The sequence below is a fragment of the Pteronotus mesoamericanus genome, unplaced genomic scaffold (genome assembly GCF_021234165.1).
Source record: "Pteronotus mesoamericanus isolate MK-2021 breed Mesoamerican mustached bat unplaced genomic scaffold, CSHL_Meso_final contig_28, whole genome shotgun sequence".
In the NCBI taxonomy this organism is placed as follows: domain Eukaryota; kingdom Metazoa; phylum Chordata; class Mammalia; order Chiroptera; family Mormoopidae; genus Pteronotus; species Pteronotus mesoamericanus.
Genome location: NW_026555120.1, coordinates 146,138 through 218,226, shown reverse-complemented (window position 1 = coordinate 218,226; position 72,089 = coordinate 146,138). Strand labels below are relative to the sequence as shown.

Below are 72,089 nucleotides of genomic sequence, written 5' to 3'. Positions count from 1 at the left end.
GCAACCATGCATCCAGTTCTCTCTTAATAGAATGAAATTGGTGTCTGGAAGAGAAAGTCCCCTTGTCATCGTCACTGTTTTCACCGTGGTCATGATTGGGAACCCTCTGAATGCCCATTAGGGGATGAATAAATGAAGTGTGTTATATATGCACAATGCAAACTTAATACTCAACCTCTAAACAAAAGGAATTCTGCCATTAACCACAATGTTGATGACACGACAAGATGCTGGAACATATGCACTAAGCCATCAGAAAGGACAAGCACTACGTGATCTCAGGGAAGTGAGGTCTCCCAGTCAGCATAGCTCATGGACACAGGCAGCAGGATGGTGCTGACAGCACAGTAGGAGGAACTTGGGAAGTGGGTTTTTCTTGTCTAGAAGTTCCCATCTTTATGTGGAGTTGAGGTCGAGGTCTGTTGTAGAGCTCGAGATTCTAATGACTCACTGTGTTGTACACTCAGGGATTTGTGCTGGACTGATCACATGTGAAGGATTCTTACTTTGAGAAAGCGAAAGGAGAGGGGCCATGTTAAAACACAGTGTGGACAACCATTCCAGACAAACCACCTGGCATATCTTCCTTCTCCAACCTGTGCAAGGCTTAGACTCAGCAGGCACTTTTACACTGCGTCTTCAACACTGCATGTCACACAACTATTTGCACAGCTAACAGGGAAGAACTGTCCTGACTACAGGGCTGAACAATGCAGACAATCTTTATTTTTTTAATGTGTTTAATTTTTATTTTTTGTTCAAATACATTTGTCTCCACATTCCCTCCATCGCTTTCCCCTGCCTCTCCCCCCACCTCCCTTCCTCAGTCCTTCCCCATTTTGGCTTTGTCCATGGGTCCTTTGTACCTGTTCCTTGATCTGACCCTTCCCTTCCTTTCCTTTTCCCTGCCCTCCCTCCTTCCTTCCCTCTTCATTCTGTTGGTTTATTTTTTCTTTCAAAGTTGCTGGTTGTATTTTCGTTGCTTGTTTGTTTTGTTAGTTAGGTTTCACTTATAGGTAAAATTATATGGTATTTGTCATTTGCCTCCTGGCTTATTTCACTTAGCATAATGCCCTCCAGTTCCATCAGTGCTGCTTTGACTGTTCCATCAGCTCTTTTTTTTTTTCTTTCTGCTGCATAGTATTCCATTTTGTAAATGTACCATAGTTTTTTGATCCACTCATCTACTGCTGGTCATTTAGGTTGCTTCTAACACTTGGCTATTGTAAACTGTGCTGCTATGAACATTAGGGTGTATAGGTTATTTTGAATTAGTGTTTTGGGATCCGTAGGGTAATCCCAGCAGTGGAATCACTGGGTCAAAAGGCAGTTCCATTTTTAGCTTTTTGAGGAAATTCCACATGTTTACCACAGTGGCTGCACCAGACTGCATTCCACCCAACAGTGGACTAGGGTTCCCTTTTCTCCACTGCCTCTCCAGCACCTGTCTTTTGCTGATCTGCTTATCATGGCCATTCTGACTGGTGTGAAGTGGTATCTCATTTTACTTTTAATTTGCATTTCTCTGATGGCTAGTCATGCTGAGCATTATTTCATATGTCTCTGGGCCCTCAGTATTTCTTCCTTTGAAAACTGTCTGGGCAGATCCTTTGCCCATTTTTTAATGTTTTTTTTTTTTTTTTTTTTTTTGTTTTTTTGTCTTCTTGGAGTAGAATTGTGTCAGTTTTTTTTAATATATTTTAGAGATCAAACTTCTATCTGATATATCATTGACAGATATATTTTCCCATATGGTTAGTTCCTTTCTTCATTTTGCTGATCTTTTCTTTAGCCATGCAGAATCTTCTTATTTTGATGAGGTCCCACTTGTTTATTCTTTCCTTTATGTCCCTTGCTTTAGGGGGCATATTGGTGAAAATATTGATGTGTGGGGTACCTGAGTGTTTCCTGCCAATGTTCTCCTCTCGGGCTTTAATGGTGTCATGACTTATATTTAAGTCTTTTATCTATCTTGAGTTTATTTTTGTGTATGGTGTCAGCTGGTGATCAAATTTCAATTTTTTGCACATAGCTGTCCAACTCATCCAACACCATTTATTGAAGAGACTATTATCACTCCACGTTATGCTCCTGCCCCCTTCGCCAATTTTTAATTAACCACAGAGACATGAGTTTAGCTCTAGGTTTACTATTCTGTTCCACTTATTTATGTGTCAGTTGTTGTTCCAGTACCAGACTGTTTTGATTATAGTGGCCTTGTATTATAGTTTGGTGTCCGGTGTTGTGATACTTCCTACTCTGTTTTTCTCTCTCAAAATTTCTGTGGCATTTTGGGGTCATTTATGGTTCCGTATAAATTTTTGAAATGTCTATTCTATGTCTGTGAAGTACATCATTGGTATTTTGATAAAGATTGCATTGAATTTATAAATTGCTTTGGGTAGTATGAACATTTTGATGATGTTAATTCTTCCAATCCATGAACACGGTATACGCTTCCATTTATTTGTGTCTGTCTTAATTTCTTTCTTCAGTGTTGTGTAGATTTCTGAGTAAAGGTCTTTTACCTCCTAGGTTAAATTTATTCCTAGGTATTTTATTTTTCTTGTTGTTATAGCAAATGATATTTTTTTCTGATTTCTGCTTCTTCTATTTAATTGCTGGTGTACAAAAATACCTCTGTTTTCTGAATATTGACTTTGTATCCTGCTGTTTTGCCAAATTCAATTGTCAGGTTGAGTAATTTTTGGGGGGAGTCTACAGTGTTTTCTATGTACATATCATGTCTTCTGTAAACAATGATACTTTTACTTCCTGTTTTCCTATTTGGATGCCTTTTATTTCTTTTTCTTGTCTGGCCGCTGTGCCTAGGGCTTCCAATACTATGTTGAATAGAAGTGGTGAAAGCGGACATCTTGTTATGTTCCCGATCTTAGTGGGCAAGCTTTTTGTTTTTGCCCATTGATTATGATGTTGGCTGTAGGTTTCTCATATATGACCCTTATTAGGTTGAAGTATGCCCCTTTATTCACATTTTGCTCAGTGTTTTTATTTTTTTAAATTTATTTACTTTTTAAATACATTTGTCTCTGCCTCCCCCCCACCTCTTTCCCTTGCCCCCTCCCTCCTTCCCTCCCTCAGCTCTTCCCTTTGGTTTTGTCCATGAGTCCTTGCTATATGTTCCTTGATTTTCCCCTTCCCTTCCCTTTCCCTGCCCCGCCCTTCCCTCTTGTCTCTGTTGATTTCTTTTCCTTTCAGTGTTGCTGGTCATATTTTCCTTGCATTTTTGCATTGTTGGTTAGGTTCCACTTACAGGTGAGATCATATGGTATTTGTCTTTCGCCCCCTGGCTTATTTCGCTTACCATGATGCTCTCCAGTTCCATCTATGCTGTCGCGAAGTTTAGTAGTTCTTTTTTTCTTTCTGCTGCGTAGAATTCCATTGTGCATATGTACCATAATTTTTTGACCAATCATCTACTGATGGGCATTTAGGTTGCTTCCAACACTTGGCTATTGTAAGTTGTGCTGCTATGAACATTGGGGTGCATAGGTTCTTTTGTATTGGTGTTTTGGTGTTCTCAGCATACAGTTCCAGCAGGGGAATTGCTGGATCAAAAGGCAGTTCCATTTCCAGCTTTCTGAGGGAATTCCACACTGCTTTCCATAGTGGCTGCACCAGTCTGCATTCCCACAAACAGTGTACTAGGGTTCCCTTTTCTCCACAGCCTCGCCAGCACCTGTTGTTTGTGGATCTGTTTATGATGGCCATTCTGACTGGTGTGAGGTGGTACCTCATGGTGGTTTTGATCTGCATTTCTCTGATGGCTAGTGATGCTGAGCTTCCTATCAAATGCCTCTGGGCCCTCTGTATCTCCTCCTTAGAAAAGCATCTGCCCAGGTCCTTTGCCCATTTTTTGATTGGATCGTTTGTCTTCTTGGAGTGGAGTCGAGGGGGTTCTTTATATATCTTGGAGATCAAAGCTCTATCTGATGTATCATTAGCAAATATATTTTCCCATAGGGTTGGCTCCCTTTTCATTTTGCTGGTGTTTTCTTTCGCCGTGGAGAAGCTTCTTATTTTTATGAGGTCCCACTTGTTTATTCTTTCCTTTATGTCCCTTGCTTCAGGAGACATATCAGTGAAAAAATTGCTGCGTGGGATATCTGAGAGTTTCCTGCCAATGTTCTCCTCGAGGACTTTGATGGTGTTGCGACTTATATTTAAGTCTTTTATCCATCTTGAGTTTATTTTTGTGTATAGTGTCAGCTGATGATCCAATTTCAATTTTTTACATGTAGCCGTCCAGCTCTCCCAACACCATTTGTTGAAGAGGCTGTTATCGCTCCATTTTATGCTTCTGCCCTCCTTGTCAAATATTAGAAGTCCATAGAGACCTGGGCTTATGTCTGGGCTTTCTATTCTGTTCCACTGGTCTATGGGTCTGTTGTTGTGCCAGTACCAGATTGTTTTGAGTATAGTGGCTTTGTAGTAGAGTTTGATGTCCGGTATTGTGATCCCTCCTACTTTGTGTTTCTTTCTCAAAATTGCTGCGGCTATTCGGGGTCATTTATGGTTCCATATAAATTTTTGAAATGTCTGTTCTATTTCTGTGAAATACGTCATTGGTATCTTAATAGGGATTGAGTTGAATCTATAAATTGCTTTGGGTAGTATGGACATTTTGAGGATATTAATTCTTCCAATCCATGAGCACGGTATATGCTTCTATTTATTTGTGTCTTCCTTAATTTCTTTTTTCAATGTTGTATAGTTTTCTGCATACAGGTCTTTTGTGTCTTTGGTTAAATTTATCCCTAGGTACTTTATCTTTTTTCGTGCTATATCGAATGGCATTTTCTTTTTTTCTGATTTCTTCTTCTTCTATTGCATTGCTGGTGTACAAAAAAGGTTTGATTTCTGAATGTTGACTTTGTATCCTACTGTTTTGCCAAATTCACTTATTAGGTTGAGGAGTTTTTTGGTAGAGTCTAAAGGGTTCTTTATGTACACTATCATGTCATCTGCAGACAATGATAGTTTTACTTCCTCCTTTCGTATTTGGATGCCTTTTATCTCTTTCTCTTGTCTGATCGCTGTGTCTAGGACTTCCAATACGATGTTGAAAAGAAGCGGTGAGAGCGGACATCCTTGTCGTGTTCCCGATCTTACTGGGAAAGCTTTCAGTTTTTGCCCGTTGAGGATGATATTGGCTGTAGGTTTTTCATATATGGCCTTTATTACGTTGAGGAATGCCCCATTGATTCCCATTTTGCTGAGTGTTTTGATCATAAATGGGTGCTGTACCTTGTCAAATGCTTTTTCTGCATCTATCGAGATGATCATGTGGTTTTTGTCTTTTCTTTTACTTATGTGATGTATCACGTTTACTGATTTGCGTATATTGAACCATCCCTGCATCCCTGGGAAGAATCCCACTTGATCGTGGTGGATAATCTTTTTCATGTATTGCTGGATGCAGTTTGCCAATATTTTGTTGAAGATTTTAGCATCTATGTTCATCAGCGAAATTGGCCTGTAGTTTTCTTTCTTTGTAGGGTCTTTATCTGGTTTTGGGATCAGGGTGATGCTGGCCTCATAGAAGGAGTCTGGCAGTCTTCCCTCCTCTTGTATTTTTTGGAATAGTCTGAGAAGGACAAGGGTTAGCTCTTCCTTGAATGTTTTGTAAAATTCTCCTGGGAAACCATCTGGCCCTGGGCTTTTCTGTGCTGAGAGCTTCTTGATTACTGCTTCAATTTCCCCAGCTGTTATCGATCTGTTCAAGTTTTCTGTTTCTTCCTCCTTCAGTGTTGGAAGATTATACTTTTCTAAAAATTAGTCCATTTCATCAAGATTTTCAAATTTCTTGGCATATAATTGTTCATAATAGTTTCTGATGATCATTTGTATTTCTGTGGTATCAGTTGTTATTTCTCCTCTTTCATTTCTGATATTATTAATTTGGGTCCTCTCCCTTTTTTCTTGATGAGTCTGCTTAAAGGCTTGTCAATTTTATTTATCTTTTCAAAGAACCTGCTCCGGAATAGGTTGATCCTCTGAATTGTTCTTTTTGTCTCTATGTCATTCAGTTCCGCTCCAATATTGAATATTTCCTTCCTTCTACTTGCTCTGAGATTTATTTGTTGTTGATTCCCCAGTTCTTGAAGTTGTAGTGTTAGGTCTTTTATTTGAAATGTTTCTATCTTTTTTAGGTAAGCCTGTATTGCTATGAACTTCCTTCTCAGGACTGCCTTTGCTGTGTCCCATAGGTTTTGGACAGTTGTCTGTTCATTTTCATTTGATTCCAGAAATTTTTTTTTTATTTCTTCTCTTATTTCATTATTGACCCATTCATTGTTTAATAGTGTACTGTTCAGTCTCCATGAGTTTGCAAGTTTTTGAAGTTTCTCTTTGAGGTTGATTTCGAGTTTCAAGGCCTTGTGGTCTGAGAAAAAGTTTGGTATTATTTCAATTTTTCTGAATTTGCTGAGGCTTGCTTTGTGTCCTATCATGTGGTCTATCTTTGAAAAACTGCCATGAACATTTGAAAAGAATGTGTATTTTTCTTCTTTGGGATGTAAGGTTCTATATATGTCAGTTAAGTCTCTTAGATTCAGTGTGTCATTCAGCACCACGATATGTTTATTAATGTTTTGTTTGGAAGATCTGTGCATTTTTGACAGTGGGGTGTTGAAATCCCCTACTATCAGTGTGTTGCTGTCTATATCTTTTTTGAAGTCATCCAACAGTTTCCTTATAAACTCGGGGGCTCCTACATTGGGAGCATATAAGTTTACAATGTTGATGTCTTCTTGATAGATTCTTCCTTTAAGTATGAACAAGTGCCCCTCTGGGTCTCTCTTTGTGGCTTTTGCTTTGAAATCTACTTTGTCTGATACAAGTATGGCAACGCCAGCCTTTTTTTCATGTCCATTTGCTTGGAATATTATTTTCCATCCATTTACTTTCAATCTGTGTAGGTATCTTGCTCTGAGGTGGGACTCTTGGAGGCAGCATATGTGTGGGTCATATTTTCTTATCCATTCAGCTACCCTGTGTCTTTTGATAGGGGCATTTAGTCCATTCACATTGAGAGATATTACTGATAGAAACTTACTCATCTTTTCTCTTTGTACTTGTGTTCCTCTCTGTCTCATTCTTTTCCTTCATCTGCTTAAACCAGTCCCCTTAGCATATCTTGGAGTGCTGGTTTGGTAGAGATGTATTTTTTTAGCCTTATTTTGTCTGGAAAACTCCCTATTTCTCCTTCTATTTTAATGGAGAGCCTAGCTGGGTAGAGCAGCCTTGGCTGTAGGCCCTTGCTTTTCATGGCTTGGGATATTTGTTGTTATTCCCTTCTGGCTTGTAGTGTTTCTGTTGAGAAGTCAGCTCCTAGGTATATCGGGGCCCCCTTGTATGTTACTTTCTCCTTCTCCCTTGCTGCCTTGAGGATTCTCTCTTTGTCTTTGACATTTGCCATTTTAATGATGATGTGTCTTGGAGTGGACCTCTTTGAGTCCCTCTTGAGTGGGGTCCTCTGTGCCTCCTGGATCCATGAGAGCCTTTCTCTCCTCAAATTAGGGAAATTTTCCATCATTACTTTTTCGAGGAGGTTCTCTATCCCTTGCTCCTCTTCTTCTCCTTCTGGTTCCTTATTTTATGGATATTATTGCGTTTCAGGTTGTCCTGCAATTCCCTAAATGCCTCTTCATTCTTTTTGAGTTATTTTTCCATTTCTTTTTCTTTCTGGGAGCTTCTTTCTGCCTTATCCTCCATCTCGCTGATTCGATCCTTGGCTTCATCCAGCCTGCTTTGGATTCCTTCTACTGTGTTCTTCAATTCAGAAATGGTATTCTTCATATCCTCTTGTGTCTTCTTGATAGTTTCTATGTCCTTTTCCAGGCTGATATAGTTTGCTGTAAGATCCTGAAAGTTTCTCTGCAGTTTCTCATAGTTCTCTTTGAGCTGGCTGAGCTCATTGAGCTTCCTTAGAACCATTGTTTTGAATTCCATATCTGATAGTTCCCTTGCCTCTATTTCATTGAGCTCTCTCTGTGGGGAGTCCCCTTTTCCACTCATTTGGGGGGAACTTCTTTTTCTTCCCATTTTTGTGAGAGTCTGTTAAGTATTTTTGTCCTTTACTTTTCTTTCTGGGCTTGCCTCTGATGATGTCAGTTCTTGACCCTATAGGGCCTTTGGTTGTTTGTTTGAGTCTTTCAGGAGTCTAATGCCTGTGTCTGACTCCTGCTTGGAGCAGCTCTGTAACCCCTTCGGTCAGGGCTGGGCTATTTTTTGGGATCTCTCTGAGCTCTCACGCGGGCTCCTTGAGCGCGTTCCCAGTGTGGCAGGGTCCCCAACCTGCCTGGGCTCTCATGTGCTTGCCCCAGACCAGGGGGCTTATTCGCGCCCTCGCGTACTCATCTTCCCCCCCTGGCACACGAGCTTTGCAGCACTGGTTAGTTTAGGGTATTCTATTGTGTATTTTCCCCGCTTTTGGCTCTTTGGGTGCGTTGCTTGCCCTCACCAAATGGAGACTATGGAAATGGGAGGAAATCAGCTCTAGGACTCTCCGGTTAATCCTGTTTCTGGTCTCTCCTCCAGGGACTCTGGGCAGCTCTACTTATTTTGTGGTCTGCTCCACAATCATGGCGGGCAGGTCAATTTACACCTGCCCTTGCCCCTCTGTGCGCTCCCTCGCAGGCCGTATGGGTGCCTGTCTGTGTGAGGCCTTGCCAGCAGGTGCAAGCGTTCGCCAACCCGTGTGGGTCACACACATGCTCGCTAACCCTCACTGGTCACTCGGCGCAAGTGTGCGCACCTTCTCTGGGTGTTTTGGGGGTGTCTATGTTTGCTTTTCAGCTTTTGGCTCTTTGGGGGTGTTGCCTCTTCCCATGCAATGGAGACTACGGCAAGGAGAAGGAGTTTGGATTCCCCGGTTCCTCCTCCCGTTCTTTCCCCAGTGCCTCCGTTTCTAGTATCCCCTCAGGGGCCTCTGGACAGTTCTGTGACCCCTTCAACCAAGGATCCACCCGTGTGCGGACTGCGTTTCAATCGCAGGCAGTCTGGTTCAAGCGCGCCCCACTTCTGCCTCTATGGGGTCGCGCCTTTCCAGCCCACAATGGAGACTACAGAACAGGGAGGGAGTCGGGACTCCCCGGTTACTCCTCCCGTTCTTTCCCCAACACCTCCATCTCCAGTCTCTCCCAAGGCTCTCCCAACCAGTCTGCACTCAGCCCCGCATCTCACAGACGTACAAGCTGTGTGCGGAGTGCACAAAAGACAGGTTAATTGATTCCCTTATGCCTGCGCGAGATTGTAGCTGCAGAGTGGTAAGTGCGTTATCACCCGGGCTCCACCAGCCGCCGTGTCAGTTCTCTTCACAAAGTTTTCCTTACCAGTCTTTTCCCAGGCACCAGCCCACCCTGCTGCTGCCTCTACCCAGCAATCAAGGAGGGTGGATGCTGCTGCAACTTTTGCATTTGCCCTTTAAATGTCTTTTTGCATCCCCAGCCACCTGTCTCTGTCAGAGAGCACCCCTAAGCCTTTTGGGGTTGCGTTTGTCTGTATTTTCTCGGCTTTAGCTGGTGTAGTTTAGGGTTTCCTGTTTATGATTCAGATCCCATCCTTCTCGGGGGGAGCTAACTGGCCGTTTCAATGTCCCTCTGGTGCCAGTGCCTGTGGGCACCCAGCCCACCCTCTAGAGCCTCCACCACAATTCTCACCCGTTGAGATGTGTGAGAGTCGAATCCACTGTCCGCGGCACCAAGGCTCCTCTCCCACTATCGCTCCACTACTTTCCAGGTGATTAATCCATTATTAAGTTGCAATTCCAGTTTGGTTTTGGGAGGAGGTCAGCGTGACTCCCATTCACTCCTCCGCCATCTTTTTCCTCTGCTCAGTGTTTTTATAATCAACGGGTGCTGTACCTTCTTGAATACTTGTTCTTCATCAATCAAGATGATCATGTGGTTTTTGTCTTTCCTTTTGTTTATGTGATGCATTACACTTATTGATTTTCATATATCGAACCACCCTTGCATCCTGGGATGAATTCCATTTGATCATGATGGATGATCTTTTTAATGTATTATTGAATGTGGTTTGCCAATATTTTGTTGAGGATTTTAGTGTTTATTTTCATCAGCAATATTACCCTGTAGTTTTCTTTCCCTGTAGTGTCTTTATCTGATTTTTAGATTAGGGTGATATTGGCTTTATAGAAAGAGTCTGAAAGTTTCCCTCATCTAGGATCTTTTGTAACAGTCTGAGAAAGACAGAGATTAGCTCTTCCTTAAATGTTTTGTAAAATGTTCCTGTGAAGCCATCTAGTCCAAAGCTTTTGTGTGCCGGGAGTTTTTTTATTACTGCTTCAATTTCCTCACCTGTTATGGGTCTGTTCAGGGTTTCTGCTTCATCTTCATTCAGTGTTGGAAGATTATATTTTTCTAGAAATTCATCCATTTCATTGAGGTTTTCAAATTTCATGGCATATAATTGTTCATAGTAGTTTCTTGCAATCCTTTCTTTGTATTCCTTTGGTATCAGTTGTTATTTCTCCTCTTTCATTTCTGATATTATATATTTGGGTCCTCTCTATTTTTTTCTTGATGAGTCAGCTTAAAGGCCTTTCAATATATTTTTTTAATCTTTTCGAAGAACCAGCTCCTGGATTGGTTGATCCTTTGAATGATTGCTTTTGTCTCTATGTCATTCAATTCTGTTCTGATCTTGATTATTTCCTTCCTTCTATTTGCTCTAGGATTTATGTGTTGTTGTTGTTTCTCCAGTTCTTGAAGTTGTAGGGTTAGGTCATTTATTTGACATGTTTCTATCTTTTTTCAGTATGCCTGTATTGCGATGAACTCTACTCTTGGACTGCCTTTGCCATGTCCCATAGGATTTGGACTGTTGTATGTTAATTTACATTTGTTTTCAGAAACTTTGATTTCTTCTTATCTCATTATTGACTCATTCATTGCTCAATAGTGTGCTATTCAGTCTCCATGAGTTTGCAAGTTTTTGAGTTTTTTTTTTTTCCTGAAGTTGGTTTCCAGTTTCAAGCCCCTGTGATCTGAGAAAATGTGTATCATTATTTCAATTTTCTTGGATTTGTTAAGGCTTGTCTTGTGGTCTATGTTTGAAAAAGTTCCATGCACATTTGAAAAGGATGTGTGTTTTACTTCTTTAGGATGTAAGGTTCTATATATGTCAGTTAAGTCCATTTGATTCAGTGCATCATTCAGTTCCACAATATCCTTGTTGATGTTTTGTTTGGAAGACCTGTCCATATTTTGACTGTGGGGTGTTAAAATCCCCTACTATCAGTGTGTTGCTGTCTATCTCTTTCTTGAAATCCTCCAAAAGTTTCCTTATATATTTGGGTGCTCCTATGTTGGGTGCATATAGCTTTACAATGTTTATGTCTTCTTGATGGATTCTTCCTTTCAGTATTATAGTGTCCCTCTGGGTCTCTTTTTATGGCCTTTGTTTTGAAATCTATTTTGTTTGATATAAGTATGCCTACCCTGCTTATTTTTCCTTTCATTTTCTTGGAATATTTTGTTCTATTTCTTTACTTTCAATCTGTGTAGGTCATTTGTTCTGAGGTAGGTCTCTGGTAGGCAGCATATGTGTGTGTCATGTTTTCTTATCCATTCAGCTATCCTGTGTTTTTTTGATTGGGGCATTTAGTCCATTTACATTTAGAGTTATTATTGATAGAATGTTTATATATATAAAATATATAAATTTCCCTTTTGTACCTGTGTTCTCTTTCTCACTCTTTTTCTCCATCTTCTTAAACTAGTCCTTTCAGCATATCTTGTAGTGCTGGTTTGTTGGAGATTTATACTTTTAGTCTTTTTTTTTTTTTTTTTTTTGTCTGGGAAACACCTTATTTCACCTTCCATTTAAATGGAGAGCCTTGCTGGATAGAGTAGTCGTGGTTGCAGGCTTTTGTTTTTCATTACTTGCAATATTTCTTGCTATTACCTTCTTGCTTGTAGTGTTTCTGTTAAGAAGTCAGACTCTAGCCATATTGGGTCTCCTTGTATGTTACTACCTTTTTCTTCTTTGCTGCCTTTAGGATTCTTTATTTGTGTTTGATATTTGCCATTTTAATGATGATGTATCTTGAATTGGGACTCATTGGGTTTCTCTTGAATGGGATAATCTGAGCTTTCTGGATTTGTGTGACTTTTTCCTTTCCTCAAATCAGAGAAGTTTTCCATCATTACTTTTTCAAACAGGTTCTCTATCCCTTGCTCCTCCTTTTCTCCTTCTGGTATCCCTATAATGTGGATATTATTGCGTTTCAAGTTGTCCTGCATTTCCCTAATCACCTCTTCATTCTTTTTGAGTCTTTTTTTTTTTTTTCTATTTCTTGCTCTTTCTGGGACCTTTTTTCTACCTTGTCCACCAACACTCTCATCCGATCCTCTGCTTCATCTAACCTGCTTTTGATTCCTTCTACTGTGTTTTTCAATTCAGAATTGGTATTCATTTCCTCTTGTGTCATATTGATAGTGGATGTGTCCTTTTTAGGTTGACATAATTTGCAATAAGTTCCTGATAGTTTCCCTGTAGTGTCTCAGTTCTCTTTGATCTCGCTGAGCTTCCTTAGAACTAATGTTTTGAATTCAATATCTGTTAGTTTTCTTGCCTCTCTTTCATTTAGTTCTCCTTGTGGGGATTTATCCTTTCCCCTCATTTAAGGGGTGTTTTTTTTCCTTCCCACTATTTGTGATAGTCTTCCTTTTTTTCTTTGCTCTGCTTCTTAAATTGATCCGTCTCGATTTCCTGACTTTGTGGATTTAAACTTCTGTGGTATTAGGTGGGTTCTTTTTTCCCCCCTTTTTCTTTTATTTCTGGGTCTGCCTCTGATGATGCATTAATTTGAGAATTTCAAGAATCTACTCTCTGTGTCCATCTCCTGAAATTATTAATATAGTCACTCTGCTCTCAGCTGTCAGGCTTAGGCACATCAGGGTGGGACAGTGTCTCCTACAGGTGGGGCTATTGTTTCCTTACAGTCTGCTGCAAATCAAGGGAGTGGTATACCTGAGGAAGATGGAGAGCATGGAATGGGGAAGGAGTCAGAACTGAGATCCCATGGGCTTCTCCCCCAATTCTCTCCCCAAAGCCTTCAATTCTAGTTTCTCCTCAAGAATCTCTAGGCAGTTCTGTGTCCCCTTTGGCCAGGGATCTGCTATTTCTGCAGGCTGCTCTGCCCTAAACACAGAGGCCTGCATGAAACTCCTGTCGAGGACAGACTGTCCTGAGGGCAGGGTTATTGTTTCCTTTTCCACTGCTGTCTCTCTGAGGTGTGGCCTGCCTACGCAAGATGGAGACTCTGGAAAGGGGAAGGAGTCAGAACCAAGGAACCCTTAGCTACCCCTTCAGTCCTTTCCCCAAAGCCTCCATCTTCAGTCTCTCCTCAAGGGTCTCAAGGCAGGTCTGTGTGCCCTTTGGCCAGGGATATACTATCTCTGCTGGCCACATTGCACTCAGCACCCAGGCCTGCACACAATCCTGGGCAGAGTGCCCTAAAAACAATCTTTAGAATTCACACCACCGTGTACAACTAAAGCCTAACTTAGCTAGTCTGCAATGTTAGAAGTCTCTCCCCTCTAGGCCTGTACCTGCGTCTCTCCCTTTCTCACAAACACCCCTTGCCTTCACCCCAGTCAAAGCAGTATTTGGTTTCCTGCCTGAATCCTTACTTCACAAGAAGCTTTTATTTTTAATGTCAGACAAACATTGGTTGATGCTCACTTTGATCTTTATTTTTACAGTATCATTGCAATAATTAAAAGGAAAGTCTGCCTTATTCACCTACATGGATGAACCTTGAGGTCATTGTGCTGAGTGGAGTGACACAGGCACAGGTGAGCAAACACCCAATGGTCCCTCTTACATTGGGACTCTTAAACAGTCCAAATGCAGCAGCAGATTGCAACATGGTCATTGTCTGAAGTTAGTCGGAGGGGTAAGGGGGCTGCCTTTCCAGGGAAGAAACATCTTGTTATGCAGGGTGGTTAGATTCCAGAGGTTGGCTGTCCATCGCTGCAACTGGGGTTATCAAGCAGTATATGCATTTGATTTGTTTCAAGGGTAGATCCAACATGGAGTTCCTACCACAACACAAACAGAGCAAACAGGACTTCACCTACAATATGAGGGTGTGAAGAGCTACCAGAGCTTCAGTTCCAGTTAGGATGCAGACATTGTTTTGAAAGTTCTACTGTGACTGAAGATAGTCCTATTAGAAAAAGGATGGTGAATAGTGATATACTCCAGAAAAGGTGCTAGTAGTTGGAAAACCTTGTCAATATCTATGAAGATATACACCCTCTCTTCCCTGTCGTAGTGCAGAAAATTAAATCAAGGCAGCCATGCACAAGAGCACAAACTCCATGTATCCAGCTCCTGGTCACAGATACCCTTTCCAGAGGGGAAGTTGTCACATTCTGTCCACTCCATGGCAAGAGGTTGGAATCAGTGGGATGACAGATGTCTTGGGGTCCCACACCCCTGGGAAAGACCTAAAGATGGAGGCACCTAGAGGAGATAGCTCCTGTCAGGAGAACATCATATCTCCTCATGGACACTATACACTCACAGGAGCCTGGAGGTGTTTGCCTCCTTTTATTGAGCCAGCCATTCATCAGGCCATGCTAAGAAGAGTGAAACTTCAGTCCTCGCGGAGTACTCTTTACCACCTGGTAACAGTGAACTACGAACAGAAATCCAGACTTCGCTTTCCTTCTAGGTTGGCCCTGTGAGCACAAGGGCACACCCCCTTGTAGTCTCTGAGCATGGCACATTCCACATTCAGTGAGCACTGACACCTGCCTGCACTGAAGTTTGTATCAGCTGATCATTATTTTCATTGCTGAATAGATTCAATTCATTCATACTCCCTAGTTTGCTTATTTTAAAATTAGAAAGACTTTTGTGATGTTCATAACTTCTACAAACACACAGAACAGGACTATAAATATGTGATTATGTTTTAGTACTAATAGATTTTGGTCTTCTGTATCAAACACTATTGGTCACATTTCAAGTATAATTTCATAAGATATTGTGATGCATTTTGTTAAGAAAGAAAAAATGCAGGAACTTGGTGAAGAAGAGGTCTTGGTGATATTTCATCTGCAAACTTGTTTAATTGCTTGCTTATTGTTTGCAGTGAAACCTCAGAAATCAAATTCACAGAGAAGAAGGCATTACCCCTGGATGCAGCCGAGCGCTCTCAGAGGAAATCCCTTCTCCAAAGAGGAAGCACCTTCCTTCACCAACAAGCACACACCTGCCATCAGGACAGTTCTCTGTGATTGGTGAGGTGAGACTGTTCTCTGGCGTCAGGAGCACCCTCTACAGGACTGACCTCCTGTCTCCCGCTAGGAGGTTTGGGTCTTGATTCACACTTATTTCCCATCACTATGTCTCATACAATAATGCATTGACATGACATTGGCTCCAGGTGTTAAATGTCAAATAAACTAGGCTTTTGGAGGTGTCCCTGGTGATGTTGACTTGGAATTTCCGTGTTCGGTTGTAGTCTGTGCTTCCACCACTCCATATAGCCCCACTCAAGCTTCACACAAGAGCTCATTAAAGATAATCCACAGATAGGGCAGGTGAGGGAAAGTGTCTGTGAGAGTTTCACCGCTACTGGGCCTGACACCTGCAGCGGCACCTGGGACAGGACACCTGGAGACAAGGGGCATCAGTACCTGTCAGATATGTGCAGTCATCTCTGCCCCACACATGCAAATCATACATCTGAGACACTCACACTCGAAGGCTGTCACCAGGAACAGAAGGAGACCCAGAAGACTCACTTTCTAGAGCACAGGTCTGTCTTCCCCAGAGAACTCAACCTTGTGTCAGGATAGATCTGTGAGCACCCACACCTCAGGGAAGGGTTTAAACTGTGGTGGAGAGAGAAATTTGCATGTGGGGGACTCTGTTGTCATAAGTGGGGAGGGAATGAGGTCACTGCCCCATGTCCTTCTGGGTCCTGAGCTCATTTTTTTCTCTCTGACTTGATGATGTGGGTCAGGAATGGAAGAGTTGTGTTAGGAGGCACCTTGGACTGAGTTAAAGGGAACATAATTGTTCTACATTTAAAAATGAATGTTGATCAACATGAGTGAATCATACTATTTTAGTCTTATGGATAATTCAAGTGGATATTGAAACAGATAAACATTAATCTCAACCATGTTCTCAACTCCAACAAAACACATGAAATACACTCATCATTTCCAGCCTAGATAATCATAAGTTCATATAAAATAATATTTGAAGTAAAATTATTACAAAGTAAACAACAGTCTTTCCCTTAACCTGGTTGAGGCCCCTGGCCCTGCAGGTGACAGTGCAGGTGCAGCCTCTGTCTCAGTCCAGCTTCAGAGACATACCACATTGGTTAGGGCCTGCTGCCCAGAGTCCAGCCTGGTCCTTGCTGCTCAGACAGGTGTTACACATGCTGTGGCTTTCATTTCCTCTCTCTTCCCACAAGACAGTGTAGCCCTTTCCTACCTTGCTGCTTAGGAGGTCCCCCAGGTTCATAGACCACATGGGGCACTGTGACCCTGTAGCCACCTTCTCCCAGAGACACACAGGGGTGGTGGCTCTGGGACAGTAGGTGTTCTGTGATGGGTGTAGATGACAGGACCTGCGTCCTGGCCAGAGGGTGTCAATTTGAAAACTGCCATCCTTGTGTTCACCTGAGACCATTGGGGAAGGGGATCTGGAGGCTGATGCTGTGTAAAGGGGAGCTCATGACTGGACAAGGTAACAGATCAAAGGAAGCCAAAATGCAGACTATGTATATTTTTCATTAAAACACTAAACTAAGGTAAAATGCATGGTGGGATTTAACAGCCTGAAAAGTATTTTAAACCAGATTTGCTTTGCCTTCCTGAGCCTCACACACCCTCCATTCACAGAACGTCCCCACAGGTGTTCTCATAATTTAATAATGCACAGTGAGGTATGGGGCACATCTGATAGACCAAGGACATCCACAGAGAAAATGTGGGAGTTTTGTAGATAACCAATATCTCAATAGATTCCCCATTTGTTCACAAGAGTACTGGGAATGACGTTTTGGTGCAGCCATGTGGGACTGAGTTGGCATCTGTGACACGGATGGTACCACTGTCCAGCAGGTACTGGGGGACCTCTGTAAGGATTACTGTGTCCAGCATAAAGGAAAGCAAGACAGACGCTGAAGGAGAGAAGCGTTGAGAACAGCCCCTCTTTCCCAGGGGACACCTGTGCTCTGAAACCCTCTCCTGTACCCACTCCCAATATGGAGGAGGAGAGCTGAGCCCTCTCCATAGCCCTGTCCAGCCCAGTGATACATGTCCTCACCTGCTCCAGAGGGCCCTCAGACTGGACATATCCTTTCCCTCACATGTCCCTGCAACGCTGCCCAGAAACATTTAAGGGGAGCACCTGGGTGTCTCTATGCCCCACTTTTTCAAGAGGTTTAAAGACCATGATACCTGGCTAAGTGGAACCTGTTGAGTGTTTTCTCATGTTTCTCATTTCCTTGCCATGTTAGAGGAGAGAGAATGGTGGGCTAACTGCATGGGGGAACGGTGTAAAGTGAAAATTTATGGAGACAAAATGTCTCCCAAATGTGAGAGTCCGATATGTGCAAGACAGTCCCGTGTGTCATAAGCATCATGGGCAGCTGTGTGTCCTCAGTCATCTTCCTGCTGACACTGTGAATCAGAGAATTTTGGACCCTAAAGGTTTGCCACTGACATTGTATCTCCCTGGAGGAGACTCCAGGTCCTGGTAATGCCCTATATTATCTGAAGACTTGACTTACCTATTGTCTATCTGCACACATCCACCTCACACACTGCTCTCAGACCAGGGACACTGAGGCCAGGTTCCTGGACCACATTACTCCTTGTCCAGTTTTTATTTCCCTGGGAACATCCGTGGGACAGTCACTCCTCATCAGATGTTCTTGTCACAAAGTGAGTTCCTCAGAACAACCTTCCACACCAACATCATGTCTGCAGTCCTGACTCCATTCCATCTCTGTAGTGCCTGGATGCACTGTCTCTCCTGGAAAACACATGTTCACCTTGCATTAGTGCTAGTGTGGCACTTGTGATAAAAGACACTCTAACTAATAACATTCACCATGCCAATCAATTTTAAATGGACACAATGTGTTAAGTTCATTCACAGCACTGCACAAGTGTCATCACCATCAAAATCCAGAAATGTTCACTTTCCCAAAATGAGTCAGTGTCCATTAAATAACTCCCATAACCCATCCCTGCCCCAGCCACCACTTTCTGCGCTCTGTCTCTGTGCCCTTGACCTCTCTAGGTTCTCACAGATGTGGAAGCACACAGCCATGGTGATTCTGAGGGTTGTGTATTGGGTAGGGCATCCATTTTCTTGCATCTGTTCACTTTTTCTTTTTAAGGTGGAGTATTTCCTGGTGAGGATGGAGCATATCTTGCTTATTGAGTTTCCTATTTCATCTCTATGATTGTCACAAGAATGCAGTTACATGTAAACTTGTATTTTTGCTGTTTTTCTGATCTAGAAGGAGTGGGCAGAGCACAAGGGAGGCAGAAAACAAACTCAGGTGAAAGGAGTCCACAGGTGACCACATGAAGTGGACAGGGAGCACCCATGACAAGAGGTTTTTCTGAACTAGGACTAACAGTAAAACATCTCTTACATGTATAGCATCCTCGTGGTCCTCTGTCGTGGTCCTCTTTCATCATCCCATGTCCATCCTGGAAACTGTAAAATGAAGAGGAAGGGGGAGGTGGGGACACAGCCTGTGTGACAGGGGCAGGGCTGCTGGGTCCCTATGTCTGACAGCGACCGGATTCACCTCCAGGTCACACCTGTCTCATCCTAGTATTCCTGGGACAGGGGAACTCACCCTGCCCCTGCACTGTGCCTCTGAGATAAAAAGAGATTGTGACAAAAAAGCATTTAGGCTAAATTGAAGAGAAAGGGAGATGTGAATGTCACAGAGCAGTGTCAAGGTTAGTTCTAGTTCAAACACTCAGGCCTCAGAGACCAGAGGAACCCATGAGCCCTGGGTGCTGGGGGCAAGACCAAAGCTCAGATAGATGCTCCTTTTTGAAGGTCATCAGGCAGGATGGTTACACTGGCCCACTTAAGTCAAGCAATGGTCAGTCAGGGCTCCCCCCACAACAGGGAGGGCAATCTGCCTCACCCAGAACACTGATAGAACATACCCTCATAGAAACCTCCAGTAATTGTGTGAACAAATATGTGGGCACCCATTCAAATTAATGGACCAATAAATTAACTGTCACATAACCCACACTCTCAATATACTCAGGCCTTCTTCCAACATCATCCTCAATAGTGTCTTCATGATCATAGTCTTCATGACTATGAAATTTATGTGCTGAATGAAACATCAAGGCTAATGTCTGATAAACCTCATGGGTGATGCTTAAGTGTATGTGTGCGTGTTAACAATGAAGGCCAAAGTAAAACTCCAGAGCAGTCTCTGGGTTCACACTTTACAGCTCCCCAAGTAAATCTGAACCCCACACATTTGAGAACAGCTCCAGTGCAGTATGTCTAACTCAGGACTGGGGACACTAAGGCCCCTGATGTGAAAACAACTGTATCTGCAAACCCAGTTGCATTCAACTTTCTCTCTCTCTCTCTCTCTCTCTCTCTCTCTCTCTTTTTTTTTTTTTTTTTTTTTTTTTTGCAGCAGAGAGTGTAAGAAATTAGAGACATATAAATGGAAACAGGGGTATAACCATGGGGACAATAAAAGGTAAATATATTATCCCCAAAAGGAAACCCTTTCACAACCCCTCTAGGAACTACCTTCTTAGCTGAGCCCTTCCACTTAGTGGCATTAATGCGCCTTGTTGTCCTGAGAAAGTCCTGGTATCCATGCACTGGTGTCATTTTGTATTCTGAGGGCCCTCTGGTGCCCTGAGCAGCCACTGAAACTAGGTCATCCTGCCTACCTGAGGAAAGTTCCTGTCTGCTCTCACAGTCACTTCACAGCTGTATTCATGTCCAGCCCCACCCTCTGTCACACCCTGTCACTATTACATAGTCCCCACAGCAGAAACACCGAGGTTAAGTTTTCTGTCACTATCTACTTGGTAACCAGTTGTCACAGAAGATGTTTTTTGTCCTGGCTTCTCTGGAGATCCTTTCACTCCATTCCCACTAATGGTTGTCCCCAGTCAGGGACACGAGGATACAGAGGACTCCCCTCTTCTCCTCAGGCTTTGGGTGGTCCTGGCCCAGCCCATTGTTCTCAAGGTGCACCCTCATGGTGTTACATTTACTCTGAGGTGGTGATTCCAGATAGGAGATGCCTCATGGCAATGGTGTTCAGACACAAGGCTGACTCTCCTAGAGTCTGAGTTTTGGGAGCCACAGACATGTCAGCCACAAGCAGAGGAAGAAACTCTTTTGGCCCAGACATGTGACAATGTTGACTCAGGGTGACCAAGGAGGCTTGCGGGTGGATGACTTCTTGGTCCCCGTTGAATGTTACCACCTTGGTTCCTGAAGGAGGTTCATCTCTCTGTTGTCACAGTGGACATATGCTATGAGGGCCTGAAAATTATGATGCATTTGAAGAATTGCCTAAGAAATCCAGCCCTTCAAGTATTCCTGAAGGTTTGAACATGTACTTTCTCTAATAGTGACCTACAGCAATGCCACAGGACCCACATATACACTGGGGTACAAAGAAGAGATGTCCCCCTGTTTTCTCAAGTGAATGCCAGTGCAGCCTCCTGAGTCTACAGTGAGCTCTATGCACACCACAGGGGGAATATAAAGGCTGTCTTATGTGTTCCTTCTCTATACAACAGTGTGTCCAATTCCTGGTAAGTCTAGGTAGTTTAATAGACTCCATGTTTCAAGCTATTAATCTAAGGTAATACATTAGCATCATAATCATTTATAATGTGAGAGATCCAACCACCATGGACAACTATATGGTGTTCATGGTATGTTGTATAGTATTTATACTTATCTTCAGCCACATCCAAGCTTAATTATGATTGCAAATGAGTCCCATAAAGTTGGTTTTACTCTAACACTATATTGTGTGTGTGAAAAAACAAAAAAACAAACAATGAACAAAAATCTAGTCTCCTCATTCTGGGTGGTGTTGAGATATTTTTTATTGTTATCAATTATAGTCTGACAGTTCATCAGAAGTTGTGGTTGGTATTAACATGAGGAAACTTGTGTTTGCCAGAGAATGACCACCTGCATCATGGACAGGAACCGTGTGTTGACAGATGCCTTCAGTCACTTTTCCATAGTGCATGCAGCAAATATAGTTAATTATGGTGGAAAACACTGCAGCTACCAGAGAGAATCCAAGTATCCAAACAGAAGCTTGACATTTGTTAAGTGTGGAAATTTAGTGGTACATGATGCAGAGCAATGTGGCTGTGGATCCTTCAAGCAGTGTGACAGCAACCTCTGCTACAGAGGTCACTGACGCTTTATGCCTGAAATTTCTTGTAACACAGGCAGGTGTTGCACGAGCTGCACCTACTCACCCCCAGGGACATGCTGCCTGACAATCTAAATCATATGTAACCTTCTGAGTCCCCCTGGAGCCATCCTTCATGTGCCCTGAATATATTGATATGCAAAATGGAACTACATGCACCAAAGACGGCAACTGTTATCATGGAAATAGTTCCAACTGCACTGTGCACAGCAAGGGGTTCTTTGGAGAAGACGCACTGAAAGGTCTAGTTGCCTGCTACACCATAAATACAAAGGGGCTCCGATGTGCATTGTGTACAATAAGAGGCAGCAACAGACTAATGTGTTATGCAAACAGTAACACTAGGTGTGGACCCCTACGTTACACCAACATCACATGACTGCCACGGTTGCAGAATCATGTTGAACTCCATCAATTTATGTTAGAGGATTCCTTGTGTTTTGGGGTGGACTTACACCGTGCGGCAGAAAGAACTGTGGATGGTCATGTGAGATGTGATACCTCCTGTTGTGGTGGGAATCTCTGTGTCAACAGCACATGCAATGGTTCCGTGGCTGCCATAAACTATGACTGTCACACTTCCTAATGCAACCTCAGGGGAATTTGCAACAATAAGAGGAGCTGACATTGCCATGTAGTCTGGGACCTTCCATGGCGCATCCATAAAGGTGCTAGAGAGATGTGGCAGATCCCCTCCAAGAAGAATGAAGACACAGCGACCTGTCCCTGGTGTGTTTCAGAGTAGTCTTTGGACACATGTACACCTTTCTAGCTTTCTACCTATTCACAATAGCCACCAATGTGTGGACTCTCAAGACCGCTACAGTCAATCACATTACAGGAACACTAAGATGCTTTCCATGCTGTGTGCAGGCACAGGGAACATAGAAAAAACATCTGTAGAAAATCACCAAAACCAGCTGTGGAGCCGATGTCCACATATCTCCACGTGTACAGGGGTCCTACCATGCATCACAGGGAAATGATGTGCTTTTCCACTTAGGGAAAGAGAAGTGAAGTCCATAGGTGGGGGTCTACACTCAACTCAGAGGGACAAGCATCATTGTTATAGTAGTCAAATTTTTATAGGAGGCTGGTTACTCTGTGTGCTGTAGAGTTGTTTTTGCTGCTAATTTCTACCATTGGTCATTTGAACACAATTTAATTTGCACTGATATTCCATATGTGCAGTGTTTCGTGTTATTCAGCTCTGAATAAATATCCTGTGTGATTTTGTCTATTGGTAGACACAGAGAATGGCTCATCGTCATCGTCAGCCTCCAGACTGAGGACAGTGGGCACTGCAAGTGCTGCTGTTTTGTGCTTTCAAGTCAGAATCCCCTCCCATTGTATATCTGCACACTCAGAATCCATCATCATTGAGAAAGAGGGTGGGAAGCAGGATCAAACATATGTAGAGAGTTTTAACTGCCCTGGACACTCTTTGTGCTGAGCCTCTTCCCCATCCTCCCCCAATGGCTTACAGACTCTCACATCAAATGAATTATGTACACACAGCACACCAATCATCATCCTGTAAGGTGTACTATGATCCAAATGCCACCGTCATTACTATATACACTCTCTGGGAAGTTTGGGAAAAAAATGATTTGATTAGTTAAACTGATAAAACCTAAGTAAACACTGGAACCCACTTGGCCAAATCCTCTTTTAAGTGATATTTATATTACTCTTTCAAAAGCACATCAGCCTTGGCTCTGAGATGTGGTGACTGGGAAAACCATGCTTTCATAGATTTTTCTCCAGCAGAACCTGGACATGGTTCCATGCTACTGAAAGGGTCCATGGATTATACCCACTTCTAATGCTGCCTTCCCACTACATCTGTTTGGGAGGCTCCCATGACCTTCAACCAGGAAATTTTGTCTGTTTAAGAAAACAACTAAGAAAACGTACCCTTGAATATGACTGGAAAGACACTAATGCTGTACTTTTTACAATAAATATGGAAGTGAAACACCAGGGGGCCAACCCTTGTGGTCATGTTGTACTAAAATGTGAATCTATTCAGGATGCTGCAACAAATGACCCTAGACTGGGACATTGATGAACAACAGAAATTAATTTCTCACAGAGATGGATGTGAAACATCCAAGAATAGATTCCTGCACTTTATAAGACTGGAAAGAACACCTGCTCAATGGCTTTCCTCTGAATCTCAGAGAGTAGACAGTGCAAGCAAGGTTCCTCAGTCCTCTGTTACCAAGGCCCTAATCCTGTTCATGAGAGCTCCACACTAGGATAGAAACTTCTCCCAAAGCCCCACCTCCAAATAAAATACCATAACAGGTGCCCTGTGTTTTAATATGGGAGTTTTTGAACAACACAAACGCCAACTCGTAGCTGCCACAAGTAAATCAAATCATGATTCTACCCAGTTGGAAGGCTCCTCCAGCAGATTTCAAAGTGAAGTTCCCCATTATCCTGTGAAAGCTTCTCACATTTGGAAGCAGAAAGGGGACCCAAGTCCTTCAGAACAAGCTGATGGTCTTATAGAGTGGGCAGGTCTCATGCCAGACTTTGAACTAAGATGTCCATATACCTTATTATTAATTTCCTTTAGTCCTCACACATAACCATTATTCTCAATTTTTAGGGACAAAATTGTTTTCTACCCATACTGGTCAGTAGCTCTGGGTCCTCACTCATGCTTCCTAGGTGTTTGGTGGAAAAGCAGTGAGCCTCTAGTTTCTGATGTTTGATGCTGACTAGTTAAGAATCACCACTCTCTCTCTACCTGCACACACGTGGGTAATCTGTAGATAGATTGGAAATTCTCCCTAGTTTCCTGTAAGTAGGAGATTGAAATAACACACAAATTTCCCAAACAGGGCACTCCTTGACCTTTTTCAGGGATGAACGAGAAAACCTGAGCCCCTCCTTACCTGATGTGATCCAGCCATTCCTGAGTTGATGAAAAGTCTGCCCTGTTATCAACAGAATCCTCAATCAAGTGACAAACATTTTCATAGTCCCACTGGGTGTGATTTCATCCCGGACATCTATAACAAGTTATAAGGAGGGCTTCTCTACCTCTGCATGATGCCCACTGCTATTGTATTCATGGGCATGGAGCAAAGTTTATGATTGTAACCACTAAATATCTTTGTTCTTTGTCATTGGCTCATATACATCTGCTGTCCACTGTCCAGCTTGCAAGTGCCCTGCTGCTGGCTGGCTTGGACTCTGAGCTGTGTGGTGCTGCACTCCACTGCTGAGTCTAGCATAGCCTCTGGTAGAATCAACTGATGTGGGTCATAAAGGTTTGATGGTTCATTGACAATTCATTAGATAAAAGTAAACAAATGTGTGAGGTTTTCTGATTTTGGTGAATGTGAGAATGCTTTCCTCCTATTACAGCAAGCCTCTGCAATTCATATACTTTAGAGGCCAACACGGAATAGTGAAGGAAGTGAGGATCTCAGAGGGAAACTGATGTGTCCCACACACCTGCCAGGAAACCAACAGTTAATATGCCTCTGCAGCTGTTTCTGAACTGAATCCAGTGCAAAATGTACCCAGAGCACCTCCTGGTGTTCTGAGCAACCCCTGCAGTGCAGCCCTCTTGTCCCCCACAGGAAAGTTTGTGTCTGGACTTGCCCAGACTTCCCCTCACTGTGTCACTCACACAGCAATATAAGACCATGTCCTCAGCTTTCAGGCTGTTCATTTGCACATGGAGTTTGTTCTTGACATTGTCTCTGGAGATGGTGAATCTGCCTTTCACAGAGTTTGCATAGTATGTGGTACCGCTGTTACTATTAATGTTTGCAACCCACTCTAGACCCTTCCCTGGAACTTGGAAGGTCCAGTTCATTTCGGAGCTACTGAAGGTGAATCCAGATGCTGCACAGGAGAGTCTCAGAGAACCCCCAGGCTGCACCAAGCCTCCCTCAGACTCCACCAGCTGCACTTCACATTGGACACCTGCAAACACAAAGATGCCAGGTCAGGAAACTCACCTATCCACTGTTTCTCTAAATCATATACACTCACATACTCAATGTATTTCATTCTCCATAAATTATCTCTTAATATAACAATGTGGAAAACCCAGCTGAGGCCAAACTGCATGGCGAGTGGTCTGTGTTCTGTTCTGAGCAAAGGTTATGGACATCTGGGAATCCTGGGCTGGGCTCCTGTCCCAGAGCAGCAGGGTCAAGGCTGGGCTGCTTTTAATGAGCAATTGGACCCTATTTGCATATCCTCCAACTATATATAGAGCTCATGGTGTTTATAGTGACATGAGTGGCATGGTCCCAGTGTGTGCCATATCTAAGGGTCTATGTCTGTTAAGAATTACTCCCAACATTTGAGTCCGTGCTATCCCCACTGATTCAGGAGATCCAAGAGATGGTGACATCACCTAGGAGAGTAAATTTTCATAAAAGAGATATATTTAAAATGAGAGATGCCTTTGAAAGTCACCAGTAATGAACACACCTATAAAATTCAATGCTTGTTACGAGAGGGAGAAATAAAAGTGCTGGAGTTTCCTATTCAGGTGACATAAAATTCCATCTGACTCTATTTCTTTTAAAAGGCAATGAGTGCATTAACTCAAAGAGTGCAACTCTAGAACACGTGGACCCTGTGTTGAAATTTGGAGAAAGACTCATGAAATGTACAGAGAACCACATGGTGCTCCTGGGTCACGTTTCTTTACTAGAGTTTGGGGCTGAATCTGCAGCAACTTCACTGACTGCCTCATTCTTCTTATTATTTCCTAGGCTCTGGAGTAAAACAAAGTTCACACACTGGGGACACAGAAGGATCTCTGTCCTGACTAGATCTGCTTAGGTGAAGATATAGATAGTGATTGAGAGTAAGAACTTTTAAATTATTGAAATGTCATTATGGGAAATCTTGATACGAATCATGAATACAAAAATAACAAAAAATAAATGAACTCATAATTGATATGAAGAGTACTGTGTTCATTCATTAACAAGTAAATTAATCATTTAAATTGTGTCTCCATCCTGGGGATGGTGGATCTAACTTTATGTAAACTTGGTCAGCTGCAATAGTTCTGTTTTATTTTTACCATCACCATCTGTAGCTTGTGGACATGTAACATGTATCTAATCAAGAATGCAAGAAACAGGTTCATTCTTGGTTCATCAGAAGTATATTTGGTTCCTCCCTGTCTCATCTTTTTTCATATCTGCATATGACTTTTGGGAATGCTGTCACCTTTTCCACATGAAATAGGCATCATCTTGATATGAAGTCACATGCTCTATGGATCAGTGTGCAGAATTGGAAAGAGATACTCCCAGGTACATGGATAGTAGGATTAAGTAAGACTAAAGCCAACATGTCCAGGGCACTTGTTCCTTATGTTGTGATTTTCCTCCTTGTGTAGCATCTTTTAATTTTCTTATCTCACTTTCCTCAGAAGCAATGTCACATAGTCATTAATATAAATAAGAACTTATTTGGAAACCAACCTATCATTTTTACTCAGCAATAGAATGTGAAATCTTTAGTAATAAGAAAATTAAATCTTACTACTTGGGACTTGGATGGATATAGACAGTGTTATGCTGAATAAAAAAAAATCAAATGGAGTTAAAACAATGCCATGTGATCTCACATATATGTGAAATCTAATGAACCAATTAAAAAAAAAGTAGAAGAGAAACAGACTAATAGGTCCAGAGAACAGGTTGATGGTTCCAGGTGGGAAGGAAGTTGAGAGCCTTGATGAAACGGGAAAAGAGGTAAATAAGTACAAACTGGCAGTTACAGGTTAAACACAGTGATGTGAATTACAGCACAGGTAATAAAGTCTATTATATTGTAATAACTCTGTAGTGGTGTCAGGTGGAAACTGGAAACACTGGGCCATAACAGCACAAACCATGTAAGTTCTGACCACTCAGCTGTAGGCTTGAGCTAATATAATGTAATGTAGAATGACAACTGCAGTTGAAAAAGAAAAAAAAAATTAACCCAATTTCCAGGGTACAACAGGCAAGTGATGTGGCTGAACCCCAGGGTTGTACTCATAGGTTTCATCTTTATTCTGAAAATTCCAAACATCCTTAGGTTTAATTGAGACTCCTATTGAGAACTTTGGATTAGTGGTCAGTGATTCCTACCTCAGTAACATGCTGGGGGCTTCTAACTAGTACATCCTATAATAATCTGACTTGCAGAAGGTCCTTTTCTGTTCCTCCCAGAAATTTCAACCCTGTGCCTGATGAACATTACATGTTCCCTTGGGCTGGGTGTCTGTCATCATCCTGGACACCTACACAAAGCTGTTGTGTGTCCCTCTGCTTCTGTGTGACGTCACCTATGTTTGGTACTGTGAGCTTGATGCCACATCAAAAACTGTCACCGCTGGATATCTTTCTCCTCTGACATTTGGCTCGTATGCCTGTGGTGCCCCTCAACCTGCATTTAGTTACACCAATGTGGGGCCTTTTGGAGAGGGTCCTCTAGCTGGTTCATATCTGACAGTTTCTTGCTGGATCCTCGGGTGATGAGAGGACCATCGCACTCTCAAGGCTCATTGAAAAAGGTACTAATGCTCTTCATGGTGCACTCTCATGACCAAATCATCTCCCAAATCCCACACCTAATGCTATCATCGTTGGGAATGAGGAATTAAATACATAAACTTTGGTAGATACAAGTATTCAGAACACAGCACTGCCCTAGAGCCTCTGCGAAATGAGTGATCCTGCCACCACTTTGAACTCAGTTCACTGAAAGGATTTCACGCTCTGACCTGCAGATTGTACAGGAATAAATGTGTGGAGAATTGCACTCAACGGTGTGTTGTAATTGATTCCATTAACATAGGAACATAGAACAGGGTAGATGTGGTCCTCATTGGCAAGAGTGTCTCCACCCTTCTCTCTGCTGTGTGATGGAATCATTAATAGCACAGGGGATGGGGCATATTCAGGGCTGTGGTCTCAGCTGAGGAGATTCCTTAGAATCTCACCAAGAGGGAGGACTGAAGGAACTCTGTGTTGTCATACACTATGATGGAACCTGGAACACCTGGTAAACATTGAATTTGCATATGCATAGTGTTGGCTGATGTTTTCAGGGCACAGACAGGTCCGCTTTTAACCTAGTCTACCTCTTCTCATTTGAATTTTCATGAGGAAGAGTGTTTCATAGCACTCTTGAAAGCTTTTGAAAGCATTATGAATGTGAGAGAAGGTAGAGTACCTAGGGGTCATGCTCAGTGGGAGACTCAGGACCAGAATCTTAATATTTTTAGTAGGTTATGTGTCTCCAGCCAGGTCCTTGAGCTCTGAGCAGACATAGCTCCTTCTAATGAGGAAAAACACTTCAAAGGACACTCTTCTTATTTTGAACCCACCTTTGTGTGACCCACAGATGAATTCCGGGCTTTAATGTCTGAAGGTCTTATTCTTGGATCAGCATGTCCCCAAAATGCTACACCTAGTGAGTTATCAAAATCATCCTTATTTCCATCTCAACCCAATTCAGATATAAAGAAGCCACAGAAATACTCCCACTGACTGTGGTTCTTATGTCTTATTGTGTTTAGTAAATGCCCTGATAGAATAGGATATTTACAGTCACCTCACGTCCAATCTTATCTTAGATGATGTGATGAAAAGAGGAAGACCCAGCTGTTCAGAGGGTATCTTTTCCCAGCTCCCTCTGCAGTTTCCCCTGGGCAGCAGTCCTGAGCTTGTGGGCTCTGCATGTCCCCTGATGTCCATCCTGCACTTTGCAGGGGAGGGTGTTGTTTAGGCTTGTAGGGCATGGGTGCCTTAGTTTCTCTAATCCAAAATTAAAAACTACTCTGATATCAGCCCGCTCCTTTTGGGACACCATGCATTTATACATTGCTGAACACAGAGGACTTGCCTTATTAAACCCCAGTGACTCTGCAGGAAGCTCCCAAGTCAAGGTCCAGTGAAGTCACCTGAGAGCTCCTTCCCTGAAACCGCCAGATACACTGACAACAGCCAACACACCTGAGTCATAAAGCTCTTGGATGTTCTGTGGGTCTCTGATGTCTTCAGGTTCCTCTGCTTGCAGGGCCCATCTGAGCATCCCTCAAGTGGCCCTAATCCCCTTGCATTATTGATGTTCAATAAATGGTGCACCTCCCGCACACACACCATGCACATAGAGTGATGTATTTTTGTTTGACTTTAGATTTGGTTTTTCTCCCTGTATCTGGGATATGGACAGTGCCCCTACATGGATTCTAGACTTGGGTGTGACAACCTTTGGGAGTTGATTAAATGCACACTTGACAGTAACAGAAATTTAAAAGTGCCTGTGTTTGTCTTATTCTTGTGTAGCAGGTTCTGTGAACCCAGATACAGGTTAGAAGGGATCAGACCTACTCCAGGGAGAGCCAGAGTTGGGCAGGATGAAGCCCCTCACCACAGGTGCCTGTAGCTGGGAGGCTCTTGGAGGCCCCATATCTGAAGGATGCACTGAGAACAGAAAGCAGGAGACAGCACTTTTGTCAGCTGATGCAAGGGAGGCTACTCTCCTAGGTCACCAGGCGGATAGGCAGAAGTGAGCAGGTGAGTGAGGTCAGCCTTCTGAGGGACACTCTGACTTTTCATCCATTCTTTGTGATCCATTCTGGTGATTGTCTTCCATTCTGTGACCATCTCCCTTGTGAATATCTGACCCAGCATTTCACTTGGAGACAGTATCACTGCTCAGTGACCCACTGTTGTCCCCATCAGTTCCTCTAGAACCACCATTTCCTCCTGCACCTGAGTCTCTGGTTCTACCCTCATGAACATTCCTGCACTGACCTAGGCATCACAAAGGATAATTCAGACACCACAGGGCATTACTCAGGCTTCTTTTCAAAGATAGTTTCCTCCAGTGTCAGTCATGCAGAAGCCCTGGTGATGTTTCATATGTGAATGCCATGCCTTCAAAATTCAGAAGCCTGAAAAACACTGGGTTTATGCTTAGATACAGGGTAGACAAGGGTGTTCAATTTTCACAGACTGGGGAACAACACAGCTCACTTCTACCAACGGCAGCACAAAGAAAGCCACCATTTCCACAGGACCATGAACATCTGCTGGATTTATCAAGCATATGCCAGTTATATTTCCTCCCATGTCATTGAAGTCACTGAGTACTTAACTTGTATGGCATTCTTGTCATTATAAGGTAGTATCACACTTGGGCCCTGCATCAGGCAGATATCCTTCTAAGCAAATATTCACAGTAATATGATTAATCAAATAAATCTCTATCGTTGTAGTAAATGTTCATCTCAAATATTCCCACATGAAGGCAAATTGAAGCTGGTCCTTACATAAAATCTAATGATGGGGAAAAAAGAAAAAAATGTAATATCAATCACTGAGGACTATCGTCTTGTGGCTTGCTGTCAGCTTTGTCTGCTGAAGCTTCTTGGTGAGCTCTGATGGCATGCAGCACTACATTATTGTGTCCTCAATAATGTCTTCTAAGTCTTCATGATACTCCCATATTTTCAATGGCCTCAGATGTCTAGAGCACAGGGAATGTTAGGTAACAGTTTTTCAAATTCTAATATAACATTAATTAATGGGACCATCCTTTCTATTGACTGAGTGCCTTGTACTGTTTCAAATGCATGCTTGCGCAGGCTCTAATGGACAAACTTGCATACCCTCTGCTTTACGATAACATTGGCCATGGCTCTTCAAGGAAGCAGGGCCAAAGCCGCACAATACATTTACATTTATAAGGGATTTGTGTTTGCATCATGACAGAGAGGTGTCCCCAAGTCCCATGAGTTCTGGTTGTGAGCAGCAGACCGAGGAGAGCTGCTGTTGTAACTCAGTGTGGTCTGAAGGTTGAGGACTAGGGTGCCCAAAGCAGGAGAAGACCTATGTCCCAGCCCCAGAAAACAGCACACAGATGGGGAGGGCATAATTGTTCCCTCCTTCACTGTTTGTTCCAGTCAGTCCCTCAGTGAAGTGGAGGTTGTCCACTTCCATTGGGGAAAACCACCTGGTTTTCTGAGCCACCAATGTGAAGGTAAGTTAGCCTGTAAACACACTATGAACAAACTCAGGAATAACTTTTAGCCAAATGTTTGAGAACCTTGTGATCTAGTCAAAATAAAACAAAAAACAACAGCCACAACAAAGCTCTCAGTATTTTTTTTTTTTTTTGGAAATTTTTCTTATAGTCTTTATTCCATAGTTTTTTTTTTTAATTTACTTTTTAAATACATTTGTCTCTGCCTCCCCCCCACGTCTTTCCCTTGCCCCCTCCCACCTTCCCTCCCTCAGCTCTTCCCCTTTGGTTTTGTCCATGAGTCCTTGCTATATGTTCCTTGACTTACAAAGCTCTCAGTATTTAGGGAAGGAGCTTTTCAGTCAGAAATCACATGTGTCTGCTTAATGCATTTAGATGGATGAGAGAAGCAACCACATTGGAATTGTAGTAGCAATCGCTTCCTTAGGTGAATATGTGGTGAATGCAGGATGGAAAGGAAACTCCAGATAGAGATAGAACCAGACATTAACCTCCATGTGCCATGCACCTGCAGAATCCACTGGCCCTGTGCACCTCTTGGTGGTCTCAGCAACTTCTGCAGGGAGGATTATGTGGGGGTTTATGCTATCTTCCCCACTCTCCATCCCTCACACAGTAATACAGAACTATGCCCTCGGTGCTCATAGAGCTCAACTGCAGAGAGAATCGTTTTTTGTGTGTGTCTGGTTATGGAGGTATGGCTCCTGAAAGATGCCTTATAGTTAGTGGTTTCATCATAACATATGCTCCCAATCCACTCCAAATTCTTCCCTGTTGGCTGGTGGATGCATCTCCATCAGCAAGAACGGGTTGTGTTGCAGAGTCCAGCAATAGTGCAAGTAAGGGAGAGGGTTTGTGAGGGGGTCTTAAATTCTGGGCCCTGCTCCTGTAGCTGCACTTGAGGCAGGACACCTGGGGACAAGTGCATCAGTACCTGTCAGTCAACTGTAGTCACAAACATCCCATGGACTTTTTTCTGACATCGGAGACACTCACTGGGGAACATCACTGGGCACAAGAAGAGGCAAAACAGTCTCAACTTCTTCTAGAGCATAGCTCTGCCTTCCCTAGAGAGAACTCAGACCCGTGTTAGGAGAGAGCTGGGAGCCCCGCAGCCCAAGGGAGGATTTACCTTGGAGCTGGAAGAGAAAGTTGCATGTGGAGCAGACTTTCTTGTATATAAGTAAAGAGGGACTGATATCAGGCTCTCTGATTATCCTAGGACATCTTTAGGGACATCTCTGGACTCACTCAACATATACATCAGGGATATGGGATCTGTTAGTTTATGAGACACATTGGAATATGATCAAATGATAGCCTGACCTTTCAGAGCATAAGAAAAAAATGATGGACTAGATGGATAGTTGAAACTTCTTAATTTTTGTGTGCCCCTCAAACAGACTTTAAAGTGATAACCAACTGGTACAGATGGTTTCTGAATCCCAAGAGTATTGTATTTACCAAATTGTAACCTTTATATGATAACTTCATACAAATAATGTCTGCATTTGTAAAATAATTCAGAAATGAAGGATAGCCATCCTCAACAAATTGTTTCTAAATTTATGATGACATTGTGATCTGAGAAAACCCCTTGAATGTGCAGGCTCGTGAAACATTCTTGATTCTTGATGTTTGAAGTTTTGTGATTCTGCCTGCAGCTCCCTGTGCAAACTGTCTCCATGCAAGCCCAGGGCACAATGAAGAAACTCCAAACGTATCATGTCAGTAATTGTCACCCTTTTTACATGGACACATGATTGAAAATAAAAGTCATTATTCCAGTGTACAATCCAGAATTTTTAATATAATGACATATTATGGCAGCAGATTAACTGAGCTGTTTTCTTCATCTCATGTTGTTAGTGATGTTCTGTGTTCTCAGGGAGGGCCATGAGGAAGTCCTAGCATAGACTTGCTCTCAGAAAAGGGAACTTCAACCCTGAAAAGAAACTTTCACTTCCAGCCTCCACTGGCCCTATTTCTGGCAGTGGTAACTGTGGTCAAAGGGTGCTGGGCTCTCCCACACAACATAGAAGATTCTTAATTAACAAGCCCTTTCTTCCATTAGACTTATCTTCTGGAAATATATTCTTCATGTTCACATTTGTCGTTTTATTGGCTTAATGGATCTTTTTTGGACAAATTTATTTGATTTTATCAAATTCTAATGGATACATATTATAATTGATCTTTTATTTAGTTTTTTTTTTTAACTCTTCAAAACTTGGCCAGCCTCCATTTCCCATATTGATTGGTTACAGTAGTCACAGGGACTAGAACAGCTTCTGGTTTCAGCAGTGGAGTGCTGCTGGGAAAAATCCCCACAGGGCTGGGAGTAACAGTGAAACTGAGTATGTTAAGAGGAGGATGCCGGGATACGTTTGTGTCATAAAATACAAATATGACTGATTTAGAGGACAGAGAACTATGAGTTTAAAAACTTAAAAAAAAAAAAAGAAGATATACAGGAGAATCAGGAGTCCAGAGAGGTTTCCTGAGGGAAACTTTTAGAGGAGAGGAAACCACAAATAAAGATTATACCATTTTAAAATAACACCTAAATATTTATGGACAGGTGTTTGTTCAAAATTGAAGCATTTAAGATTCTGCAAATAGAGATCAACTGAAATAAGGAACATGTTATTTCAAACAGTGGGAAAGAGTTTCCTTGTTACACACAACCACATTTTCAAAGTGTCTCTAATGTATTTGGTTACAATGTCACATGTCCAGGGGATTAGGAATTGGACAACATTAACGTCGTTATTCTTCTAGTAACACCATTACTCACTGAAGTGTCATAATCATTGGAACTCTGTTTACATCTCTCACATTTATAGGGAACAGAGGACACCCCTAACTGGTTGTGCCATGGTGATGGTGGGTCTGCATGAGGCATCTGCGTAGTTTCATGGGAACAGGACCCCTGTCTCAGTCCATTACTGTCATTACCATCATCATCATCACTATCACCACCATTAACATAATCCCCATTATCATCATCATCTTCATCATCATCCTTTGCTTACTTGCAATCATGTGTCTCATAGTCTCAAGACATGGTTATTATCCACACCTAATAACTATTTGTCTATTTTTATTCACTTTTTGGTTGTTAAGTACATGAAATAAGTTTTCACATTTTACTTTATGTTATCTTTGACTGCTAACAACTGATAGGTTATTCCTGTATTTTCCTCATCTGCCTCACGTAAGAAATCTGATAAGGGAGGCTTAGTCTCCTCTTTAGCTGTCATTGGGAGATTGAAGCCATGCAAGCCTCTCTACCCAGATTATCCCCCATCCCCCTCAACAAAATACAGTCCCCAACCCAGTCTCCTTTAAGACTATATCAAAGCACATCTGATTTGCTAAAGTGACTTTCCTGTTCCTCCAAGATAGTTCAACTATGTGTTTCATAAATGCTCCATGTCCCATTGTTGCATTTTTGTCATAAGTCTGGGCAGTCATACCCACCCTGTTGTGGGTCTCTGTGTCTCTGTGGGGTGGTGCCTATGCTTGGTGCTGTGAGCATAATGTCATGTCTATGGCCATCGCCACCAGTGGTCTTTCTCCTCTGACATTGGGTTAATATGCCCTTGGTACCCATTGACATGCAAGTGTGTGTCCTACCGCTGGCAAGCTTGGAAACTGAGCTGTATGGGGCTGGGCTACATGGTTGTGTCCAGCAGAGCTTCTGTTTAGATTCAGCTGATGTAGATCACAGGGTTTATGGTTCATTGGAATTGTGCCTAAGAGTATCTGAATGAGTCTGTAAGCCTTCAGTCCATGAAAAATATGTTGCCTTTCTTTACAACAGATTTTCTAACTCACAGATTTCAGAGGTCAATGGAGAATCAGGAATCCAGAGAGGTTACCTGAGGGAAACAACTACAGAAGAGGAATCCACAGAGGGAAACCTGAAAATTCTGGGCTTATCTCCTGCCCTTGAGCTGCTGACTCAGTGTTAGGCTGCTTTTTCATGAGAAGGGGGGCCCTACTTACATGCCCTCCAGCTATATAAGGAGCTCTGAGTTTGGGCACTAAACTGAAGGGAACATTTTCAGAATATAACTTGTCAAGGGCACACATATGTTTAGAATTGCCTTGTGTTATGCCTGGTTTGGTTCAGTTGTTTGGAGTTTTATTCATATAACCAAAAGTTTCTGAGATCAATCCCATGCCCGGGCGCCTATGATCCCCAGTATGAGTATGAATGGAAGGCAAGCATTCAAGGTCAATCTCTCTCCCTCGCTCTCTTCTACCCCTCCCTCTCTCTCTCTCACACCCTCTCTCTCTCTCTCTCCCCTTTACTATGTCTGAAAACAATGAAAAATACATCCCCAGTTCAAGATAACAAACTAAAATTAAATTAAGGAATTATTCCCTGTATTTGCCCTGTGTACTCTTCAGTGACCCAACTACTCCAGTAGACAAGCACATGACCTCTGAGAGTATTTCGTCACAGAGAGGGGTTTAAATAAGAGATGCCATTGAAAGTCACCAGTAATGAACAAAACAAGGGAAACTAACCCTCACAAGCAAAGGGAAAATTTAAAAAGTTCATGCAGTTCATACTCAGGAGACAGGAAGTTCCACCTGACCTCATTTCTTCTACAAAGTGACTGAAGTACGAACTAAGAACAGAATGTGATGTTAGAGCACCAGGATCCAGTGTTGGAGGAGGTGAAGCATCTGTGTAGATCATTGAAAGATAGAATCATGAAATCCACAGAGAAGCAGGTAGTGTTCTTGGATAATTAATGTTCATTCAGGGGATCTTGATGCTTAATGCACTGCAGTTTCACTGTCCCACTTTTTATTGTCTAATTCTGTGGTAAAACCAGGTTCGAATCCTGGGGACAGAGAAGAACCTCAGTTATGAGTATATCTGCTTAGATGAATATGTAGGTAGAGATTGTTGTGTAAGTATGTTAAAATCATAGACATTTCATTATGGAAAACGTTTATGCTAATAACTAATATAAAATAACAGAATTAAGTTAAATATACTTGATATGAAGAGCATAATTTTTCTTCATCCATTGGTTACAAAGTGAAGAAATCATTTAAATAGCCTCTCCTTCCTGGAGCTCATGGATCTAACATTCTATAAAACTGTTCAGCCACTGTGGTTCAACATTATTACTGCCATCAGGATATGTGGCTCTCTTGATTTATGACTTAATTCTAATCAAGAAAGCAAAATACATGGTGGGAATGCAGACTGGTGCAGCCACTGTGGAAAGCAGTGTGGAATTTCCTCAAAGCGCTGAAAATGGAACTGCCTTTTGATCCAGTGATTCCCCTGCTGGTACTATATCCTCAGAACACCAAAACACCAATACAAAAGAACCTATGCACCCCAATGTTCATAGCAGCACAATTTACAATAGCCAAGTGTTGGAAGCAACCTAAATGCCCATCAGTAGATGATTGGATCAAAAAGTTATGGTACATATACACAATGGAATACTACGCAGCAGAAAGAAAAAAAATAACTACTAAACTTCGCAACAGCATAGATGGAACTGGAGAGCATTATGCTAAGCAAAATAAGCCAGGGGGAGAAAGACAAATACCATATGATCTCACCTATAAGTGGAACCTAACCAACAATACAAAGATGAAAGGAAAATAAGACCAGCAACACTGAAAGGAAAAGAAATCAACAGAGACAAGAGGGAAGGAGGGAGGGGGAGTGGAGAAAAGAAGAGAAGGGGAAAGTCAAGGAACATATAGCAAGGACTCATGGACAAAACCAAAGGGGAAGAGCTGAGGGAGGTAAGGAGGGAGGGGGTAAGGGAAAGTGGTGGAGAGGGAGGCAGAGACAAATGTATTTGAAAAAATAAATTAAAATAAAATTAAAAAAAATAAAAGCAAAAAACAGATTCACCCTGGTTCACCAGAAGTAAATTTCATAAGGTTTCCTTCCATTTTCATTGGTTTTGTATCTGCACAGACTTTCAGGAACTGTTTAACCTGGTCCACATGAGATGAGTGTCACCTCATCATGAAGTCTCATGCTGTGAGGGTGATGTATCTTTAATCACACATCAATACATGGCATATGTTGGTGTCCTCTGGTTTTTCAATAGTTAATTTCAGAAGAACCATCTCCTCTCTCTCACTGTCCCCATTCATGTCTCCATGGGACCACTGAACATGAACCTAACATACTGTGTGTATCAGTGTGCAAATGAGAAAAGGAACTCAATGCACAGGGTGAATTAACATGACCAGTGAATGAACCTCATGTAAGCTGACACACATCCAGAATTGCCATTTAGTTATGTTATCATTTTCCTCATTGTTTAATCAGTTCAATTTGTCTCTTTGTATTTGTTTGTTTGTTTCCCCTGAAATAACCACACATAATATCTGGAATCATTCAGATAAGGAAGCATTCCCTTGAAAGTTTACCCATGTGCCAGATTCCTGGTAAGGTCCCAAAATTGTGTGGTGCACCTCAGAAATGTCATGAGTAAATGTCACAAGTGGGCTCACAATTGTTTCATATCTATCAGGGGAAATTCAATACAAACCTTCAGTTTATTGGAGATTCCCATGGAGAACCTGAACCTGATATTGATTGTTGATGGTTCCCACATCTATAATAAATATGTAGTCTGGAAATCAGGGAGCAGTATAATAATGGAACTCTCCATCAGAGTCCATGCCTCCAACTAATGTAAAATTAGCCATGATTCAAGAAAGCACTGCTCTTCCTAGGACTTGCCAAACAAGTTGAGGCCAGGGTGGCAGGAGAAGGAGACAGGTATCTGGAGAGCATTGTATGATTAGTGATTTTTTGTGAACAAGTGGGTTCCCATATCTCCTGGAAAATTCATCACATGAAAAAGTTGCGAAAGCCTGGAAGCACTCATCCACCCTGGAAAGTGAGTAATATGAGAGTGACAGTAAATACAAAAACTTATAGCATGGAAGCTAAGAAAATGCTGAGGTAAATTATTATGGCAAATGAGCAGATTTAACTTGGGTCATTCTCCTATTTGAATCCTCAAAGATAAACATAAAGAAGAATCCAACATAGTTATTATAAAATGTAAATATTTAGCTTATGATTTAAGTGAAAAACATGGAAAAATGTGTAGTGTCTACTTTACTCAAATATTCGATGTCTCAAGACAACTGCTTGTTGACATAAGATAAGTTAAAATGAGTCTTGTTAAATTTCCCTATTGAACTGCATGCATGGGATAGACACACTGGTATTATGGTAAACTAGTGCTGATGTGAAAACTTCCAGAGAGTGGAGGTTGTTCCTGGCTCCTGTGTTACCAGGAACGGCGAATCCTGAGCCATCTGTGAAGGTGAGAACTGACCAAAAACCAGTCCTCAAGAGCTCTACGAACTTTTTCTTCTAGCTTCACTACTCATGTGGTGTGCATATGTTGTATGTATTGTGTATGCATTTCCTTGATGCCTGGAGTTAATTCTCTGAAAAAAAAAAAAAGTATGGGTCATTCAGCTGATAGGAGCTGTTTGAATTTGCATTTTCCCCACTTGCATATGCAGTGAAGGAGGTGCTCACTGTACAGCGTCATCACAAACCAGTGCTGTGCTATGCGGCAAGGACTCTGTAAAGATTTAAAAATAACAGTTTTACATAAAATCATTTAAGGTTTCAGAAACCCTGAACTGCCATGTCCAAAGCTCCTCTCACTAGCACTGGTTGCCTATTATCCTTCCCCCAGGAAACATCAGTTGCCCCCTGTGGCATGGAAATTGAAAGAATCATGTAATTAGTGACGTTAACTCACAACTTGTCTCTGCCCTGTTGCATCCACACAGGAAAAAATAGTGAAAATGATTTATTTTTATATCTTCTCCTTTCACTCACAGATTAAACATACCTTTCTGGTCCATCTTTCTAACAGGTTCTGTTGTCTTCAATCACTGAGTTCTATCTATTGTGTTGAACATGACAAACAAAACTTGTTCTTGAACTTCATTGGAAGAAATGGTATCAGGTGTATCAACAGAAAATGCAGCAGAAAAGCTCCATGGGATTCACTTTTGGGTTATTTTTGCATTCAATGAATAACACAAAATTCCAACTAGTTGGAAGTTTAGTTTAATAGGTGTCCTTATACTGAACATCTACAGAGAGCCTGGGGAATCACTTCATCTTTGAGAACAGAAAGCTTAGCCAATGTTTCCAAAACCTTAGATAGGGGAGAAATTTCACTGAAGACGTCAGACGAACACCCAGACTAATCTATTATCATCTTCTTCACAATTTTTATCTTCATCTTCAACATCATTTTATTACTTATAACTATTTTTTTTCATTTTCTGTAGGCATGGATATTGTCCACACATAAAGACCATTTATCTCTTTTTGTTCAATTTTGTGGTGGATAAATGAAATATGTAGTTAGAGTCTAATTTTATTTTGCTCATGTATGAAGGTTCATTCGATAAATGTTCCATATCCCCTTGGGGTGTGTGCTTGTCATCATCCTCAAGGTCCACATCAAGCCACCCTGGGTCTGTGTGCTCTGTGTGGTGTCCATCTCTTTGCTGCTGTGACATGATGCCAGATCAGTGACCATCACTACAAGTCATCTTTGTTCTGTGGCATTGGGTTCAAAAGCCACTGGTGTCTGCTATCAGCATGCACTTGTCCTCTCCAAGTCACCTTGGGCACTGTCCTGTATTGACTGGAGCTGCACTGATACATTCAACAAAGCCTCTGGTTAAATACAACGGGCATAGGTCAGAAGGCTTAATGTTTCCTTGGAAGTGGACATAATAGTGTTTGAAGGAGACTCTGCTTTTTTTTTTTTCACATAAGAATTGTCTTCTATTACAAAAACCTTTGGTAACCCAAAGAATATAGAGTTGAGCCAGGAATCAGAAATTCAGAGAGGGTCCCCGAGGGAAACTGTTACAGGAAGAGGAAACCACACAGGAACCAAGCCCAAACTTACAAATGCATCTGCTTCCGGGATGGCCCTTCTGTGAAGGGACCCTTGTGCCCCCTGGAGTTACCAGACCCTCTGGCAGGGAGGTTTGTGTTTGAGCTGATGTTAACTTTCGATCACTGTGTCTGTAGCACAGTAATACACTGCCGTGTCCTCAGCTCTCAGGTTACTCAGCTCCATGTAGGCTGTGGTTGTGGAAATATCTGCAGTTATGGTGGCTCTGCCCTGGAACTTCTGGGCGTACTTTGTTTCACTATCTTCAGGGTCGATTCGTCCCATCCACTCCAGCCCTTGTCCTGGGGCCTGTCGTACCCAGTGCATATAGTAGCTGGTGAAAGTGTATCCAGAAGTCTTGCAGGAGACCTTCACTGAGGAACCAGGTCTCTTCAACTCAGACCCAGACTGCACCAGCTGCACCTGGGACTGGACACCTGTGGAGAGGAGGCAGGAATGGATGGAAGTCCACCTTGACTGCTGCTGGTCCCCTCCTCAACCCAGGGTCTGGGAAGCCCCTTACCTGTTGCCACTGCCACCAGGAAGAGGGCTATCCAGCTCCAGTCCATGGTGAGAGGCTGTGCTGTAAAGACTTCTGTAGGGGACGGTATGGCTCTGGGTGATGCTCTTAGGACACAGACAGATCCACATTTAATATAGTCTACTTCGCATTTACATATTCATGAGACAGAGTATTTCATTGCTGAAGACGGCCACAGCTGAGAGAAGATAGAGAACACAGAGACCATGCTCAGAGAGAGTTAGAACCTAAATGCTAATCCATGTTTTGGGATCAGTCCACTCTCAGGTCCCTGAGCTTTGTGCAGACATAGCTCCACCCACTGGGGATATAACCCCATGGGAAATGCTCACCACTTAAAACTCAACTCTGAATCATATAGAGAACCCCTGGACTTGTTCTGGACTTTAAAGTCAGACTATCTTACTCTGGGTCAGTGTGTCTTTAAAATGCTGCACCTAGTGAGTTAATAAATCCATCTCTGTCTCCAGCTCCTTAGAATTCACATATAAAGATGCCATAGAAATATCCCCACTGACTCTGGTTCTCTTATCGAGTTTGATAAATGTTCTGACAGAATAGTATACTCAAGCCACTTCTTGATCAACTGTTTTTTAGATTTTTTTTTGTGTGTGTGAAAACAATGACCCAGACCCCCAGAATAATAAATCCCTCTCCAGATACCTGCTCCTGGAGCAGCAGCCCGGAATTTGTGGGGCCCCCGTGCCTTCTGCTGCTCAGCCCATGCCTTGTATGGGAAGGTCCCATCTGGCCTCACAAGGCATGGACCTCTCAGCATCTCTTATGCAGAATGAAAGGTTGCACTCTGACTTCAGGTGGCTTCATCATGGACACTATATGCTTTTACATCTCCGGCACAGATAATTGGCCTTAATAACCCACAGTATCCTCTGCAGAAATCACCAGGGCAGGGTTCACAGAAGACACTAGGGTGGCACTTTATCACAGCTGCCAGATGCACTAACACAGCCAACACCCCTCACTCCAGAAGCTCTCAGGAGTTTGGGGTATCACTGATGTACTCAGGTTCCTGCTTTCAGGTCCCATGTGAGTATCTCTGAATGTGACCTTAATCCCACTCCACTTCTACTCCATAAATATCACACACACACACACACACACACACACACACACACACACACACACACACACACAGAGTAACACAGTGATGTTTCATGTTAATGACTTCAAGTCTCTCCACTCTCCTGTTACTAGCACATGGGCTGAATCCCAACTCTCACTCAAAATGAGTGAGTGATGTATTTTGATGACAGAACAAAAAACAAACATGGTTGATATGAAGCCTGGGGAATATCCTTTTGGTAGCCTGTTATCCCAGCACCTGGAACCTGCAGAGTCAATGGTGAGGAGGGTGCTGGCTTGTCCTGGAGTCTCAAACCCAGGGTACTCATGGTCAGTATGTGTAGCAAATGCTGACCTGACATAAGAGGTGAATTACACTGATCTGACCCCCACATGCCCCTATCCTTACATCTCACAGCGAGGGGCTGCAAGTGCAGGGCCATTAGGGGTAATGAACAGTTATCTCCCCAAGAAGAGAAGCAGGTGTTGATGCATGAATCGGAGACCCAAAAAAGTGTTTCTGGGGTGCCACTGTATGGACCAGTATCAGTGCTGTTTTCTTGTGTGAGGTCTGGTGTCCTGAGGACCCCTTGTTGCCTGTTGAAGTCTAGCCCTTCTGTCTCCCATGGGGAGGTTTGTGTCTGGGCTCACACTGATTTCTCATCACTATACCATTGGCACAGTAATACACAGTCATGCCCTTGGTTCTCAGCCCATTCATTTGCAGGTACAGTGTATTCTTGGCATTGTCTCTGAAGATGGTGGATTGACCCCTCTCAGAGTTGGCATAGTATGTGATAGCATCATTATTTTTCATGGATAAGACCTAGTACAGTCCCCTCCCTGGAGCCTGGTGGACACAGTTCATGTCAGAGTCACCAAATGTGAATTCAAAAGCCATGCAGGAGAGTCTCAGAGAACCCCCAAGCTGCACTAAGTCTCCAGGAGACTCCACCAACTGCACCTCAGATTAGACACGTGGAAACACAAGAATGTCCTGGTTAAAAAATTATCATATGTCTACTGCATCACTGAGTCATATCTACTGTCATACTCTGTGACTCCTCTTCTTCATAAATTCTCTCTTAAAATTGCATCAAAGAAAACCCAGGCAAACCCAAATTTCATGGTGACTGGTCTGTATACTGTCCTGACCAGGAGCTACAAATACCTGGAATCCCAGGCTGGGCTTCTGTCCCAGAGGTGTAGGGTGGGGCTGAATTGCTTTTTTATTTGCTTGTCCTCCTGCTATATAGGGAGCTCTGGGGTTTGTGGACCTGCAGAGTAGCCCATGCCTCAGTGCAGGTGAATATCCTGAGGGTATGATCATGATACCATTTCAATACCTAAACACACAATCCTGAGCAGGTCTAGGTCACGTCCAAGAGACCAGTCCTGGTGACAGTGAGAACAGCACCTGGGCATGTGACCTCTTAACTGGCCGTCATTGCTCCCCTGAATCTAACACAGGGTAGAACGGGGCAGGCCCAGTGAAGTTGTTGGACCCATTTTCTGTTATGAGAACATAAATAGATGCCGGCATCTAGTGTTTCCTACACTTCAGGACTGTATACAGTTGTGGATTCATAGTCCTCACTTCAATGGAGAAAGTTGTGTATCACCTGAGACATGGTTTTGGATGAGCTAAATTAGTCAGGTTCACCTAGAACTGTCACAGAAAACTCCTGCTAAAGTCTGTGTTGGGTTCAGGACGGCTATCATTGATCCACACACCCTTGTTCTGCAGCTACCCCTTGTCATGGACCTGAGACAATCTTAGACTCTGAGGTAAGTGCCATCACAATGTGATTGTTAGAATATCAGGTGTAATGTCACTGCTGTGGCTGGCTCTGTGGTCAGACTTGGCACCTGTTATTGCTCCCACCTTGGCACAAACTGTATCCACTTAAGACTATCCCACAGTGTTGGGAGTAGATTGATATGTGTGGGCCATTTGTAGGTAAGACCCAGACCATGAGTGCCCAAGGGTGGTGAATCTTGGACACCAGGCCTCCAACACACATTGGAATGATGCAAGTTTTATTCTTCTTGGTGAGGCTATTAGAGAGAGAAATAGACTCCATCTGTCCCACTTGACCCCTCTCTGCCCCTGCTGGAAAAGAAGCTGCAGCATTATTCAAAAAAGGGAAGAGAGAGAAAGGCCACTATCTTCACAGAAACTTTTTGTTCTACAGCTGATCCAGAGCTGTGAGAACTTCCATGGATGAGCCAGTGGGCACAGCCTTGATTTAATTGATACATAAACTTGTCAAGTATTGATGAATCCCTTTATGAGAACCAGGGCTTCTAATGTATTTCTGGTTGTGACTACTGAGATTAAAAGAAACATTCTGAAAGTTGTCTCCACAACTGTGGTGGGGGAATTGCCCCACTTAACACTTTGTGCCAGACCATGTGCTGTAGCTCCTGGTTCACTGTAGTATGTCTGATATTAGGGACATGGAGAACATCCTGGGGGGGATCCTGTCTACACCATGGACTTAGATATGATGTACAGTGTCTTCTGGAAGATACTGTTAACAGTTGTCTGGCCCAAACACATGTAGGTCAAAGTCCAGAGCCCAGAGTTTTCCCTTCACAATTCTACTATGCTATCTGCTCCTAGGATATCTAAATAACAGAGGATGTCTATTTCCAGTGCTCTTGTTCCTGTTTTACAGTTCTTATCATTCAATGACTTCCAGGTTCACAGGCCCTAGGATACAAGACATGGTATCCCATTTCAGGGAATCAGAGAGCATCTCAGAAACTCCTTGTAACAGAAGTCGCCCATTAGGAAAACCACACCCATATTAAATAGGATCCATTCTGGTAAGGAGCAATTTCTAACTCTCCATAGCTGGGTGTGCTAGAAATAGTTAACTCACCTTGCAATCACTGGTGGGTAGCTCACAGGTTGAGGCCACACTCATAAGCAGATGTGGTGTCTATTCTCTGTCAGCTCAGATGCTAAGTGGGAACCTCCATAGCCCAGTTAGAGGAAGAACTGATATGAACAGATTTGGCCCTGAGAACACTGGGTCACTATTGGAAGGTTCTAATCCCACTGCACTTCTACAGCTCAACAATGTTTTCTTCTCTCTCTCTCTCTCTCTCTCTCTCTCTCTCTCTCTCTCTCTCTCTCACACACACACACACACACACACACACACACACACACACACAGTGATGATTTCCATTGTAGTGACTCCAGGTTTTCCTCCTCATCCATTCCTAGCACTTGTGCAGGGCCTCCAGGCTGACTTGAAACTAGTGAGTGAACTACTTTGACAATAAAACCAAAGCAAACACAACTGACATGATGACTGAAAAGAGCCTGGCATTGTGGGGTTTTTTTGTTTGTTTGTTTGTTTGTTCTCCCAACACTTGGAACCAGCAGAGGCCACAGTGAGAAGGATCCTGGCTTGTCCTGAGAAGAGTCAGACCCAGGAGACCATTGTCCAGTCAGTGTAGCCACCATTGCCCCAACGTGTGTGGGAGTTCACACTGACCTATAGCCCACAGTCCCCCATTATCAGAGCTCACAAACAGGAGCCTTGAGGGCAAGACCATAGCTACACTGTATGGGCATCCCTCAAGGACCAAAAGCAGGTTCTGTTTCAAGAACAAGGGACCCAGAAAAGTTGTACTTGCTGGTTAGAGTTCCTGTGGAACACAGACTGGTTTGTATTGCAATTCGCCCCCTGGTGTTGAGCATCCCTGCAGTTCAGCCCTTTTCTCTTTGCACAGGGAAGTGTGTGTGAGCTCTCACTGACTTTATTTTTCAGAGACTCTCATGCAGAAACATGGAGAGGTGTCCATCTCCATCTTGTCATTGATAATATTTTTGAATCATCCCTACAGATAGAGTATCTGCCTTGCCAAGATGCAACATTATGTGACATGTGATAATACATTTTTTATGATAAGACCTACACACTCCAGTGTTTTTGTCTTTGTTTTTTTTTTTTATTTCTTGTTAAGTCTGTAACAAATTCAGTTTATTCAGTTTGTATAAAGCCAGTTAATGTAAGTCTAGAACATTTACAACGGAATCTCAGAGACCCTGAGGGACAGGGACTGCTGCAAGGATGCTCTGGGCACATTTCTGTCTGAGGCTAAAGCTCAGTCACAGGTCTGAGAGTGATGCTGGTCCACTCCCACCACCATGTCCTCAACCACCCTGCAAACATGAGAACAGGATGCAGCTGGATGAGCAGGAGTAGAGAGGTGCTCTGAGGGAAGGACAGAAGTTGCTGACCCCAAGCAAAGAAGGGAGTATAATCAAGGGGTCTTAGGAATAATTAAATTTTCCAGAGCCACTGGCACAAACCAACTTCTGGAATGGTCTCTTTGGCAACCAAAATGTCCAGTAGCAGCAATGATCAATCCACAGAGATATTCACAGTGAAGCCCTAATGGGAAGATGCGGAAGCTTGTGTTCCAGCTGAGTTAATTAAATATGATGGTGACGATGACACATAACACTACATAGCTGGACACCTGTAGCTACTGTTCTTCCAGCAGGTCTCTTTGCACCAAAAACTGTGGGGATGACACAGAGCCAGAACAGAATCTTAATGGACATTCTTGGAATTGGCATGCCCATGGAACTTAGGTATCGGCATTGTAAAACAATGAATTGAACACTCTATTTACTTGTTAGAAGCTAATTAGAAAAGGTAGGCAGACATAAGGATCATAAAGGTAATTGAAGGTGAGTGATGGAAACTATGAGAAGGAATCAAATGGAGAAAATGATAGCATCCCCAACTCAGAAATGAACAAAACTATCACTAAGCTCACAAGCAGACTCTTAATCATCCAGAACTCCATATCCAAACCTCAGTAGGATATCTTCTAACCCTAGCAGGGCAACTATTGTAAAAAGACATGAAACAAAAGTGAGACAAGTCAAGTGCTGGTGAGCATGTGGAAAAAGAGAGCATTTGCACACCCTGGATGGTAAAATAAAATTGTACTGGCACATGGAAAACAGCATTTTTGTTTCTCCGAAAAGAAAAAAGAAATGTGAAACTCTGCCTGTTCAAGGCATGAAGCTCCTAGGTGTCCATTCACATAATAAAAACCAGGAACTGAAAGTGACATTTGCATTGCCCTGTTCATTGAAGTATTATTCACTGTAGTCAATATACAAAAACCACCTTAGTGTCCATCAGTGGATGAATGGGTAAACATGTGTATATATTCATGACAGCGTATTACTCAGCCTTAAATCAGAGGAAATTCTTTCCTAAAACACAGTGTGGTGGAAGGTGTAGTTGAAGGTGACATTATGGTCTGTGAAGTTAAGCCATAATGGAAAGTCAAATATTGCATGATTCCACATATATTAATTTAAATTAGATTTCATTTCCAGAAGCATGTGGAAACAGTCAAAGTCTGGGTTGAAAGGTAGTTTCAGGAAATGGGAGGAAGTCAGTGAGTCTTGCGCTTACAAGAAAGAATAGCACAAATGCACGTGGAGGAGACATTTATTGTCTGGACAACATCAGACATGGCCGTGGGTGGTGTGCATTCACAGGAGCCTGGGGGTGTTTGCTTCTGTGTGGGGAGAGGTTCATCCCTCAGGGCACTGCTGAGTTTCAGAGTGTGGCTTCCTACCTGGGAATGGGAGAAGGGAATAGAAAACACAGCCAAGCCACTGTAATTTTATGTTGGCCATGTGACCATCAGGACACAACCCTTTATAGTCTCGGAGACTGGCCCTTCCACACTGAGTAAATAATCAGTGAGGCCACCATCATCGATGTATGTATCATCACCATAATCATTATCATCACCATCATCACCACCATCCTCATCCTCATCATCACCATAACAATCATCATTATTTTAATCCCTTTACTTATAGCCATTCCTTTTATTACCTGTACACGTGGTGATTGCCCACACACCAGAAGGTGTGGAGGCTGATGGTTCATTGGAATTGGCCATGAGGGTCTCAAAGAAACTCTAAAAATTTAGTCCACAAAAAAAAAAAAATACTGTATTTCCTTACAACAGATATTCCAACTCAGAGACTTCAGAGGTCAGAGAAGAATCAGAAGTTCAGAGAGTTTCCCTGGGGGAAGCTGTTACAGGAAAAGGAAACTGCACAGGAAATCAGCCCAAACCTCCAACTGCACCTGCTCAAGGGATGGGCCTTGTGTTCATGGACCAAAAGTGCCACCAAGTGTTCAAAGACCCTCCTGCAGGAAGGTTTGTGTCTACGTGTATGCTGACTTCCTGTCAGTGTGTCTTCTTTACAATAAATAATACACAGCCAAGTCCTCAGATCTCAGGCTGTTCATTTGCAGGTGCACCGTGTTCTTGGCATTGTCTCTGGAGATGGTGAACTGGCCCTTCAGGGAGCTGGCATAGTATGCACTACTTCCATCAGTATTGATTTGACAAGCCCACTCTAACCCATTTCCTGGAGCCTGGCAGATCCAGCGCACCCAGTGGTTACTGAAGGTGAATCCAGAGGTCACACAGGAGAGTCTCAGACACCCCCCCAGGCTGCACCAAGTCTTCCCCAGACTCCACCAGTTGAACCTCACACTGGATACCTGTAAACACAAAAATATGTTGATTAGAAATATATCATCTGTTCACTGTTCTTCTCAGTCACCTCCACTCACATACTCAGCATCTCTGATTCTCCAAAAAATTATCTCTTAAAAGAGCAAGAAGGAAAACCAAACTAAGACCACTCTCTATGATGAATGGTCTGTGTTCTGTTCTCACCAAGGACTGTGAAGGTCTGAAAAATCCTGGGCTGGTTTCCTGTCCCAGACCTGCATGTTCAGGGATGGGCAACTTATCAAGAGCAGAGAGACCCTATTTGCATGCATCCTACTATATAGGGAGTTCTGGCATAGGAGGCTAATCTCATGGGCACAGTCCTAAAATGTGACCTGTCAAGAGCACACATCTACTAAGATATACTTTAAGCCCTGTTTGTTTTAGCTCAGTAGGTTGGAGCTTTGTCCTATATCTGAAAGGTTGCAGGTTCAATCCCATGCCCGGGCACCTATGATCTCCAGACGGGGCATGAACAGAAAGCAAACAATTGATGTCTCTCTCTGTCCCCCTGCCCAGGCCACCCCATGCTCTGTCTGAAAGCAAGGAAAAATACATCCTCAGTTCAGGTTAAAATTAATACAATAAAAATAAAATAATCAATCCCTACATTTGGTCCTTTGTCTTCCCTAGAGACCCAACTGCTCCAGTGGACAAGCACATGGCCTCAGAGAGTAAATTGCCATAAACAGAGAGGGGTATAAAATGAGAGAGATTTTTTGAAAGTTGCCAGAAAGGAAGAAAAAAAGAGAAATCAACCCTCACCAACAGAGTAAAAATTATAAGTTCAGGAGGTTCATTTTCAGGACACAGGGAGTTTCATATGATACTATGTCCTTTACAAAGTGATCAGAGTATCAACTAAGAACAGAGTGTGACCATGCCGCATATGGACCCAAAGATGGAGGAAGTAGAGCATCTGTGCGGATCATTGAGAGATGGAAGCATAAATTTTACAGAGAAACGGATAGTTCTTCTTGGTTAGGTTTCTTCATTGGAATTTGGTGCTAATCAAATCAAAGCATTAATTGACAACAATCACCATTATACCACACAAGAGCTGGGGCTGAATGTGCAGCAGCCTCACTGTCTCATTTTTGTTTTTATTCTCCAAGCTCTGTGGTAAAACCAGTTTTAAACACTGGCGACACAGAACAAACCCAGTCCTGACTATATCTGCTTAGGTGAAGATGTAGGTGGAGATTGTCAATAAAGTAAATTACAATTATAGAAATTTCATTATGGAAAATCCTGGTAGCAATCACTAAAATAAAATGACAGAAAATATAAAATATATAGTTGATACAAATTACATTTTTCTTCATCTATTGATTACAGAGTGTATAATTCATTTAAATAACCTCTTCATGGAGTTGGGGATCTAGCTTTCTATAACAATGCTCAGCCACAGTTGTTCAGCCATATTTTCAACATCAGAATCTGTGGCTTTGTGGACATATGATGTAGTTCTAATCAGGAATGCAAGAGACAGTTTAATCCCTGGTTAATCACAAGTAAATTGCAGATACTTTTTCTCCTTGCTCTTTCATCTGTTTTGTGTCTGCAAGTGAATTTCAGGAATTCTGTCACCTCATCCACCTGAGATTGGCATGAAGCCCCATGCTGTGTGAATCAGTGTGCTGAACTTGGAAGAGAGGCCAGGTACAGGGATCGTCGAATTAACCAAGCCCGGAGCTAGAACTTCCAGTGTTTTGTTCTTTACATTGTGATTTTCATCCCCATGTAGCCAGTTCAATTTTTCTTATGTCACTTTCTTTAGACACAGCACCACACAGTCATCTAGTTATTAATATATTCAGTTGGCCAAAGAGTTCATTACTTTTTGCTGCAAGATGACTTTATTAGCTCTCATATTTCTTTAACTTACCCTGAAACAACTTTGTTCCATTGTGTTGTCAAAGCTGTTATATCAATGTCATTTTAAAATTTTATCAAAACTGGTGAATTTTACGTAGACAATTTTACATGGAAATTGGAATAAAATGTGCATATTATGCTTTGTAGTTGGAAACATAAAAAAAAAAAAAACAGAAAAAAAGTTTTGTGCAGCACATGGAGAACGTGTTGTGGCTGATTAAATGTCGCAAAAGTCATTTCCCAAGTTTTGTGGTGATTTCTTGCTGAAAGTAGCTACACATTCTGGGAGACCAGTTGAAGTTGATATACAACAAATCAAAGCATTAACTGAGAACAATCACCATTATACCACCCAAGAGCTGGCCAAAATACTCAAAGCGTAGATATCAATAAAGTTATTGATATGCCTTTTATTTTACAAAAAATACTAAAGAGGCTTTTTGGCCAACCCACTGATTTGAAAATTAACCCATATTATTTACTCAACCATAAAATAAATTAGATACTTTACCATTTGGGACAATGTGGATGGACCTAGAGGGAATTATGCTGAGTGAAATATATCAGACAGAGAAAGACAAATACCTTATGATCCCATTTATCTGTGGAATCTAGAGAACAAAATAAAGATGCAAAATTAGAAACAGACACATATAACCAGAGAACAGATTGGTCATTTCCAGGTGGGAGGGGTTTGGGAGGGGGGTAAAAGGTAAAGAGATTAAAAAGTACAGACTGGTAGTTACAGATTAAAAACTGTAATGTAAAGCACAGCACAGTCTATAAGGTTGATAATATTGTAAACACTATGTGCAGTGCCCGGTGGATACTGGATATATTGGGCCATTGCATCACAAATTGTGTAAATGTCTGGCCACTCTTCTGTAGGCTAGTAGCTCATTTAAAATAATATATTGAATGTAAATTGGAATTGAAAAGAGAAAAAGGAAAATGTCCTAACTTCCAGAGAGGCTAAGGCAAGGGTGTGGGGCAGAGTGTAACAGGCAGGAGACATGACTAAGTTCCATGGCTGTGCTCATGTTTCATCTTTATTGTGAAAATTCTGAACATTCTGCAATTTTATTAATGAGTCCCGTTGAGAAACTCGACCTAGTATTATTCCCTGATGGTTCATATGTGAGTAACAAACTTAGGGCCACTACCAGGACTTATAATAATCTGACTTACTGATGGGTCTGATGGATCTTTCCTGTTAAAACCCGTGATTTCAACTCTGCATGTGATAAATGTTCTATGTTACCTTGGGGTGTGTGATTCCTACTACACTGGACCTCCACACCAAGCTGTCATAGGTCTGTCAACCTCTGTGTGGTGTCATCTGTGTTTGGTCCTGTGAGCATGATGCCAATTCAATGGCCATCATCACCAGGAGTGTTTTTCCTCATAAATTGGGTTCATGTACCTCTTGTGCCTGATGTCCACCATGTGCATGTCCTGCTGCTTGCTGGTTTGAACACTGAGCTGTGTGGGGCTGGCTGGTTGTTTGTTGGGTCTAGAAAGCCTCTTTTAATGTTCAGCCCACACAGGTCTGAAGGTTTGATGATTCATTCGAATTTGGCAAAATAGTGTCTTAAAGAGACTCTGCCTTTTGTCCACATGACCATGTTTTCTTCCTTTATAGCAGACTTGTCTAACTCAAAAGCTTCAGTAATGAGCACAGACTGGTGAATGCAGAGAGGTTCCTTGGGGTAAACTGTTACAGGAAGAGGAAAACAGAGAGGAAGCCAGCCCAAACCTCCAACTGTGTTTGGTCCTTTGATAGACCTTGTGTTCAAGGACCTTCAGCAGTGTTTGCAGCCTCGGTCATGTTCAAGAGGCCACATCTGGTAACAGCAAGCCCAGTGTCTGGACCTCTGCTCGATCACTGTCCCACACTGCTCTTCTGACCCTAAACCAGAGTGGAGTATATACCTGAAGTTGCAGGACCCCTTTTCTGTAATGAGAACAGGAACGGGTGCCTGTATCTAGTGTTACACTCCATGGTTTTATGCACTTGTGGACTCAGTGTGCTCAGTACAATGGAGAAGTTTGTGTGGCACCTGTGGCATGTCCTAGATGAACTAAGGTGAGTCAGGATCAATGGGAAGTGCCATAGAACTGCTGCTAAAGTGTGTGGTGGTCCCAGGACCACTATCACGGATCCACACAGTCCTTGTTCTGCCCTCTCTGTTTTCAGGGGCACGTCCTCTTTCCCATGGCTCAGGTCTAAACTCACTGGGGACCCAAGGTCTGTTTCCTCATAATGCAGCCACAGAGCCCAGAACTTGCCCATCTGACTCCAGGACAGAAGCTTACCTGGGAGACACAACCCATTAACCCAATGCTGTGGCTTGATGGCACCTTCACATCCCCTAGCCAAGATGAAGTGGAACACACACACACACACAATCAGGGCTGCTTGGCAATCCAAACCCCGTAGCTCTCCCCAGGATCCAAAGGGATAAATGATCCTCTCACCATTATGTAGTCTAACCAGGTTATATGGGGCCAAATATCCAGTCCTGGCCATACTGTTTTGCCTTGGATGGCTGTAGGACTAGGATGGACAGGACCTAGCAATTCAGCAGGTAGGGATGGGGTGCTGTTGCCCATGCACACAAAGTGGGAAAAACTGGCCATCTTCCTCAGGCCAAACAGCCCAGACTCCCAGTGGTTCTCTGCTCACATTACTTCCAGAGGTAAAGGGCTGCTCAAAGTCACTACTTGGAGTAACAAACAAATGCCTCCTCTAACCTGGAACTGCTGCATGATCCCTCAAGCACTCACAGATCCTTGTACTGTAATACTGGTGTAGCTCCCTCCATGAAATGCTGTGCTAAGTCTCCCCGGTGAACTGCTTTACCACAGATTTCCCAGCAACAGGTAATGCATGGGTTCCCATTTACATCTCTGTCTCTGTGGTTTGGGATCCCTGCCCAGGCTGAGACCTCACGCTCCCATGGGGAGAGAATTCCCTGCTGCAGTGTTTTCTAGTCTTCCTATCACTGCCTGTGCATGAAAGAGCTTATCCTCTCCTTCTCTCCTCCCATCTTCTGCCCTGCTCCTGTTCATAAAGTTTCAGTCCAGCTGCACTTCAACTGATTTTTCAAGTTAATTGCTGTTGTCTGAGGCTCAGAGCAAGTGGATTAAACTTCATGCTTTCTTCTCAGCTAATGGTTCTCTAACATAAAATCCAATCTTTTAACAAAAGTGAACTTTTGTTTATTTGTATTCTTCCACTTGTGGGGAGAGAATCTCATGGAACAGTGACATCCTGTGGGTGATGCTTCTGTCCCATGTATCTGGTCTTTTCATGTTCAATGTTTATGAAATAGAATTCAACATCTAGCCTTTTGGCACCACTAACAGGGATGTGGAGCTCCTGAGGATAGAAGAGAAAGAAAGTCAGGCCTCTGAGCCTGTGAGAAACAAAAGGAAGACTGGATCCTGGAAGGAAATGTCACTTTCCCATGCTTTCCTATTCAGTAGATGTGGGGCTCAGCTGAGACCCATCCAGGTTCTTGTACAGGAAGTGCCTAGGCTGTGTCTCTGTGCTATCTGTGCACATTAATATGTGAATAATTATTAAATGCCCATGCTTGTCATTGTTAGAACCACCTGTTTGTTAAAGGTGTCCTTGTATGTTGTGAGCCTGTTCTTCATAGGTGAGTTACAATACTTAATCATCATCCTATCAAACATCTTTGTGTCACTCCAGTGCCTTCCCAGAGGTATGACAGGTCAAGCCAACACCCAAACCAGTAGTGCTCAGTGAGAATCCAGCATGAGGACATGGATGGGTCTCATCAGCCACAGGCCAGGCTCCCGCAGGATGACCTGAGACAGAAGACCTGTGGAGAAAGGACAAGAAGAGGCAAAGCCACTTGAGAATGATAAGAGGAATGCTCTTATCCATGAGGATGTCCCTGGCTAAAAGAGTCAGAGGTTAGTAGCAGGAGAGTGGAAAATAATGTGTTCATTGTGGACACAGGATTCACTATTCTAAGCCCACTGCCCAAACTTTCAACCCAGCAAGGGTGGATTGGTGAGATGTACATTTACTCCCATGGTCTTGACTCCTATGGGGACCAAGGATTCTGCAGTATGGGAGCAAGTCTGTGCAGGTAAAGCAGTAATACCTGAGCTTCTGCTCTTCCTGGGGACACCACAATCAGGACCAGAACTCTCAGGGTGCCAAGCCCTCAGAAGTGCCATGTGTCATGGAGGAGACAAAGCAGTGGGCCCCATCCAGCAGACATCCCTGTCTTCTGGGTGCTCCTCCAGGGCCCCGTGCCCTGTGGTCCCTGTTGTAGAGGAGTATGACTAGAGCACTAAACAGACACAGAAGTGTGAGCCTAGGTGAGAAGACATGCAGGCAATAGGACCCTGTGCACTATTAATTGGAATATAAATTGGCACAACTGCTGAGGAAAGCAATACAGAACTTCCTCACAAATTAAACAGGGAACTATGTTATGACCAAAATACTCCATCTCTGGGTATGTTTCCAAAGGAAACAACAACAGTATACTGAAGAGTTATCTGCAGTTCCGTGTTTATTTAAGCATTATATACATCAGCCATGTGTGTGAGTGAGTGTGTGTGTGAGTGAGTGTGTGTTTCAATGTTATTCACCATGAAAAGAAGAAAACCCTGCCATTAGTTAAATAAATGGACCTTCAGTATATAATGTTAGACAAAGTGTTACACAGAAAGACATGTACTGTATGACCTTATGTGTATGTTGAATCTAAAAACAAATAAAAGTGATCATATTTGTGGTTATCTGAGTTGTGGATTGGACAGTGGGAGAATCAGATGATGATGATCTAAAAGTACAAACTTGCAGCTGCAGGATAAATCAGTCCTGAGGATATAACTGACAGCATGACGGTTCAATTTAACACTGCCGTATGGTATGCGCAAGTGTTTCTAAAGAGAGTAGGTCCTCAAAGTTATTAACATGAAAAAATGTGCTTCTCCTTTCTTTTTCTTCAATTCTCTTTTCTTCCCTTCTTTTTAATTTTCTTGAGTCTCTACGAATTGAAGGATGTTAACAGTATTACTGTACTAATCATGCCACAAGCTATGTAAATCCAGTCATTATGCATTACACCTTATACTTATACGGTGCTGAATGATTTCATTTCTATCCAATTTAAATAAAACTGGCATGAAAAATAAAATAGGTCCTTTCAAAGCTAACCTAGAAACAGTCCAACACACATCAGAAAGGTTGGTCAACACTAATGATAATTAGAGAAATGTAAGTCAAACTCAAACGAGAAGTCATTAGGAAGTCAATATTAAAAAGAAAATTAAAAAATAATACATATTTACAAGAATATGGAAAATAGGAACACTTGTGCACCCACTAGAAGAAAAAAAAAACAGTACAAATGCTTCTCAGAAATTGAAAGTAGAATTGTCATATGATAGAACAACTTGACTCCTGGGTGTATATCTAAAGTAATTTCAAAGAGATTTTTAGACACCCATGATTGTTGCATCAAATTCAAAGCATATGACAGGTGCAAAGAATCTAAGTACCCCTTGATGGGTGAAGAGATAAACACAATTTGGTACAGACATGTCCTGGAATCATACAGCATTGAAAATGGGAAAACCTGCCAGATGATTCAGCATGGATGGACCTTGATGAGTTTATGATGAGAGAACTAAGTCCATCACAAAGTGACCACCCTGTATGCTTCCACTTATACAAAGTTTCTATCTAGAGTAATCCAGTGTATCGAAACAGGAAGTAGAATGGTGGGTGTCAGAGCTGGGAGGAGTGGGATGTGATTTATGTGTATAATAAAGTGTCACGTTTTGCAAGATGAAATAGTTCTTCAACCTGTTCTATGTCAATGTAAATATACTTAACATTACTGAAGTGTATACTTCAGACAACTAATGTATTACATTTTGTATTTTCTACCACAGTTAACTATTTAAAATACATATAAAACTAGGTTTCACAATTTTAAGTTACTCTCATTACCTCTAGTTTGTGAGACATGACCACACTATATAACAGGTCAGTCCCATCTCAGACACCAGCCCCATGTTGTACTTACACTGCACTGTGGTGAAGTTTCTGTTCCTGTTCTCATTTATTTTTTCTCCTTTGCTAAGAGAAACGGAGAATGTAGGAGAGAGGGAGAGACACATGGGGTCACCAGGCAGAGCATGAGGTTCTTTCACATTTTACCCCCCTGTAACTCATCCTGGGAATTTCTTCCCTCCTTTTATCCCCATTCATATGATTATGTGTTAATTGTGTACTTTCTAACTGTGTGTGTGTGTGTGTGTGTGTGTGTGTGTGTGTGTGTGAATATATATACATATGTTATTGGAAAACACAGAGTTATAGATTAAAATGTAAATTCAAAATGCTGAACTGTGGTTATGGGAAAAAATGATACTTTTCTATCATTACATAACATTTGGTCATGGTGTTTGCTCTGCTATTACCTGGTGGTTAAAGGTGAATTGGTATAACTATTTCGAATGGACTCCTGAAAACATTGAAGCAGTAACTGCAAAACTGCTTATAGTTACACCTTTCAGCTACAGATCTACTTATTTATTTATTCTCAGTGTTGCATTAATTCTGAACACAAAATTTTATTTATAATTACTACTTTAGGAGGTCAACAGAAAACAAATGCTAGTTCAGATAATCTATTAAGTTCCTGTTGTAGCAAATGTAGCAGGAAAAACATCTGCCAAAGATAGTATGAGGACTGTGCATTACCATGAAGAAAACACCCTGATGTATTTTAGAAGAAACAGTGTACAACAGCATGAACAGTTTTGTATTACACCTCTGGTGTGAATGCATTATTTTTTAAAAAATGAGTTTATGGTTCTGTGTAATTGTGTGTGACAATGTGTGCAGGTTACTGTGTTGTACAGATGTGTGACAGTGTATGTGACAGTGTATGTGACTGTGTGGCTGTGTGTTACAGCGGCCATGTGTGATTGTGTGCATCATTGTTTGACATTGTGTGTGACTCTGTTGTAATTGTGTGTGAAATTGTAGCTGTATGTATGAATGTGTGTGTTGAATCTGTGTGTGACTGTGTATGCATGTGACTATGTGAGGCTGTGTGTAACTGTGCGTTGGAGTATGTTTGACATTGTATATCTGTGTGTGGTTGTCCAAGACTCTGTTTATGTGTAACTGTATGTGACAGCATGTGCATGTGACTGTGTATGAATGTGTGGGAGACTGTGTGGGTGGTTGTATGTTGACTGAGTGCAGGGTTGTGTGTGATTTTGTTCAACTGTTTTTGACTGACTATGCTCTGGTTGTGTATGGGACAGTGTGTGGCTGTGTGTGTGACAGTTTGACTGTGTACATAATCCTGGTTTGACTCTTTGTTGCCTGTGTGTGTGTTTTGCTCATGTAGTAAAAGAACAGTATGGTTGCTGAGCACTCTTTATGCTAGCAGATATATTCGCCCTGTGCACATTTTCTTATGTAATGAAGAATTCAAAATACATTTTATTTAAATTTGTAACAAACACATCTGTTTCTTTCTAAAAGAGCTGCTGATTAAACATGTGCTTTCTCTCACCATAATGATCATGGACAGGGACTACTGGGCATCAGGGCCAGAGATTCAGGGTTCCCATGGATTTCTTCTAGGATCCAACACATTCCTAAGGCAAATCCCACCCACAGCGAAGCTTGAAACCTTTGGATCAAGTAAGAAATCTTGAATGTTTGACGATGAACATCTCAAGCCTCAAGTTCACATGTTTCCACTGTGTTGTTAAGGCTGTTTCCTGCAGAATAGATGGACTCCACATAAGGACAGAAGTGAGAGATCCAATGTTGGGAGGACTTAACGGACAGCCCTTTCCAGGATCCATGTGGATCCAGAGATGACAGGTGAGGTTAACCAGCACTGAGCCTGATCAGGCCTGTCAGCAGATGGAGGGCCCATGGGATCTGGGACCATGACAAGGAGGGTCACAAAGCAAACCAAACAGTGTATGTAGCTGAGTTCACTTGAAAGATGGACACAGAGTTCCACAGAAATCCAAGTCAACCAACAAAGTGCCTGTAGTTCTCAGACTCATGCTCAAAATGTAAAAAAAAAAAAAAAAACAAAAAAAAAAAAAACAGAGGAAAGGTCATATACTAAAATGTGTTATCAGACCTATTTTCTGGCAGCTAAGCATTTTGTAGAAAATTAGAATTTCCTATAAAGAAACATTAAGTCTTTGTTCTTCCATAAAACTCATGCCAGTATTAGGAATGTAAAAGCTATGAGAAACACACATAAACTCACACACACACTCATTACCACAAAATTGCACCTGCAGATAAAACACAGAGTAACACCCATGCACACACATCTGCTCACATTTACAGACACACTAGCAGAGAGTAACAGCTGCACACATAAATACAAGAATAGGCAGAAAGGTCTATGAAAAGGAGTTTTCTGTACAAGGAAAGAATGACAGGCAAATTCAAGAGGCCTGTTATCAGCCTCCCCCTGCACCTGCTCACCAGATGGGTCCCTGGTGTCCATGTCTCTTGAGTCCCCACTGCAGCACAGCCTCCCACACCCTCAAAAAGGACATTGGAATCTGGCCTGACACTTCCTTGCTCCCTGTGTATGGTACAGGAACACATAGCTGTGTCCTCAGTGGTCACAGTGCTCAGCTACATTGTGAAAGCTGGAACTGGGACATGCCCTTTGAATCAAGATTCTACTCTGTAAGGGAATCTGGAGTGTGCTCTAGCCCTGACTTCACTGCACATCATCCTTGGAGCACCTCTCAGAGGTTCAATAGCCCTTAGCTTGACTCATGCATCTCATCTGGGACAGAACACCTGGGGACAAGAAGGACACTTTCAGTGAGGGAAACTTCACATTTCAACCTCTTTACACACATTATGTGAGATGCTCAGACATCAGCTTCTTTCAAAGAGATAATACCCGAGCACATTGTGTCCATGACATGCTCTTGTCTTCATACTCAAACTCAGCAGACAGAGAGGGAAATACAGGCTTTCTATTGGGCTGAGCTCTCCCTAGGGCCTCACTCTCATTGATATGTGGGAAGGTCTTTGTTCTGTGAACTGTGGGAGACACAGAACGGTGATTAAATAATAAATGTGCATACACAGCAGACATCATGCAGTTACTAACACATGTGAAAAGAAGTTAATGTGTGTGTACACACATACACACACTCCCACTACCACAAAGCTCCAGCACTCTAGGAAGGAAGCCTTTTCCCAGGTTTATGAGATGCAGCTGAGGCCCTGATCCTCAGGGCACCAGGATGGCTAAACCCAGCTGCTCAGCAAAGTCCAGAGTCCTGATTCTGGAACTGGTGAGTGTCCCCTCATATGAAAGGACTCTGTGGCCATGATCAAGTTAGAGATGACTGAATTAAATGTGTTGACATGGGGAGATTATTTATCCTGAATTTTTTTAGTAGAGTCATAAATGCAAGCATGTGTCCATTTCAAAGGAAAACTAGGGAAAATCAGAGTAAAAATACTGTGATTGTTGAAACCAGATGTCAGGATGGGTTTTCACATACACCAGGCAAAAGTGAAGAAAGAGGGTAACGTGTATCAGGGTAGCAGAGGGGACAGAGGCCAGAGGGGTGGACGACCTGGAAGATGACCACAATGTCTGTGGGGTAAGGTATGCCTGTCAGAAAGAAAGAAATATGTGAGGACATTGTGTGCAAGTTGGAGGGACAAAAGGAGTGAAGAAAGCACACAGGGGCCTGGAGAAGGTAAAATCCCTCTTGTGGGGAATGTTTCCAACCACAAGGAAGATGAGATCACTCAGAGTGGTTCATTGATGGGGAAGAAAATGGAGACACAGTAGTGTGGTAAACGTCCTCAGGTGGAATCTCATCTGCAAACAGACTGTATCACTTCTTCCTTTCCTGCCTGTACTGGAGTGTGGGAAATCAGAGTCACAAAGAAGAAAGAAGTGTCTCTAGATGAAGCTGAAAGCTTTGAGAGAAAATCCCTGCTCCCAAAAGGAATCTTCTTCCAGTACATGCACCTGCTCCTGGTGAGGGTCTGTGTTTTGGGTTCCAGAGCTACCCCTGGTGTCCTGACTGGCCCCTGCAGCCCAGCCTTTTTGCCTCTTACAGGGAGGTTTCTGTATGGGCTCATACTGACTTCCCCTACTGTACACTTGTACAGTAATACACAGCCATGTCCTCAGCTCTCAGGTTGCTGAGCTCCATGTAGGCTGTGCTTATACAATTTTCTGCAGTCATGGAGAATCTGCGTGGAATTTCTGTGCTTATGCAGTGCCACCATTGTTAGAGTAAATATACTCCATCCACTCAAGACCTTGTCCTGGTGCCTGTCTCACCCAGTCCATATTGTAGCTGGTGAAAGTGTATCCAGACACCTTAGATGAGACTTTTACTAGGGCTCTGAGCTTCCTCAACTCAACCCTAGACTGCACCAGCTGCACCTAAGTATGGACACATGTGAAGAGGAAATAAGAGTGGGTAGAAATCCCCCTTGATTGTCCCTCATCACCTCCTCAACCCTGGAACTGGAGAGCCCCTTACCTGTAGCTACTTCCACCAGGAAGAGCGTTGTCAGGCTCCAGTCCATGGTGAGGGACTGTGCTGTCAGAGATTCTGTAAGGGAGGATGTTGCTGTGGGCAACATTCCCAAGGCACAGACAGACCCATATTGAACCTAGTCTAACTCTTCTATTTTGCATATGCCTGAGGCAGAGCATTTCATAGTTTAATTGTTGACCACACCTTAGAGAAGATAGGGGACACAGGTACCATGCTTAGTGGGAGTCTAATGGACCAAGTCTTAATCCATGTTGAAGGATAGTTTTCCCCTGACAGGGTCCTATGCTCTGTTCAGATAAAGCTCCTCCCATGGGGAAACAAGCCTACAGAGGACATGGTCTGCATTGTAAACCAACTTTGAATGAAACAGTAACCACCTTGTCAATTCTAGGATGTTATGCCCGAATGTCTTATGGCTGGATCTGTGTGTCTCCAAAATGCTGAAACTGGTGAATTGCATCTCACTCCACAAATGTAGAGAAAGACTTGAGAGTGGTGAATGTAACATGGAATAAAAGCTTTATACTACTCTGACTTACTATGAAATGGAATTAGAATAATATGTACCACAAACTAATAAGAACACACATGCTGACAGTTTCTTTGTAAGAATACTGCAAGCACCAGCAATTCCAGTCATTTTAGTACAAGAAATAACCTTGACCATGATTGTAGGTAACAGAGATCACCCAGCAACAGGAATGTGTCTAGTGCCAACCAGCTCCAGTATGCTGACATTAAAAATCCATATCTAGACCAGCAAGGATGCTGTCTGCCCATTTACAGCAGCTCCTCATGATCTCTTAGTTATCCTTGCCCCTCTCCCTCCTTATAAGAAACCCAGCCTGAATTAAGATCTCAATGGGCTTTAAGAGCCTCTCGTCTTCCCCGATGCTAACACTTGAATAAAAACACTCTCCTTTACATTTACACATCTGACACCTTCTTACTGAGTCCTCATGTGGTGGAAGGAGCAGCACATTCTCTGGGCTCATTGAGAAAAGCACTTACCCCCACTATGAGGACACTAGTATGACCTAAGATCCCTCCGCAAGTCCTACTTCCTAATACTATCCTCTTTGGGGATGAGGATTTAAACACATAAAGTGGGGGGTGCATATTCAGACCACAGCACTGTCATACAGCCTCTGGAGAAAGGGCAGCCCTGCCACCACTTTGACCTTAGTAAAGTGATATAATGACCTCCAGATTGTACAGTGACAAATGTTTAGATTGCAGCCCCATGTGATTGGTGATTTGAATTAATTCCCATAGGAACATAGTATAGGCTGCATGTGGACCTCCCATTGTCAAAGGTGTCCCCAGGCTGTTACCTGTTGTTTGATGAACATTACTAAAGGCCAAGGGACAGGTACACTCATAGGTGTGTTTACTCTCAGGTGAGGAGACTCATTAGGATCTCACCATGAGGGAGGAGTGAAAGAACACTGTGATGTCACAGACTGTGCCAGAACCCAGAACACCTGTCAGCCCTTAACTTTGAAGCCAGAATGCCATATGTGTGATGCTTTACCAGTGACAAAGACATAGAAATTTATGCTTGATTATCATGTGCTTACTATTCCCGAAACACACTTTAGTGTTTCAGAAACAGGGGAATGTTCTAGAACTTCCTGGGGGGACACCGCAGTCCAAATCCCAAACCTGACCTTGACCAAGGATTCCCAGATGACTCCTCCATGATCACACCTCCTTCAGAGGACAGGGAGGTTGTCAATATTCTCCCTGTACAGTCACAGGAAATAACATAGTTCCTTTCAGGAGCATCCTGTCTTGCTTTTTTCTTGCAGTACATGTGGTCTCCTGAAAACTTTCCCTGAGTTTCTGATGTGCCTGCACCATCAGCCGTGCTCTCAGATACTGACGGTGGGTGAGAAATTCAGGAGGACAATCACCTTGTCATCTCCTCAGCCCAGCCCATCTCCCATGCCCCTCAGGGCCTGTGACACACTTAGAATGTGGGTCACCACCCTGCATCTCTTGCACAGTAATACACAACTGTGTCTTTTGACTTCAGGCCATTGGTCTGCGGGTATACCATGGTGACAGAGGTGTCCCTGGAGAATACACATCGTTCTAAGAAGCCCTGGTCATACATCGGTTTCTCTGTCTTTGTGTTCATCCAACACACATACTGCAGGCCTTATCCTGGGCCCTGTTGCACCAAGAAAATAGCAAAGCTGGTGAAGCATATGCTGAAGCCAGTAGCTTCACAGGAGAGATTCACTGAGGCCCCACACTTCCTCAGCCCCAGACATGTTTCTCATTGTAAACCTAACTATGAGTGACACAGAGATCACCTGGACCAATGCTGGGCTGGATACCTGAATGTCTCATTCCTGGATCAATGTGTGTCTCCAAAATTCTCCACCTAGTGACTTAATAAAGCCATCCCTATTCCCTGCTTCTTAGAATTCAGATATAAAGAAGCCCTAGAAACACTCTCATTGACTCTGGTTCTCACATCTTATTGAGCTTGGTAAATGCTGTTATGGAATAAGATGTTTACAGTCACCACATCCAACTCATATTTTAGATGTTTCTATGAAAAGAGGAAGTCCCAGGCCGTCACAGGAAATCCCTCCCCAAATCCCACTGCACCTGCTCTAGGGCAGCAGCTCTGAGCTTGTGGGTGTCATGAGCCCTCTGCTGCCCAGCCTGTGCCCTTCAGAGGAGAGTCCTTTCTGGAATCACCAGGCATGGACATCTCAGTGGTTCTATGCCTGAATTAAAGGTTTCCTGATTTCAGGGTATGTTTTCAGGGACACCATGTACTTTGAAAACTCTGCACAGAGAACTGGCCTTACTAAACACTTGCAAATGCAGAAAGCCCAGAGGCAAGGCTTTAGGAAGCCCTAAGGGAGCCACTTCTCTGAAGCATCCAGATTCATTGACACAGCTAAAACCACTGTGTCCTGAAGCTCTCAGGCACTTTGGAGTCCTCTGATATCTTCAGATTCCTCTGCTTAAAGTCCCCATCTGAATATTACTGTTTGTCACTCTAATCCTACTGCAATTCTACTGTTCAGCAAGTAAAACATACACACACACAAAGAGTGATAATTTTTATGGTTATGAACTTCAGTTCCCCGTACTCCCGTGTGCCTAGAACATTGGTAGTGCACCCAAATGGATCCTAGGTGTGGATGTGACTTCTAGGTAAGTAATGTATGCTCCGTGAAGGACACCCTAGTTTTTCATCCATTATTGGTGCTCCAATCCAATGGTTGTCTTCCTTCCTGACCACCTGCCCTGTGGACCCCATACTCCTGCATCCTATGTGGAGACAGACTCACTGCTTCAGTGATCTGCAGGTGAATCTGTCAGTGGCTGCAGGAGCCACCATTTCCTCCTCCACCTGGGTCTCCAGTGCAATGCTATGGGAATTCTTGCATTGATCGTGGAGTCACAGGTGAGACCACTGACAACGCTGGTTGTTATTCAGGCTCCATTTCAAAGGTGGTCTTCTCTAGGGTCCCTCACATAAAAGATGTGGTGATATTCCAACTTTGGAGCGGACGTCCTCCAAATCCAGTGCCAGGCACTGAGTTCCTGCTTAGTTTGAGAGAAAGACAAGAGCGTATGTTTCAGTTCTTTTATTCTAGGGAATTTCACAGGTGGCTCATACCTAAGAGGGTAAAAGGAAGTTCCTATCTCCACAGGACCTTGGGCCTGTGCTGAATTAACCAAGCATGTGCCAGTTATGTGTGCCAACACATGATTTCAGCCACTGCATATCATCCTCTGTGTTGATCTTGTGATTATAATGTATTATCACACTTGGGGCCTGCATCAAACAAACAACCTTTCTAAGCAAATGTTTACAGTAATTTGATAAAACTACTCCTATCATTTCAGTAAATGTTAATCATGAATGCTTCCACATGAAGGCAGGTTGTAGTTTGTTACTGTACATGAACAAGGGGGGAAAAAATCATTTGCAAGATCAGTCACATATAACGTGCTTCCTGTGGTTTGTTGTCAGTTTTCTGCAGCCATAATCATTTCAGCGAGCTGTGATGCAACACAGTACTGTTTTATTATGTCCTCAGTAATTTCTCTTGAGACTTCATGAGGCTCCAGTATTTTCAATAGTACTTACAGGTAGACAGTGCAGGGAATGTTAGGCACCAGCTTTGCATATGCTAATGTGACATGAATTAATGTGATCCTCCTTGCTGTTCACCTAATGCATATTGATATTTACATTTATATTGAACTGAATCTCATATACAGGCAGAGAGATGTCCAAAGCCCATGAGCTGTGGGTACAGCCAAGAGACATAAGAGAGTTGTTGCTGTAACTCAGCCTGTTCTGAAGGCTGAAGACCAGGGATCCTAGGAAAGGGGAAGACCTCTGTCTCAGCTCTCTAATCCAGCACGCAGGTGGGAAGGGCTTGAGTTTCCCTCTTTCACTGTTTGCTTCAGTCAGTGCCTCATTGGATTGGAACATGTCCACAATGGAGAAAACATCTGGTTTCTTAGCCATCATTTCAAAGGTGAGTTCACCTGTAAACACAGTATAGACAAAACCAGGGATTACTTGCAGCCAGGACTTCTGGCACTTTGGGATAATATCAAACTAACACAAAAACCGATAATCACAAGAAAGCTATTTAGGGGAAGAGTTCCAAGTCAGACATAACATGTATCTGCCTAGTGCATTTAGATAGAGGAATAGCAACAAATTTAGACTCATTGTGGTGACTATTTTTTTTTTTTTTTTTGGTATCTACATGTTGAATATTGAATGAAGAGGAAGCTCCTGGGCCAGAGATGAAAACAAGCCTTAAGTTGCATGCACCCTATTTCTGCAGGACCCATGAGCCCTGAGCATCTCCTGGCTGTTACTGCTGCCCCTGCAGCGATGTATGTACTGGGATCACACTGACTTTCCTTCACTGTGTCTCCTGCACGACACCACATGGCCATGTCCTCAGCTCTTAGGCTCTTCATTTCCAAATAGCCAGTGCTTTTGGAATCATCTCTTGAGATGGTGAACCTACCTTTCACAGAAACAGTGTATTTGTTGTGTATCTGTTAGCTTTGTTTCTAATAAAACATATCCACTTCTATCTATCTCCTGGAGGCTGTTGGATACAGGTTACATAATAGTCACTGAATGTGAATTCAGAGCATGTGCAGGAGAACCTCAGAGGCTGACTGGCTGTCAGAGCCCTCTCCAGAATACATCAGCTGCAACTCACATCCAACTCCTGCAGACATTTTTTTTTTTTTTTTTAGCAGCAGATACGCAGCAAATCCTCCAGTTTCTCTGTAATGTTCTCATGTAAAATCATAAGAGTAAATGCCCAACTCAGCCCAAACTTCAGGTTTTCTTTGGGTTAACTGCTGCAGTGAGTGCAAAATGCAGTGATCCGAGGTCTGGGGCTGCTCTCCCAGAGGGTCAGGGACCGTGGCAGGGGTGGGATTATCACCACATAGAGCACCCCATTTGCATGCCCTTCTTCCCTTAGGGAGAGAGAAGAGAAGAACCTGGGTGAGGGCCACCACTTCACTGAGAGGCACAAGTGTCCTCCTTGTGACAGTGGAGACATTTATAAGTGTCTGGTTGGTCTGTGTGCTGTAGAATTATTGTTGTTGTGGCTAATTTCTACTACTGGTCAGTTTAACACAATTTAATTTACAGTGATATTTCACAAGCACAGTGTCTCATGCTATTCACCTCAGTATGAATTTCATGTGCGACATTGTCCATTTGTCGACACACAGAGAGAAGTCTATCCTCATTGTCAGACTCCTGAGGCTCAGGGCAGTGGCCACTGCAAGGGCTTTTCTTTGTACTTTCAGGACACACTCCCTGCCTATTGGACATCTTTGCTCCAAGAGTCCATTGGTGTGGAGAAAGGGAATGGGAGAAGGAATGGACACATGTAAAGCATTTTTAATACCCTGGACACTGCTCTCAGCTCTTTCCCTTTCCTCCTCCAATGGCTTACCAACTGTCACATCAAGTGACTGAGGTTTCCACAGTATGTGGACCATTATTCAGTAAAGTGCTATGAACAATATACCACACTCATTATTATATACAATCTCTGGGAAGTTTCAAAAAAATGACATTCTGTGTTAAAATAATCAAAGCTGAGTAAACCCTGAAACCTGCTTAGCCCAAGCCCCTTCCACTTGACACTAATGTCTATCAAGAGCATATCAACCATGCCCTTTTGACATGGAGACTGGGAGGACCAAACACATGGATTTTACCTCCATTGGAACCTGGACCTGGCTCCATACTGATATGGTAAATACTGAATGGGTTTACACTTCCTTCCTACTAGATCTGTTCAAGAGTCTCTCATGAGCTTCAACCAGGATTCTTTCTCTAATGTAAAAGGAAACATCAGAGACAAACTGTCCTTCACCATCATTGAAAGGACACCCATGATTTTTACAAAACATACGACAGTGGAACTCCAGGGAGTCAACCCTTATGGTCATATTACACTATAACACTAATCTGTTATGGGTCACTAACCAACAACAGAAATTCATTCTTTACAGATCTGGAGGTGCAAAATGCAAGAATGTATGTTGGCACATACGATGTTGGCTAAAAGCCCACTTGTTAGGTGGCTTTGCAGTAATCTCAGAGGTTGACGGGACAAACGACCTACACAGTCCTCTGTTATAAAGGCCCTAACACCACTCATAAGAATTCCTTAATAGGGTCGACATTTGTCCTTAGGCCCCACAAATTAACACCATCACATGGGCCTTGGGTTTTCATGTGTGGGTTTTGGAGTGATTCAGACACCAACTCCTAGCAAAAACAAATAAATCAAACCATGGCTCCACCTAGTTAAAAGGCTACTCCAGTAAAGCTCCCCAAACTGAAGATCTCTCTAATTCCTTGAAAGCTTCTCACATTTGGAAGCAACAAGTGGACCCAAGTCATTCATAACAAGCTGACTATTTTGCAGAGTAGACAGGTTCCACCTAGACATTGAACTCAGGCATCCATGTAATTCATCATTATTTCCCCTTATTGCTTTCATATAACCATTATGCTCATTTTCTTGGAACTAGGATTGTTTTCTACCCAAAATGATCAGTAGCTCCATGTTCTCAGTCATTTTTCCTAGGGGTTCAGTGGAATAAGTAGTGAGGATCTACTTGTTAATATATGACACTGACATGATAATGTCCAACCCCTCTCTCCTCCTGCACACATGGGAAATCTGAAGAGAGAGGTTTGATACAGGTGGGAGATTGAAACCACATAAGCTCTACCCATGAACAAGACACACCCTAAGGTTGTTATGGATAAAAAATAAGAACCTGAGCTAGTCTCCTTACCTGACATGATCCAGCCATTCCTCAGTTGCTGAAAAGTCTGCTATGTTCTCAACAGTCTTCTCAATGAAGTGACAAATGTTTTCATAGTTCCTCTCTTTGTGTGACTTCAACAGCCTGGACATCCATACCAAGGTATGGTAGTGGTCCCTCTACCTCCACATGATGCCAACTCCTATTTGTGTCATGGACATAAAGTCAAGTCAATGACCATAACTCCTGGGGGACTTTGTTCTCTGGTGTTTCTTTCATACACATCTGGTGCCAGCTGTCCAGCATGCACATGGCCTGCTTCTGGCCGGGTGAGACACTGTTTTGTGTGGGGCTGAGCTGCACTGTTGCGTCCAGCAGAGCCTCTGATTGGGTCCACCTGATGTGGGTCAGAAGGTTGGATGATTCACTGAGGATTCATTAGGACAGGAGTAAATGAATATTTGTGATTCTCTGTTTATGGTATATGAGAGAATGTTTTCCTCCTATTACAAGAAGCCTCTGTAATTCAGATACTTATGAGATAAGCACAGAATATTGAAGAAAGGAACGTTCCCAGAGGGAAAATACTGTGTGGAGAGTTAGCCCTACCTAGGTTAGGTTACCTAGGTTAACCCTAACCTGGCAGAAAGAGCCCTCAACCTGCATATGCACTTGCCCCTGGGCTGTGCTAGGTGCTCAGTGTGTCCTGAGTGTACACTGGTGTCCTGGGCACACTCTGTAGTCCTGCCCTTTTGTCTGCACAAGGGGGTTTGTATCTGGCATAATGCTACTTCCCTTCACTGTGTCCCTCACAAAGTAATACACAGCCATGTCATCAGTGGTCAATGAACTCAGCTGTGGTGACAATTGGTTGTTGGTTGTGTCTGTAGGGATGGAGGTGTGGATCCTGAGCAATGAGCTTTACTTAGTGCTTCCAGCAGAACATATATACCTGATCCACCCCAGCCACTTAATTGGAAGCTGTAGGATCCATGTCCAGCAGTATCCACTTGTGATGGAGTAACCAGAGACAGTGCAGTTTAGGGAGAGCCTCTGCTAGGGCTTCAGCAGTCCTGGGCTTGACTGCTGCAGCTGCATTTGTGAGAGGACACCTGGGGACAAGAAGCATCATTTTTTCTCAGTCACATGCAGTCACAACCATCCTATAGGCCAGTTTCTGACATCTGAGACACCTAACTTGGGAGGTTGTCACCAAGCACAGGAGGAGACCCAGCATTCTTATCTTCTAGAACACAGATTTTCTACAGCATGGACCCACCTTCCCCAGAGACCTCAGTCCCATGTAAGGAGAGAGTTATGAAGCCCCACAGCCCAGGGGAGGGTTCACCCTGGAGTGGGAGAGAAATTTGTATGCGGAAGACTCTGTTCTTAAGTGGGCAGGTACTGAGGTCATTGTGCCTATTTCTTCTGAGTCCCGAGCACATTTTTTCTCTTGCACTCAATGGTGTAGTTCTGAGGTACGAAGCATCTTGAATATTGTGGCAACATTGAATTATGTCAATGGAAAATCTTTCTTTATACATGTAAAAATAATAACTGGAATATATGTTTGGTTCACACAATTTAAAAAATAATTAATTTTATTTTATCAAGTGACAAATATAGTTTAACAGGCTAAATACTATTACAAAATTTAAGACAAATATTATGACACTTTCTTCTCATTTACATATCTCCACATTTTCACATAGTATACATACATAGTTATTATTTTTTAATAAATATTTTATGTATTTATTTTTTGAGAGAGGAAGGGAGGGAGGGTGAGAAATATCAACGTGTGGTTGCCTCTCACATGGCCCCTATTGGGGACCTGGCCCACAACCCAGGCATGTGCCCTGCCTGGGAATCAAACTGGCGACCCTTTGCTTTGCAGTCCGATGCTCAATCCACTGACCCACACCCGTCAGGGGACTATTTCTAATATAAATTGAGGTAAACTTCACATAATATAAAATTAATCACTATAAAGTGAACAAGTATTGTGCAATGGAATACTGAGACTAGATCTATAGAGTCCAAATGCAGATTGGTGGTTGAATAGATATGGGGGAAAGAGGTAATGAAAAAAAAAATACTGCTTCACAGGTAAGAAAGTTTTACTTAGGAATGACTAAACTCATTTGCAACTATATAGAGTTGGTGGTGGCTGGTTCGCACTACTTTAATTTCATGAGCCATTCAACTCATTAATAATATGGAATAACATTATGTACCAACATCTTCCCAAATCCAAGGAACACATTATGTAAACACATCATTCCATATCAAATAACATGATGTAAAAACAATTACAAAGTAAAGGACAGTCTGTTCCTTGAACTGGTTGATGCCTCTGGGCCTGCAGGTGACAGCGCAGGTGCAGTCTCTATCTCAGGTGTGCTCCATGGAATGGGCCATGCTGGTTAGGGACTGCCACCCAGAGTCCAGCCCTGGCCCAGCAGCTGAGACAGGTATTAGTCATACCATGCCATTAATTTCAACTCAGTTCCCCCATGGCAAACACCCCTTTCCACAAGTGACCTGAACAGATGGTATCCCAGGTTCCTAGACCACATAAGACAGTGACACCCTGGAACCACCTTATCCTAGAGAGACACAGGAACTCACTCTGGGACAGCAGGCATTCTGAGATGGGACCTGCTTGTGGTGATAGGTCAGTTTGGATCCTGTCATCCCTGCATTCACCTGAGACTCTTGGAGTGAGGTTCTGTGGGCTCTTATTTTGGGGAGGGGGCTGGGAGCTCATTATAGGCCAAGGTTACAGATGGAGGGAAACAAAAGTGCAGAGTAGTTGCATCTTTTATTAAATCATTAAACTAATATTTATGTGCTGAATAAGGAGTCATGGAAAATGGTTGGTAAGATTTATGAGTTAGACCTTAGTATGTGTATAAAAAAAAACAAAGACTATAGTACAAATCTGGAGTAGTCCCTGAGTCCTCACCATACAGCTCAGGGTTCAAATGAGAACTTTACACCTATGAAAATAGCTCCAGTACAGAACATATATCTCAAGACTCCAGGAAATCTCTAGGAGCTGCAATCCTTGGAAGAAGTAGGCTGAATTATGATTTTTATTACAATAAGAAATATATCTAACCCTAGGTTTGTTCTTATCAATTTGTTAATAATCTCCAGTTGTTCATGCACCCCGATGCATGACTATTTCCCTTTTCCTTATTTTTGAAATTGTTAGGAGGACCCAGGAGTCTGAACCCAGATTTTGAATCTGGGTGCCTGGGAGCTTTCAAGACTCACCCTCTTTTTCCACATATACCCTCTCATGGACATACTAATAAGAAAGACTGTGTGATCATTTCTTTGTCCCTGGTGGGTCAGTCAACCCACAGAGTCCCTGTTCAACATGAGAACAATCACCAGCCCTCACCCTCTGACAAAACAAATCATGGGTCAAGCTTTTTTCCTGGCTCTCAGAAGCCAATTCACCCCTAATGAAGATGCTTTCCCGGCCCTCCAGAGACTTCAATCATGTCGGAGCTGATCTCCATCTGATCCTTTGGTGTGTGGGAATAATCAGCTGCAACAACTGAAGATACATTGGGTGGGTGACCCTGCAGGTTTACAC

The 72,089-nt window shown here is 42.7% G+C and overlaps 1 gene segment (V, D, J or C); it reads right to left on the bottom strand.

Moving 5' to 3' along the window:
* Positions 1-40,596: 40,596 nt before the first annotated feature.
* LOC129071929 (immunoglobulin heavy variable 1-69-2-like) lies at positions 40,597-41,107 on the bottom strand. The segment is given in 2 exon segments: positions 40,597-40,922; positions 41,009-41,107. Coding segments are annotated over 2 exon segments (372 nt in total).
* Between the last annotated feature and the right edge of the window lie 30,982 nt (positions 41,108-72,089).